The sequence below is a fragment of the Sorex araneus genome, chromosome 2 (assembly GCF_027595985.1).
Source record: "Sorex araneus isolate mSorAra2 chromosome 2, mSorAra2.pri, whole genome shotgun sequence".
Lineage (NCBI taxonomy): Eukaryota > Metazoa > Chordata > Mammalia > Eulipotyphla > Soricidae > Sorex > Sorex araneus.
The window spans coordinates 237197791-237248518 of record NC_073303.1 but is presented as its reverse complement, the minus strand read 5'-3'; the positions used below and the strand labels follow the sequence as shown (position 1 = coordinate 237248518).

At 53.1% G+C, this 50728-nt stretch overlaps 1 protein-coding gene across 1 annotated transcript; it reads left to right on the top strand.

The window, feature by feature from the left end:
- The first annotated feature begins 9372 nt into the window (after positions 1 to 9372).
- Positions 9373 to 42854, top strand: LOC101550987 (complement C3-like). The gene is made up of 41 exons (XM_055126353.1): positions 9373 to 9520; positions 10305 to 10497; positions 11672 to 11834; positions 11932 to 12002; positions 13682 to 13776; positions 13896 to 13978; positions 14252 to 14342; positions 14823 to 14925; positions 15013 to 15139; positions 16007 to 16122; positions 16209 to 16358; positions 18771 to 18980; positions 19069 to 19275; positions 20257 to 20421; positions 21246 to 21375; positions 21690 to 21761; positions 21845 to 22045; positions 23415 to 23526; positions 24355 to 24440; positions 26038 to 26180; positions 26444 to 26656; positions 27542 to 27608; positions 27707 to 27793; positions 27940 to 28143; positions 28973 to 29048; positions 29367 to 29526; positions 30311 to 30409; positions 33010 to 33166; positions 34325 to 34488; positions 36957 to 37115; positions 37291 to 37350; positions 37691 to 37781; positions 38069 to 38120; positions 38981 to 39068; positions 39548 to 39637; positions 40288 to 40393; positions 40877 to 40966; positions 41114 to 41197; positions 41588 to 41671; positions 41793 to 41928; positions 42677 to 42854. Exons 1-41 carry the CDS (start codon positions 9444 to 9446, stop codon positions 42816 to 42818), a joined length of 5004 nt encoding a protein of 1667 aa, XP_054982328.1. The 5' UTR covers positions 9373 to 9443; the 3' UTR covers positions 42819 to 42854.
- Positions 42855 to 50728: the final 7874 nt, after the last annotated feature.

Sequence of the window (50728 nt, the reverse complement as noted above, 5' to 3'; positions counted from 1 at the left end):
ATATAAATCTTCTTAAATAATAATCTGTGTCACCAGGGAGAGCATCGAGAGGGCTGGTGCACAGGCTTTGCATGAAGGAGACATGAGTTCAATTCCTGGCACAGCCTGGCCCCCCCAGCACCACCAAAAGCGACCTCCACACATTAAGGCCCAGAGAAGCCTCAGTGTTCCACAAGGTGTGACCCTACAAAACAACCCATCACCCCCAAAAGAAAAGAATTCTATGAGCAGAAATTGACCCAAACAGAGGTTGATATGCAATCGGGCAAGATTTCTTTTTGCTATGCTCCCTCCCGCATTAATTGAAAACTTTTCTTGTAAAACTAAAGGATATCCAGGGGCTGGAGTGAAAGCACAGTGGGTAGGGCATTTGCCTTGCATGCGGCCAAACTGGGTTCGATTCCCAGCATTCCATAGGGTCCCCTGAGCACCACCAGGAGTGATTCCACAGTGCAGAGCCAGGAGGAACACCTGAGCATCACTGGGTGTGACCCCCCACAAAAAATTCCCAAACTACAGAATATCCAGCCTATTGCTCGCAGATGACAGAATTTCTGGCCTCTGGTAACGATTTCAATCGTCTTTATTGCGGGGAAGAAGGAAATCTTATCTGAGTCTGAGTCCTTTGTCCCTTTATTTATTTATTTTAAATTTTATTTTATTGAATCACCATGTGGAAAATTACAATGCTTTCAGGCTTAAGTCTTAGTCATAAAATGCTGAAACAACCATCCCTTCACCAATGCCCATATCCCACCACCGAAGACAAAAATAAAAAACAAACCACAGTACACCTCCCATCCCGCCCACCCCCGCAACCCCCCCCCCGCCTTGTAACTGATAAATTTCACTTTACTTTCTATTTACTTTGGTTACAGTCAATATTTCAACACAAACCTCACCATTATTATTAGGAGCACCCCACTAGAATCAGACCTGTTGTGAAGAGAAATAAGTTCGCGCAGCCGCTACTGCAGCCGCACGGTTTTGTATTTCTGTACTTTAACAATTAAGTCCAGGGAGATTTCTTCCAGATCATTGCAAGCTGGTAAACCCCATCTGTGGTCGTCAAATATGGCGGTCCCCACGCCGTTCATCCCCGGGAAGGGACAGGCGAGAGAGAGAAATATCTTTCCCCTCCCGGGCGGCCATGGGGTCACAGCTTACTTCTCTGGCTGGAGACAATCTGCAAGGAGCAGTCCATGTTGAAATTGGTTCAGCTGGGTCTGGATTCACACTCGTGCAGCTGTGGAGGAGCCGCATGCGCGCGTGCGGCCCCTGAGGTCACATCTCGGCAGCGGTCGTCCTCTGTCCCTTTAGAGATGGCTCAAAGAGCTAGGCTGCGTGCCTTGCGTGCTTGAGTTCAATCTTTGTTCCAGATGCCCCAGTGTCAGATACCAGGTAGAGCCCTGATAGTCTTTGAGCATTGCTCTTTTTTTTTTAAATTTTTTTATTGAATCACCAAGTGGAGGGTTACAAAGTTCTAAGGATTATGTCAGTTATACAATACTCAAACACCCTTCCCTTCACCAGTGCCCATCTTCCATCACCAACCCCCCCAGTATATCTGCCGCCCCCTCCCACCTCCCCAGTCCCCACCCTTGTACGTGATAAGTTTCACTTCGTTTACTCTTATCTCGATTACATTCCATGTTTCAACACACAACTCACTACCGTTGCTGGGGTTTCCCCCCAAAAAGAAAAAGACAGTCCTATTGCCAAGGAGGCATTTGATAGTTCTCCATTGCTAAGAATATAGAGATATTAAGTCCCGCTGTTTGTTACATAACTTTTCTTTTTCCCACTTGCCCTGCGCCACCGAGTTCACGCCTGTTTAGTAATTGCCACGCTGTCTGACAAAGGGAAAAAAAACCGAAGAGGATGGTTATTTCCCGTCATCAGCCGGCATGGGGCTCTGGCTACTATTGATAGTCTAGTAGAGTGTCTGCAAGCAGTTTCTTTTGAGCATTGCTCTAAGTGGCCCTGATAAGCCTCAACACTGCTAGGCCTGAGCCAGCAGGCTGAGATTTTTCTGGAAGTCAACCCCAGGTGCACTGAACATTGATGAGGAGGCCCCCCCCCAAAAAAAAACCCAGTAAACTTCTCCTTTTTTTATTTTCATTTTTGGGCCACACCCAGTGCTGCTCAGGGGTTTCTGCTCAGGTATCACTCCTGTAGGTGCTTGGAGAAGTCTATGGGATATCAGGGATCGAACCCAGGTCGGGCGCATGCAAGGCAGGTGTCTTCCCCTCTGGACTATCGCTCTGTCCCCCCCACCCCTATTTTTGGGTTTTTAGCTATTCATCTCCACCATCTAAGGCAGAGAATGGGAATTTTCTTTTTCTTAGTTCTGCCATTCAGGGACAAGAGCTAGCCTTTGCTTGATACCTCCATTCTTTCATGTTACTCTGTGGACCATAAATAAGTGAGAATATTCAATATTTGTCCTTCTCCTATGGAGGGCAGGGGATTCAGCCACACTCACCAGTGCTCAGGGTTTCTCCCTGGCTCTGCACTCAGGAATTACTCTTGGCAGTGCTCAGGGAACCCTATAGGATGCCGGGAATTGATGTCTGTCAGCCATATATGAAGCAAACACCCTACTGTGCTATTGCTTCAACACCCACCTCCAGAATTTTGGAAACGTTCCTATGCTTTCTGATTTTTTTTTAATTGTTTTTGGGCCACACCCAGCAATGCTCAGCGGTTACTTTGGCTCTGCATTCAGGAATCACTCCTACTGATGCTTGGGGAACCCTATAGAATGCCAGGTGTCGAACCCAGGTCAGCTGCATGCAAGGCAAGTGTCTGCCCACTGTCCTCTCTCTCCAGACCCTGCCTTCTGATTTTTATGATGATAAAACTCAACTCTCGTGGGCCGGAGCGATAGCAACGCGGGTAGGGCGTTTGCCTTGCACGCGGCCGAACCGGGTTCGATCCCCGGCATCCCATATGATCCCCCAAGCACTGCCAGGAGTAATTCCTGAGTGCAAAGCCAGGAGTAACCCCTGAGCATTGCTGGGTGTGACCCAAAAAGCAATAAATAAGTAAATAAATAAATAAATAAAAATAAAACTCAACTCTCAGGTATAAGTTTTGTTGAGGGGGGTGAGGGTTGGTTTGGTTTGGTTTGGTTTGGTTGGCTTTGGGTTTTTTGGGGCCACACCCGGTGATGTTAAGGGTTCCTCCTGGCTCTGCACTCAGGAATTACTCCTTGTGGGCTCAGGGGACCCTCTGGGATGCCAGGGATCGAACCTGAGTAGGGCCACATGTAAATCAACGCCCTCCCCGCTGGACTATGGCTCTGGCCCCTCTGGGTATGAGTTTTGTTGATTTGTTTGTTTGGGGAGCATGGAGGTATTGGGCAGGTCCTGGGATGCTCCTCCTGGCTCTGTGCTCGAGGGTCACTCGCAGCAGTGCTCAGGAGACCATGGGGTGCCAGGGATCAAACCAGGGTCAGCTGCATCAACACCCAAACCCCTGTATTCTCAAACCCCTGTATTCTCTTTCTCTCCGGCCTCTCTTTGCTTAAGTTTTACAGGCACCATCTGATGAGCAGCAACAAAACAGATTCCAAGCTCCTGTCTGCATACGCTCCAGTCATAAGAGAAATGTGTGAAAACTGGAATGGGGGGGTGGGCTTTTGCCAGGGAAAACACCACGAGGGCTGGCACACAGGCTTCGCATGCAGGCAGCTGTGACGTCTCTGAACCTTTGTGAGGAAACTGAAATGCAGAATGAGAATCCCATTCTGCTACTATAGCTGTTAGGTGCCAGAGCTCTCCCAGCATCCCATATGGTCCCCCGAGCACCGCCAGGAGTAATTCCTGAGTGCATGAGCCAGGAGTAACCCCTGTGCATTGCTGGGTGTGACCAAAAAAAGAAGAAAAATAATAATTACTTGACTCAGGCTTTGGTTATTATAGTTCCTAACACCCCAAAAGGGAAGTCCCATGGTGAAACCAGGGACAGACCCGTGGTGGGTGGCGAAGCTACCCTGGCATCGAAATGGAACAGTCTAGAAAGCATAAATGCACGGTCTTGATGCAAGCTGGTATGACTTAAGAGACTGGACACCCCCCCCCCCAGGTAGGATAAGCTGAACTGGCCTGAGGACAGGGGAAATGGGGAGAAATAACCCCTGAGCATCACTGGGTGTGACCCCCCCCAAAAAAATAAAACCCCAAAGACTGTATACATAACCAAGTTTGATGCCTACCCCTGCAAAGTCCCTCAAGCACCTGAAGAAGTCACCCCCTGAGCATGGTCTGGTGTGAACCTCCCCCCTCAAAAGAAAAGAACTATTAATGGAACCACATTGTGTGCAGGGCCTGGTGCCCAACCTGGGAACAGAGCCGGGACCAAGGGACCACAGGGAGCCTGACACAATGTAAAGACAGCGATTGATGGGGTGGGGGTGGGGAAACTGGAGACAGACGCATGCGCAGATGGGAGGCCCGGTGACTGCGGTCCAGGGTGTAACTAATGGGCTCATGAGGGCAGTGAGAAGCCGCATGTGCCATGCAGAATCCCCAACACCACACACACCGGTGCACTGCCGGGTGTCACCCTAGTGCTCCCCAGCCCCCTTGGGAAGATGCAAATACAAGACAATACTTGGTAACAGCCATATGCCACACACACACACACACACACACACACACACACACATACACACACTCACACACACACCTATGAAAAGAAAAGGAAATTTCCAGATCCTCATGATCTAACACGTCTCACAGTGGAGACGTTACTGGTGCCCGCTTGAGCAAATCGATGAACAACGGGATGACAGTGACAATGACATGACATGACCCTCCAGGCAGGGTGCTTGGGCGCGTGTGTGGGGAGCGAGTGAAGGTTCCCACTGTGCGTGTGTCCAAAGGGGTAGGGAAAGAGGTCAGGTCAAAGTCACAGGAGAGTTAATTAGTAACGAGCCCGGGGATGGGGGAGGGGATCGGGAGGCCCTGACTTATGTCCGGGGCAAGTAGGGGCGTGCAGAGGACATTCCCAGAAGCTGGTGTGGCAGGGAAACCCCATCCTGGAGTTTCAGGGACCAGTAATAAGATAGGGATGTCCTGCCACTCCCAGGCCTGGCAGTGCAGCTATGGGGGACAGATGGGAATGGTGTGCAGAGAGAGGAGAGGGGTGCAGTAGAGGAAGGGCATGGACCCCAGAACCCAAGTCCTCTGTACCTCCTCCTCTGTACTCTGTACTCAGTTTTCTGCTAAAATTAACAGGCAGTGGAGCAATAGGACAGCGGGAACGGTGCTTGCCTTGTAAGTGCCTGACCTGATTCGGTCCCTGACATCCCATGGGGTCCCCCAAGCACTACCAGGAGTGATTCCGGAGTGTAGAGCCAGGAGTCAGCCGTGAGCATAGAAGGGTATGGCCCCAGAACTAAAATAAAGTTGACCTGGCAAAAACCCAGCACTTCCGGGGTGAGGTGAATTTCAGGTGAATAACAAGTGATTTTTTTGTGCTGTTTGTCCCGACTACCTGTAAGCATCTGCCCAGGCAGGTAGCTCTCCCTGTTTCCATGTGCCAGATGAAAGCCAGGGTTTGGTGGTATAGAAAAATGGAAGTCCCCTCCACCGGCCCACTCCCCCCATTTCTAATCATCAAACTGCAGACATGAGGGGCTGGAGCGATAGCACAGCGGGTAGGGCGTTTGCCTTGCACGCGGCCGACCTGGGTTCAATTCCCAGCATCCCATATGGCCCCCTGAGCACCGGTGGGAGTAATTCCTAAGTGCAGAGCCAGGAGTAACCCCTGTGTGTCATCACGTGTGACCCCCCCAAAAAAGAAATTGGGGAGATTCTAGCAGGCACCCCCCTCCCCAGTCTCAGAAGTCGAAAAAAGGAATTCTGGGGAATAACAAATATTTGCACTCCCCTGCCAAAGAGAACTGGGAGGGAAATGTTGCAATCAAGGCAGCCATTGGTCACATTTGTTTCAGTTCTCTTCACCTTTTCTCACTTACTGGAAATTAAGTGAGTTCTACTAAGTCTGGATATTGGCTGACCTGACCTCCCCCCAAATTCCCAAATGCTCCCAGCCCCCACACACAACCTCCATTCTTGTCTCCCAGGGGAACAACCTCACGCCCTTTCCCAAACGCTCAGCCTTGCTGGGAATGAGAGAAAAGTACATTTTAAGCCATTTGGTTTTCGGTTTTGGTTTTGTTTGGGGGGGTCGCACACACGGGGATGCTCAGGGGTCACTCCTGGTGGGACTGGGGGTGGAGAACATACATGATGGTAGGGATCAAACACGGGTGGGTCCCGTGCAAGGCAAATGCCCTACCCGCCATACTATCTCTCCAGCCCCAGAAAAGTACATTACATATATATATATATATTTTATTGAATCACCATGAGATAGACAATACCCATCCCTCCACCAGTGTACATTACCAGCACTAATGTCCCCAGTTTCACTCCCACCACACTCGTCTCCCCCATCCCCACGCCAGTCTTTGGCTTGACAGCCAGAGAAAAGTACTTTTTTTTTCTTTTTTCTTTTCTTTTCTCTTTTTGGTTTACACCCAGCAATGCACAGGGGTTACTCCTGGCTCTGCACTCAGGAATTACTACTGACAGTGCTCAGGGGACCCTATGGGATGCTGGGAATCGAACCCAGGTGAGCTTCGTGCAAGGCAAACTCCCTACCCACTGTGCTATTGCTCCAGCACCGAGAAAAGTACGTTTTAAAAGGACATCCAAATGGGCCCAGAAAGACAGTACAGCAGGGAGGAAGTTTGCCTTGCACTCGGCCTACCCGAGTTTAATCCCCCGCACCCCAGACTCCAAGCCTGCCAGGAATGATCCCTGAGTGCAGTCAGAAGTAAGCCCTAATGGGGCTGGAACGATAGCACAGCGGGTAGGGCATTTGCCTTGCAAGCGGCTGGCACGGGTTCGATTCCCAGCATCCCATAGGGTCCCCAGAGCACCGCCAGAAGTAATTCCTGAGTGCAGAGCCAAGAGTAACCCCTGTGCATCGACTAGTGTGACCCAAAAAAGCAAAAAAAAAAAAAAAAAGAAGAAGAAGAAATAAGCCCTGAGCACTGCTGGGGGTGGCCCCAAACAAAAAATAAATTAAAAATAAAAGTAGGGGCTGGAGAGATGGGACAGTGGAAAGGGCATTGCAGGTGGCCGATCCAGGTTCAATCCCGGCATTCCATAGGGTCCCCAGAGCACCAGGGGTAACCTCTGAGCACCGCTGGGCGTGGCTCCAAAACAAAATAAAAATAAAATGAAAGAACTCTCCCAGTAGCCGACACACCCTCTCAAACCCTCAGCCCCCTCTGAGGTGGTGGGAAAATGCATGTCAATCCAGGCACCCAGAGGGGGGAGAACAGGGGACTCGAGAGACACAGAGCAGCAAACACACTGATCAGAAGTGCTCCTTCTTTTTCTCAGTGGCAACCGAGAAGGGTCATGGCCCCTTTTTTCACATGGGGCCACTGAGGTGCCCAGTGAAATTGCTTAAATTTGCCTGTAGGGCCAATCCGGAAAAGGCAGCAGGGAGGTTTGTCAGTGAGATTTTGTCAGCCAGACAGCGGATCCGGGTTATTTTCACACACTGTAAGAGGAGGCAGTTGTGCAAAAGAATGAGGAAGTTTGCTCAGGCAGCATACAAACTTCAAGCCATCTTTGAAGGGGCATTGTTTAGGGAAAGGCAAAGTGTCATGCAGGGAAACAGTAAGTCAGCATCTGAACAACTTATTTTATTTGTGTGTGTGACTATTTTTTTTTTAATTTGGGCTCTTGGGGCCATGCTGACTCCTGGCTCTGTGCTCAGGGATCACTTGCTGTGGCATGCCAGATATTTGAACCAGGGTCTGTGCAAACCAAGTACCTTACCCCTGTGCTTTCTCTCTGACCCTCCATCAATAATTTTATTTTGGAGGGGGAGGGGCATGTGCATTGGTGCTCTGGGCTTACTCCTGGCAGGACCACTCAAGTGCCAGGGATTAAATCCTGGTCTGGGGGCTGGAGTGATAGCACTGCAGGGAGGGCGTTTTCCTTGCACACAGCTGACCCGGATTCGATTCCCAGCATCCCACATGGTTTCCCAAGCACCGCCAGTAATTTCTGAGTGCATGAGCCTGGAGTAATTTCTGAGTGCATGAGCCTGGAGTAACCCCTGTGCATCGCTGGTGTGACCCAAAAAGCAAAAAACAAAAAAAAACAACAAAAATATGGGTCTGCCTCAAGCAAACCAAGTGCCCTGTTCTCTGCCCGCATCTACATTTTAAAAGTCTTCTTTAGAAGCTTTTTTTTTTGAGTCACACCTGATGATGCTCACGGGCTACTCCTGCACTCAAGAATCACTCCTGGCAGTGCTCAGGGGACCATATGAAACGCCTGGGATCGAACCGAGATCAGCCACATGTAAGGCGAAACGCCCTACCTTCTGTACCTTCTGATCCCTGGCACCTTATATGGTCCCCTGAGCCTGCCAGGAGTTATCCCTGAGGACAGAGCCAAGAATCAGTCCTGAGCACAGCCAGCTGTGTCCTCACAAATATATATATATATACATATATATTATATTATATTATATTATATACATATACATATATATATATACGTATATACCCAGATGAGACATGAGACTCTGGGAAGAAGGTGGACTTTACCCTGTGTATCAACTTTTTGATATGGTACCATGTGAATATACAACTCTTTAAATAAAACACTGTATAGTAATAATCATACACCAGGGAACAAAAACTAGCCCTGCAAACTTTGCTCATGATTGGCTTTCTAACCCTTATCACCATTCAGGCACCCTGAAGTGGGCAGATGGCAGGGGTCGCAAGCTCCCCCTTGCCCTAGATAACATGCACACTCAAACAGGAAACTCCTATGCATACCTCAAAGCCCAATCCAACATGTCCCATCCTCAAGAAACCTCCCTGATTCCCCAAGAAGCAGGTTTCCTCTCCACAGAGGAGGGCACTAATTCATGGAAGCTGAAGAGACCTCACGCACCAATGAACTCATCAGGAGAGTTTACCAAAGACAGGCATGGCCAGAAATGGATGGGGAGGTGGGGGCAGAGGCTCAGCTACCTGGGTCCTGTGGAGGTGAGGATTCTCTGGACTTTAATATCCCTCTACTCAATAGTGCCATACAACCAGGTGACTTCACTGTGTCATGACACCGAGGTCTGGGCAAGGGACATTTGTTTTCATGTGGCAGAAGAGTACGGCCTTGAGTTACTAACCCAAAGATTGAAAGACCTAGGAAACAGTATTGTGTAATCTTGGCCAGCCCCGGGGAAGAGATGCAAGGGAGGGGGGAGGGGAGGCCACAACGGGGTGCAGAGGGCAGGGCTGAGGGAACTCCATAAAAGCAGCCACTGGCTGACTGTGCTTAAGTCTCCCCTGCAACCTCTCCCTGTACCCTTTTGTCCCCCTCTCTCCCTGCACCATGGCGCCTAACTCAGGTGCCAGCTGTCTGCTGCTGCTGCTACTGAACTGCCTCCCCCTCGTGCTGGGGGACCCCATGTAAGTAGTCCAGAGCCCACTTCAGCCTGAGGTGAAGTGCGCATTCTGGGTTCCGGTAACTGGGCAAGTCCTGGCACCGCCACATTCTCTGCAAATCCAGAGTTCTTCCTGGAGTCCAGGGCTTGGGGGGGGGGGGGTTGGTATCTATAAGAATAGGGACTGGAAGGTCAGAGATATTTTTTTTTCTGGGATGCAGTGGGTGGGTGGCGGCATTTAGACTCTCGGGCGGTTTTAGGATTGGGGAGGTTTTTGGCATCGGCATGTACGGGTTTGGTGTTAAGAGATTTGGTTTAGAGGCTGGAGCGATAGCATAGCGGGTAAGGCATTTGCCTTGCATGCGGCAGACCCGGGTTCGATTCCCAGCATCCCATAGGGTCCCCCGAGCACCGCCAGGAGTTAATTCCTGAGTGCAGAGCCTGGAATAACCCCTGAGCATCGCCGGGTGTGACCCAAAAAGAAAAAAAAAAGATTTGGTGTACAGGGTACACAAGGGTGGGTGGAGTGGCAAGGGGCAGGGAGGAAGGTGTGGGCTTGACTGGGTGATTTGTGGATTTGGGGTTGGAAGTTTTGGCGCCCGAGATTGTGCCTAGTTGGAGCTGAAGAAAGCAGGTATTTCGACTAGGCGGCAGGCTGAGGGGCCGTCGTCAGAGGCTTGGGGAAGTGGCTGGCTTGGGTTTTGAGATTTCTGCCGGCCAGCACTGGATCCTGTCCAGGGCCAGAGATCGGGCAGGTTGCCAGGGGACAGCCAGCTGCACCTTCACTTCCTCGTGTCCCCTCCCTCCAGGTACTCCGTAATCACCCCCAACATCCTGAGGCTGGAGAATGAGGAGCTGGTGGTGCTGGAGGCCCATGACGCCAACGGGGACGTTCCCGTCACACTCAGCATCTATGACTTCCCCGGCAAAAAGCAAGTGCTGTTTAGTGAGAAAACCGTGCTGACCCAGGCCAACGACCACCTGAGCGCCATATCTGTGAAGGTTGGGCGCCCGACACCTGGACTCCTTCTTTGATGCCTCCCCTTGCAGAACCTCACCCCCCTTAAGGTCTTCCGCTGATGGAACCCCGCCCTCCCTAGTGGGGTCCCACTCCTTTGCAATCCCCCTCTTTATAAGCCCCGCCCCTCTCTTTCCCTCCGCAGTGAAGTCCCGCCCTCTCTTAGACTTTCGCCCAATGGACCTTGCCCTTCAGCATTGGAGTCCCACTCCGTTGCAATCCGTCCTAATAGCCCCGCCCTTCTCGGGCTGTCCATCCATGAGTCCCCGCCCCGTTTTAGCTTTTCCCACAATGGAGTCATGCCCCACCGCCTGTGGAGTCCCGCCCCTCTGTAATACTGCCCTATATCCCACCCCTCCCAGTCTCTCTTCCAATGAAACGCCACTTTTTACTTAGCTCTACCCCCAATGGCCATCCACTCCCTCCAAGCTCAGCCAGGGGAGTCTGCACTTCTGGACCTTTCCTGCATTCTTTTTTGCTTTAGTTGTTGTTGTTGTTGTTGTTGTTGTTGTTGTGTGTGTGCACTACCCCATGGTGCTCAGGGCTTACTCCTAACTGTGCTCTGGAATCACTCCTGGCTGGAACCTGGACTGGCCGCATGCAATGCAAGCTCTTTTTGCCTGCTGTACCATCTCCTCCGCCCATCCTCTCTAACTTCTTTCCACAATTCTATGTTCCGAGGGCCTGCCTTCTGAGAAAAGCTCCACCCTTCTTAGCCCGCCCCCCACATAGTCCCACCCTTTTGGCGATGGGCCACACCCCTCAGTGTTCTCGGGTCACTACTGGCTCTGCACTCAGAAATCACCACTGGCAGCACTCAGGGTGAGGGGAGGGGCCACATATGGAATTCCGGGTAGGCAAGCGCCCACCCTGCTATATTATCTCTTCAGCCCCGCAATCCCCCTTCTGAGCCCTTTCACCCTCTGAGCCCCCCACATCCCCAAGTTAGATTCCCTATCCCCGTCCCCTCTCCAATCCCTACCATGGCCTCTTGTCCACTTCCCCATTCCAGGGTGTCCCCAGATCTGGACAAACTGGGGAGACCAAGGAGTGATGGGTCAAGAGGGGCAGATGTGAACCTTATCCAAAGCCGAGAGATGGGGCGGTGGGCAGGGGACCCTGGAGCCAAGTGCTGACGGTTCCCTGGTCCACGCCTAGCTCCCAGTGAGTGATGAGCTGACCAAAGGGAAGGAGCAGAAGTTTGTGCTGGTCCAGGCAAGCTTCGCCAAGAAGGACGTGGAGAAACTGGTGCTGGTCAGCCTTCAGAGCGGGTACCTCTTCATCCAGACAGACAAGACCATCTACACCCCAGGCAGTACAGGTGAGGGAGTGAGGAGGCTGGAGAGGGTCGGGAGCAGGGGGTGGGGAGGGGCCAGGATTCACGGGGCTCCCCTTCTCTCTCTCCCACCTGCTTCCAGTCAACTATCGGATCTTCACCGTGGACCACAACCTGTTGCCAGTGAGCCGGTCTGTTGTCTACACCATCCAGGTAACCAGCGGGAGGGCTTCCCCACATGTAAAGAGAGACCGTTCGAGAGCTGACATGTGGCATAAAGTGTATGCCAGTCAGTTTTCTCATCTGAAAAGTGGGTGAACGACAGGCAGGTGATGATTCTGTGCAGGCGGTTCTGCCTGATACCACCAGGGGGCACCAGCGAGCAAACAAATCAGCTCCTGTATTTTCGAAAGAAAAACTTAACCAAATATTCCCCCAGGACAGCAGGTTTTACCAACCTATCCTGGACTTCCACCTATCTGCCTCCTCCTTCTCCCCACTTCCCATCAGCTCCATTCCTAGGGGCCTCTTGATATTTTTCCAGTGACCTACCTCAGGACCTTGGTACAGGTCACTTTCTGGGTACCACACAGATGCATTTTTGCAAAGAAGGTCGGATTATTAACATCAGAAACAGACCAAAGAGAAATAGTACCTCCTTACCTGGTCTGTTGGCCCAGCCAGTGAGCAAGGGTCTGTATTCAGCTCATCCTAAGAAGCTCAACTGAAGAGGCATGAAGTAGCTTGTTCAAGGTTACACAAGGCTTCTCAGAACTCATATCCATATTCTCATGGATTCTTTTTTCTCTTTTTTGACTTTCCTTGGGAGGTGGGGGTTTGTGTCTCATCTGGCAGTGCTCAGGGATTACTCTGGGAGGTGCTCTGGGAACCATATGGGATGCTGGGGATTGAACCTGGGTTGGCCACATGCAAGGCAAGCACCCCACCTGCTGTAATATTAATTGCTCCAGCCCACCATCTCACTGATTCTTTTCTCCTTCCCTGGCAGTAGAGAAGGTCTCCAGGGTTGGCTATGAAACACGGGCGTTGATGGTTGTGTGCGCACAGCTCTCATTCATTGAGAGGCTGGTGGAAGTTACACACACACACACACACACACACACACACACACACACACACACATACACACACACACACACACCCTGGCTGTGGGAGACCAGAGGGTGCATATTTAGTTGTACCACCAGGGGGCACCAACAACAGAGCTGCTCAGAGCAATGTTGATGGAGTCACCAGGGTTCACACCTGTGACCTCCATACTTGCAAAGCAGGTTTTCTGACACTGTGCTGGGTTTTACTTTATTTTGTTTTATGGGTCACACTCATCAGTTCTCAGTTCCCCGCCCCCGAAAAAATGTATAAATAAAAATAAAAAACAAATCTAGCTCAGATTATGAACACTGGGTGATCAGTTCCTACTCTAGTGTCTTTCTTTTCATTTGTTTTTTTTTTGGGGGGGGTGATATGCGGGGCCTATTCCTGGCTCTGTGCTCAGGGATCACTCCTGTCAGGGTTTGTGGGGGGGACCCTATATGGTACCGGGGATTGAACATGGATCAGCCATGTGCAAGGCAAGAGACGTCCCTGCTGTCCTATCGCTCAGGGCCCTGAGCTATGATGCTTAGCCCTGTTCCCACGAGCCTGCCATGGGAAATGACAGAGAGAGAGTGGCCGCGACCAGCTTGCAAAGAAAACAATGGGGCATGGTGGCTTGCCTGGCTCAATCCCAGCACCATTTGGGGTCCCCAAAGCACCATCAGGAGAGATCCTTGAGGCCAGAGTCAGGAATAAGCTCTGAGCACAGGCAGGTGCCTCCCCCACAACCTCACCAAAGCAAAAGAAAACACCATCTCCCCATCATGTCCCCACAGACCCCGGATGGAGTTGCCGTTGATGAGGGCTCCAAGTCTTCCACCGATTATGAAGGGATGATGCCCCTGTCGTGGAACATTCCAGAGCTGGTCAAGTATGTCTGACCCCCCTAGGAGGGGGTTCAGGACTCCCCAATCCCAGGAGAGGAAGTGTGGGGGCTGGGCGGGCCCTGCCCCCCCCCCACCCCATCTCTCACCTGCCTGGTATTCGCAGTATGGGACAGTGGAAGATCACCGCTTACTACAAGGATTCACCCAAGAAGGTTTTCACCGCGGAGTTCGAGGTGAAGGAGTATGGTAAGAGGCGCCTGAAAGGGTTGGAGCAATAACACAGCAGGAGGGCATTTGCCTCCCACCCAGCAGCCAACGCAGGTTCGATCCCTGGCACCCCATAGGGTCTTCCTGAGCACTGCCAGGAGTGGTTCTCAAGTGCAGAGCCAGGAGTTAAACCTGAGCACCACCAGGGAAAAAAAAAAGGAGGAGGGGGAGGGAGCCTGGGTAAGGGACCTGGGCCCCAGGGGAGGGGGAGGCACCACGCCCTGCCCTCATTACCCGCCTCCACCCCATCAGTGTTGCCCAGTTTTGAGGTCCAAGTGGAGACTGAAGAGAAATTCTACTACATCAATGACCCTAATGACCTGGAGGTCACCATCAAGGCCAGGTGAGTGATTAGGGGGAAGGGGGTTACCGATGATGGCCAGGGTGGGACCGGGTAAGGTCAAGAGGAAACAGTTGGAAAGGGAGCTGGAGAGAATGGTGAGGAGGCGTTTACCTTGCGTGTGGCCAACCGAGATTCAATTCCCAGTACTGCATGGGTTGGGGGGGTCCACGAACCCCACCAGGAGTGACCCCTTAGCAAAGAGCCAGGAGTAAGCCCTGAGCCCCAGAGGGTGTGGCCCCAAACCAAAATAATAATAGGATCCAGGTAAGGCGTTTGCCTTGCACGTGGCTGATCAATTCCCTGGCACCCCATAGGGTCCTCTGACACACAGGAGTGACCCGGGAGCACCACTAGGTATGGCCCCCAAAGCGAAATGAAACAAAATTAAAAATATAGTAAAGGTCAGTGGAGGCGCAGGGGCAGGTGGGCAGAAAGGCAGGTGAAGGTGACATCTCAGTGTCGGACACTCGTGCCCAACAGGTTCCTGTATGGGAAGGATGTGGAAGGAACCGCCTTTGTCATCTTCGGCGTGCAGGACGACGACCAGAGAATCTCACTGACCCAGTCCCTCTCCCGAGTTGTGGTATGTGACCTGAATCCCCTCTCTGAAGCCCCCCACCGACCCCCAGTGCCCTCTCCTGGCCCCCACTGAGCCCCCACTGCCCTGCAGATTGAGGACGGCGTCGGGAAGGCCAGTCTCTCCCGGAAGGTCTTGCTGGACGGGGTGCAACCCTCGGATGCCAACGCTCTGGTGGGAAAGTCCTTGTATGTGTCAGTCACCGTCATCCTGCAGTCAGGTGAGACCTAGTCTGATGGGGGAGGCCCAATTACCACCACTGTGGTCCTGTCTGAGGGGGGAGGCCAAGTTACCACCACGTGGCCCAGTCTGAAGAGACCCGCAGCCCACCATGTGGCCCAGTCTGAGAAGGAAGGACTATTACCATCATGTGATCTAATCTGAGGGGGGAGGCCAGTATCATCTAGCCTGTGGTCTAGCCTGAGGAGAAAGGTTTAGACCACCACATGATCCAGTTTCTGGAGGGAGGTCACCTTGAAGTCTAGTCTGAGGGTGGTAGACCAATAACCATGTGGTCTAGTCTGAGCAAGGAGGCTCAGTCCACTGTGTGGCCCACTCTGAGAAGCATGTGGTCTAATCTGAGGGAGGAGGCCCAATACCCTCATAGGACTCAGTCAAAGGGGACCTTAGTATCCTTATCTAGTCAGTCAGAGGGTTGAGGAGAGTGGGGAGGCCCACTCACAGCACATGATCCATTCTGATGGCGAGGGCCCAGGCTGAGGGGGAAGATTTAAAGTGAAGAGAGACTCAGTCTCGGGGGTAGAGCGATAGCACAGCGGATAGGGCATTTGCCTTGCAAGCGGCCAACCCAGGTTCGATTCCCAGCATCCCATATGGTCCCCTGCGCACCATCAGGAGTAATTCCTGAGATAAGAGGCAGGAGTAACCCCTGAGCAGTGCTGGTGTGACTCCCCCCCCCAAAAAAAAAAGACTCAGTCTGAGGAAGGTGGCTTAATCTAAAGGGGGAGGCTCGGTCTGAGGGAGGAGGCCCCCAGCATGAAGGTGGGCTCCATCTGAGGGGGGCAGACAGGGACGCCTGGCCCTGAGGGGTGTCGGGGCAGCCCATCCTCACAGCCATCCGCCTCAGGCAGCGACATGGTGGAGGCAGAGAGTGACCGGATCCCCATCGTCGACTCCCCTTACAAGATCCACTTCACCAAGACCCCCAAGTACTTCAAGCCTGCCATGCCCTTTGACCTCATGGTGAGAACCCAGGCTGGCCGCCCCTCCTTGCACTCCCTGCACATCGGGCTCACCTAAACCTCCTGGTGGCCGCTCCCCTCACACAGGTGTCCGTGACCAACCCTGACGGCTCCCCCGCGGTTCGCGTGCCCGTGGTGACAGAAGGATTCAATAACGTGCAGTCTATCACTGGGGAAGACGGTGTGGCCAAGCTGAGCATCAACACGCGCAAGACTCAGGACCCCCTGACCATCACCGTGAGTGTCTCTCCAGCCTCTGACCAGTTCTCCTCAGCTCCAGGGGGCGTGACTGGGGCGTGGCTATGGGTGAGGGGCGTGATTGGGCGTGGTTACGGGTGAGGGGCGTGGCTGGGCGTGATCACTGGTAAGAGTATGACTGGGGAGTGAGGATGGCCGAGGGGCGTGGTTATGGGCGTGGCGTGGCCGTGAATGTGTGGGCGTGGTCTGTTGAGAGGCAGTGGAAGTAATGGTGGGCATGGTCTGCTGTGTGGGCGTGGTCATGCTCAGTTGGGCGGGCTGAACTGGGGTGGGACTGGGGTGTGGTGGTTGTGACTTGGCTGGATGCTCTGCCCATGGCTCCCGCCCCTCCCCCCACCGCCTTCAGCACAGGTGTTCCAGGAAGGAGCCCTGGGTTTGCATCCAAGCCCCCTGGGTCATCCAGGACCCTACCCCTGGTCTCAAAACTTCTCTTTCATCTGTTCAACTCCGCTGATGTCTGCGCAGTGTAAGAGGGTAGAACGCAGATGTCCTGAGGCAGCTACTGGGACAGCTGTGCAGGGTGTCTGTCTTTTGTTTTAGCCTCCCAAGGGCCACCAGAGTCCCCTGGTGGTGCTCATGGGTCCATGTGGCGCTGGGAGTGAAATTGAATACCCCACGCACACTCAGCAAGCACTTTCCCATCCTTCCATGAAATGATTTTGTCTTATTATTTTAATGTATTATCATTAAGGTAGCTACAAGTGTGTTAAGGCTTAACCACCACCACAAAAGTGCCCTTGCAGTCTAGTCCTTTTTTCTTTTTTTGCATTTTGGGTCACACCCAGCAATGCACAGGGGTTACTCCTGGCTCTACACTCAGGAATTACTCCTGGTGGTGCTCAGGGGACCATATGGGATGCTGGGAATGGAACCCGGGTCGGCCGTGTGCAAGGCAAATGCCCTACCCGCTGTGCTATTGCTCCAGCCCTTGCAGTCTAGTCTTTTGCCCGCTCTCCCCCACTATCTGAAAATTGGTTTTGTATTTTTGTATTCCACCTAGACCATATGCCTTAACTTACCCTCTCACTATCTCTCCTGAATCCTAGGAACCTATTTTTTTCTTTCCTTTTTTTTTTTTTTTTTTGGAAAGGGGAGGGTTGGAGCCACACCTGACAGAGCTAAGGGCTTATTCCTAGCTCTGCATTCAGGGATCAGTCCTGAAGGGGCTCAGGGGACCTTATGGAATGCTGGGACTAAACCTGGGTTGGCTTCATAAAAGGCAAGCACCTTCACCGCTGTACTACTTCTTCAAACCTGACACACTGTCACTGTCACTGTCATCCCGTTGCTCATCAGTTATGTTTGAGCGGGCACCAGTAACGTCTCTCATTGTGAGACTTATTGTTACTGTTTTTGGCATATCCAATACGCCATGGGGAGCTTGCCAGGCTCTGCCGTGCAGGCAAGATACTCTCGGTAGCTTGCCAGGCTCTCTGAGAAGGGCGGAGGAATCGAACCCAGGTCAACTGTGTGCAAGGGCAATGCCCTACCCACTGTGCTATCATTCCAGCCCCTAATATTACTTTTTACAATGTTTGTATTGGGAATCTGTTGTTTAAAATTCGGTCAATCATGGCTTCTCTTTCACATAATTCCAACACCACACTCATTACCATACTTTTTGTTTGTTTTGGGTTGTTTTTAGGGGGGGGTCACACCTAAGGATACTCAGGGGTTAGTCCTGGCTCTGCACTCAGGAATAATTCCTGGTGGTGCTTGGGAGAGGGCATAAGGGGTGGGTGCCAGGTATTGAACCCAGATCAGGCCTGTGTAAGCCAAGCACCCTTCCCACTGTACAATCTCTCCAGCCCCTAGTTTGTTTGGGGGTCTTACCGGGCAGTGCTCGGGGTTTTTACTGATTCTGCACTCAGGAATCACTCCTGGCGGGGATCAGGGGCCCCTACAGCGTGCCAGGGATTGCCAGGGTGCCATAGCTAAGTCAGCTGTATGTGAGGTGAGCTCCCACCCCGCTGTGCTGGCTCTCTGATGAGCAATTCCTCCTGGTGGTGCTGGGGAGACCATATGGGATGCGGGCGATCAAACCTGGCCATATACAAGGCAAACAAACACCTTCCCCACTTTACTATAGTTCTGCCCCCCCAAGGCTCCAGCAAAACTTTTTTTTGGGGGGTCACACCTGGAGATGCAGAGGGGTCACACCTGGCTCATACATTCAGGAATGACTCCTGGCAGTGCTCGGGGGACCCTATGGGATGCTGGGAATCGAACCTGGGTCAGCTGCGTGCAAGGCAAACACCCTATCCATTGTGCTACTGCTCCAGGCACACCTCCTCACCCCCCGCACACACACACACACACACACACACACACACACATTTTGAATGTCTAATCATTGTCACTTGGGAAAACCCTTTTGCTGTCCTGGTTCAGGTGCGCACACAGAAGGACAGAATCCCCAGGGAAAAGCAAGCGGTGAACACCATGCACGCCCAGCCCTACAAGACCCAAGGCAACTCCAACAATTACCTCCACCTCTCGGTGCCCCGCTTGGAGCTCCAGCCAGGGGAGATGATCAATGTCAATTTCCATGTGCGCACGGACCCCGGCCTGGAAAACAGGATAAAATACTTCACCTACCTGGTTTGTGACTCCCTCGTTCCTGCCCCAAGGCATCTCCCTCCCACATCTAAGACTCTCACCCCTACCCCCACCCCCAACTGTCCCCCAGGTCATGAGCAAGGGGAAGCTGATGAAGGTGGACCGGCAAGTGCGACAGGACGGCCAGGATCTGGTGGTGCTGCAGATGGAAATCAATAAAGACTTCATCCCCTCCTTCCGCCTGGTGGCCTATTACACCCTCATTCGGGCCGACGGGAACAGGGAGGTGGTGGCTGATTCCGTGTGGGTGGATGTCAAGGACTCATGCATGGGCACCGTGAGTGCGTCACCCTCCCTGAGTCTCCCTTCCCCTCTCCCTCCCCCACCCGGCCCTCTCCCTCTCTCCCCATCTCTCCCTCTTCTCCTTCCCTCTCATCCCCTTTCCCTGTCTCTCTCCCTCTCTCTTCCTCATGGATGGATGGGTGCATGGATGGATGGATGGATGGATGGATGGATGGATGGATGGATGGATGGATGGATGGATGAATGGATGGATGGATGGATGGATAAGTAGACAATTAATAAGAAGATGGACAAGATGGATGGGAGAGATGGATGTGTGACCGGATGGATGAACAAGTGGACCATTCATGAATGGATGGGCAGACAAATGGGTGGAGAGATGGATGGGTGGATGGAGAGATGGATGGAAGGATGGATGGACGAAGGATAGGCAGGTGGATGAGTGAATTGGTGGTTAGAGGGATGGATGGATGAACAGATGAGCAGACAAATGAATGGATGAATGGATGAGTGGATAATGAATGATCGTTAATGTACAATCGAGTGGATGGATGGACAGATGGATGTGTGGATGGGTGATTAGAAGGATGGATGGGGAGAAATCCTGTTGAGTACAAGAATGTGAGGGCTTGATCTGTTTGGCCATGCATCAGTGACCAGAAATATGCCATAGGAACTGAACCTGGGTTTCCAGGAAGGCGCCGGCTCGGTCTCCCTCACGCATCGCTGTGCTCAGAGTCTGAATTCCTGGGATCCCTCCCTCTGCTGTCCACTGGGGCGGTCTGCAGCTAAACTGATCTGAAGCAGATGCAAGGAAGCCATTGGCTGACCCATGTCCTTCTCATCCCCTGTTCTCTGTCTGCCCCTGTCACCATCTGAAGTTCTTCCTGCATTCTCCCCACTTCCCATTCCCTCCTTCCACTCTCCTATGCTCAACCCCACCCCTCAATCCCCCCAAAAAAAACACTGGCCAAGAGGCTGACTTCTCCCTCCTGCCCCTCTGATCTCTGCGTAGCTGGTGGTGACAAGTAGCAGGAGTGAGGACAAGCAGAAGGTGTATGAGCCGCAGCAGCAGCTGAACCTCAAGATAGAGGGAGATAAAGGGGCCCGCGTGGGGCTGGTGGCCGTGGACAAGGGCGTGTTCGTGCTAAATAAGAAGAACAAGTTCACTCAAAGCAAGGTAGGTCCCTGTCCCCTGGCACATCACCCCCACCCCTACCCCAGATGGCAGAAGCAATGGGATGGCATTGGGCAAGCTGATGATGACATGGGCTAGGAGTGAGTTCACAAGGCCAGTGTGGGGTGAAGTCTGGGTTCAGAAGGCTAATATGGGGGCGCTGGAGCGATCGTACAGGGATTACATCGCTTGCCTTGCAGGCAGCTGATCCTGCTTTAGGTCCGCGACATCCCCTATGGTTCCCCCGAGCACCACTAGAAGTGATTTCTGAGCGCAGAGCCAAGAGTGGCCCTTGAGCATCGCCGGGTGTGCCGCGCCCCCCCCCCCAAAAAAAAAGAGAGAAAATATGAACCAGAGAATTGGTACTTGCTTTGCATTGCGTGCAGCTGAGGGAATTCCATCACCAGCACTGCATGATCTCCGGAACACCACCAGGGGACGCTCCTGAGCGCAGAGCCAGGAATAGCCCCAGAGCACCGCTGAGTGTGGCCCCCCAACCAAAATAAAATAAAGAGGGACGATGGGGGCTGGAGCAGTAGGACAGCGGGGAGGGTACTTTGCCTTGCATGTGACTGACCCGGGTGTGACCTCCGGCATCCCGTATTGTCCCCGGAGCACCTCCAGGAGTGATCCCTGAACACAGAGCCAGGAGGAGCCAGCCCTGAGCATTGCCAAGTGTACCCCCCTGGCCCTCCCCCAAAGAAGAAACTATGTGAGGTCAAGGGCCCACGCTGGGGACACTCCAACGATGCGGGGTGGGCGGAGTGTGGGTAGGTGGACTGGCCAGTGGGGCGACTAGTCATGGCCGCACCCCCTGCGCCCCGCAGATCTGGGACATCGTGGAGAAGGCGGACATCGGCTGCACCCCCGGCAGCGGGAAGGACTATGCGGGGGTCTTCGCGGATGCAGGGCTGTCCCTCAAGACCGACAAAGGCCTCCAGACGACCCACAGGACAGGTGAGGGCTGGGGCTGGAGTGATAGCACAGCGGGTAGGGAGTTTGCCTTGCACGCGGTGGACCCGGGTTCGATTCCCAGCATCCCATATGGTCCCCTGAGCACCGCCAGGGGTAATTCCTGAGTGCAGAGCCAGGAGTGACCCCTGTGCATCGCCGGGTGTGAGCAAAAAAAAATAATAATAATAAGGACAGGTGAGGGGCTCTCCCGGGGGCGCTGCCTCCGCCTTCTGTCTAGCTCCCGGTCGCCTCCGCCGGTTGTTCCTCGCGGTGGCGCTCGGGCGCTCGGCCCTGCCTGAGCCTTGTCCTGTCCCCAGATCCCGAGTGCCCCAAAGTGGCCGCCCGCCGCCGGCGCTCCGTGCAGCTCATGGAGAAGAGGACGGACAAAGGTGGGTGCCCACCCGCCCGCCCTGCCGGGGTCCCCCCCCTGCCCGCCCGGGCGCGAGGCTGAGCCCTGCGCCCTTGTCCGCAGCCGGCCAGTACAAGGACAAGGAGCTGCGGCGCTGCTGTGAGGACGGCATGCGGGTGAACCCCATGGGCCACAGCTGCGAGCGCCGCATCAAATACATCCTGCATGGCCGCAAGTGCTCGGACGCCTTCCTCGACTGCTGCCGCTACATCACCCGCCTGCGCCAGGAGCTGGCGCGCCAGAGGCCCCTGGGCCTGGCCCGCAGTGAGTCTGCGTGCGCGCGCCTCGGGCTGGGCATGGGGCCTCGGGGAGGAGAGGAGAGCCCGTCTGAGGGGGGAGGGCCTGTCTGAGGGAGGAGGCTCAAGGACGAGGCTGTGTCTGAGGGAGGAGCCTGTGTCTGAGGTCCTCTCTGAAGGAGGAGGCTGAGGGAGGAGGTCGAGTCTGAGGGAGGAGACCATGTCTGAGGTCCTGTCTGAAGGAGGAGGCTGTGACTGAGGCTGTGTCTGAGGTCCTGTCTGAAGGAGGAGCCAGGTCTGAAATCCTGTCTGAAGGAGGCAGCCATGTCAGAGGGAGGAGGCCCTGTCTGAGGAAAGAGGCCCAGTCTGAGGAGGAAGCTAAAGAGCAAGCCATGTCTAAGAGAGGAGTCCCTGAGGAAGGAGACTGTGTCTAAGAGAGAAGGCCCTGTCTGAGGGAGGAGGCTATCTGAGGGAGGAGGCCCTCCGGGCTATCTGAGGGAGGAGGCCCTATCTGAGGGAAAATGAGTCTCTGTCTGGGAGGGAGGGCGGGTGTCTGAGGGAAGAAGTCCTATCAGTGGGAGGAGGCCTTACCACAGGAAGAGGCCCTGTCTGAGTAAAGAGACCCTCCTCAGGGGAAGAGGAGGTCTGTCTGAGGAGGGAGAACTGTGTCTGAGGGAAACTGTCAGAGGGAGGAGCCCTAGGAGGGTTGACTGAGGAAAGAAGTCCTATCAGAGGGAGGATGCCCTGTCTAAGGAGGGAGGAAGCTGTGTCTGAGGGAAGAAGCCCTGTCAGAGACAGGAGGGCTCTCTGAGGCTACAGGAGCCTCTTGTCTGAGGAAGGAGGCCTTATATGAGAAGAGAGGCTATCCCTATCAGAGGGAGGAGACTCTATCTGAGGAAGAAGGCCCCATCTGTGGAAGAAAAAGGCCCCGTGCCTGAAGGAGGACGCTCTGAGGGAGGAGGAGGCCGTTGGGGGCTGGAGCATCACCCTCACGGAACCCTCAGACCCTTCCCGGGAGTAGTTCCTGCATCAGAAAAAGACCCAGAGCAAATTACTCGTAGCCTTTTCCTGATGGGTCTCCGGCACCCTTTGGTCTGTCTAAACTCGAGCGTGTCTCTCACTCTGTCTCTGACGTTTACATGATTTCATGGGTTGTTACCAATCCCACGCCCCATCAGGGTGTGTATGTTGCCTCACATGATCATACTTAGGTTTTGCCTTTGAGTAAGCGTGGGTGTGATCTTAACACATTCCCCCCCCCACAAAAAAAAAAGATGATTTCCTAGTAACTATATAGCTTGGAACCCTTCTGAGGTCTAGAGATAAATAACTCAGGGGCCTTCAGGGGAAGGGGGCGGGGATGGGGCTCTATAGGCCAATGGGCTTCTCTTTCCCAGGCGACCTCGATGAAGACATAATGCCAGAAGAGGATATCGTTTCTCGATCCCAGTTCCCGGAGAGTTGGCTGTGGGTCATAACTGAGAAGTTGGAGGGACCAGAGAAAAATGGGTAAGTCCCCGGACAGCCCCACTTCAACCGTCCTTCAAGCCACTTCCTCTCAGCACACCAGTTAAAACCATTTGCCTCTCGCCCAGAATTCCCTAGATTGAATCAGCTCATTTGCATACATCCCAACCCGGCCCCGAGGCCCCCGACACACACACACACACACACACACACACACACACACACTGAATCATTTCATTTGTACTGTACATACAATGTAATGTGTATGGATTTGAATGAGTATATATCCCTCAAACCTCGTTCCGAGAAAGGTTCATTTTGTTGGCATGCACCCCCCAGGCCCAAAACTGGGTCATTTATTTTGTATAGACCTTGACCTTGGGCTGGAGCAATAACACAGCGAGTAGGGTGTTTGCCTTGCATGTGGCAGACCCGGGTTTGATTCCTCCGTTCCTCTCAAAGAGCCCGGCAAGCTACCGAGAGTGTCCGGCCTGCACGGCAGAGCCTGGCAAACTCCCCGTGGCATATTTGATATGCCAAAAACAGTAACAACAAGTCTCACAATGGAGACATTCCTGGTGCCCCCTCGAGCAAATCGAAGAACAACAGGATGACAGTGATACAGATACCTTGACCCCACCCCATTTTATTTGACATACACCTGATCTCTCAGATTGGCTCATTTCTTTTGCATGTACCCCTGAGGATCTTTTCTTCAGGAAAATCATAACCTCACTTAGAAAAAGCAGAGACTGGACCACACGCTGGCTCCTCCCTTTGTCTCCTGGAACTCTCCTTTGCTCTCTTTTACTCCCTTACCGCCCCCCCGCACCACTAATGCCTTCCAACTTCCCCTTCCTTCCCATCCAGAGTCTCTACTAAGCTTATGAACATATTTTTGAAAGATTCCATCACCACCTGGGAGATACTGGCCGTGAGTCTGTCAAAAACTAAAGGTGAGAGAAATGTGTCTGGGTCATCAGGAGAAAAGTTGCCCCCAACTCCCTCCCCAGCCTACCCCAGGGACTTTGCTCATCCATCCTAGCACTGTTGCATTTCATTGGTGGCATGTACCTTGTCCCCCACCCCCCACCCTGTGACTGCAGAGGCAGCAGAGTGTAGACAGTAAGTAACACAGTCCACTCTTTTTTGGGGGGGAGGGCATACACTAGCGCTCAGGGATCACTTCTGATGGGGCTCGGGGACTTTGTGGGGTGCTGGGGATTGAACCTAGGTCAGCCATACGCATGGCAAATGCCTTCCCCACTGCACTTGCTGGCGCCACTGATTTTCTTAAAAGTTTTTATTTGGGGGCCACACCTTGTGGTGCTCCTGAGGGGCTATTCTTAGCCCTTTGAATATTAAATCGTGTGTGTGTGTGTGTGTATGTGTGTTCCTGGGGGGTGAACCCAGGACCTCACACATGCAAGGCAAATGCTCTCTCGCTGAGCTACATCTCAAACCCATTTGGGAAGCAGGTCATATGCAGGGGTGCTCAGGGCTTACTCCTGGCTCTGTGTCCAAGGATCACTCCTGGCACTGCTGGGGGACCAAATGGGGTAATGGGGACTAAACCCTGTTGGACAGATGCAAGGCAATTACCCTCCCCACTGTAATATCCCTCTAGCTCCACATCCATTAAAAAACTTTTTTAAGCATCCAAGGTTAAAAGAAAGAAATAATAATTTATGCCTGTAGTTCAACTATGGACTAGAGCGGGTAGGGCATTTGCCTTGCACGTGGCCGACCCAGGTTCGATTCCTCCATTTCTATTGGAGAGCCCGGCAAGCTACCAAGAGTATCCTGACTACACGGCAGAGCCTGGCAAGCTACCCGTGCCGTATTCAATATGCCAAAAACAGTAACAACTAGTCTCACAATGGAGATGTTACTGATGTCCGCTCGAGCAAATCGATGAACAACAGGACAACAGTGCTACAGTTCAACTAAATGAGTATTGACATCCGTAACTACCCTGAATTGCTCACAGCAAACTGGAGTCATCATAAGCTTTAACTGTGTATGGGGACGGGGAGAGGAGTGGGGTAACACCCTCAGGGGCCACTCTGGACGCTGTCCTCAGAGATTGTGCCTGGCTTTGCTCTGGGTGTCACATCTTCAAACCTTGCACTCAGCCTTTGCGCTCTTTTGAGCCCATGTCTCTGTGTTTCAGTTTAAATTGTAGTTAACTAAAGGCTACAGCCATAGTACAGCGGGTAGGGTGTTTGCCTTGCATGCAACCAACTGGGATTCAATTCCCAGCATCCCATATGGTCCCCTGAGCACCGCCAGGAGTGATTCCTGAGTGCAGAGCTTGGAGTAACCCAGAAAGGAAGAAAAAAAAGAAGAATGCTGGAGTTGCAACTGTTCCCCAGGTTGACAAGAAACCCCAAGAACCTCAGAATGGCAGGATCTGGGACCTCCCCCCCTCTCTCACTCACTCACACACACACACACACACACACACACACACACACACACAGTTGAATGAATTCTGTCCCCACCCATCCATCCTACCAACCACCGACCCCTGATTGGATTTGCACCCGACAGGGATCTGCGTGGCTGACCCCTTTGAGGTCACCGTGATGAAGAAGTTCTTCATCGACCTACGGCTCCCCTACTCGGTGGTACGCAACGAGCAGGTGGAAATTCGGGCCATTCTTTACAACTACCAGCCATCTGACTCACTCAAGGTGGGTCACTGCAGGGGAGAGGAAAGAGGCTTGGGCGGGGCTTGGGTCAGGGCGGGGCTTGAATGAAGGGCGGGGCTTAGGAGGAGAGGCGGGGAGGGGTAGGAGGGAGGGGACATGCATGTGCACATAGGGCAGGGGCGGGACTTGAACGGAGGGCGGGATTTGGGTGGGGGCGGGGCTTAGGAGGGGAGGCGGGGCTTGGACAGAGGAAAGACTCGGGCAAGGGGCGGGAGCTTGACATTGTCTCCGCCCCGTTTCTGCAGGTAAGAGTGGAGCTGCTCTACAATCCAGCCTTCTGCAGCATGGCCACCGCCAAGAAGCGCCACCAACAGACCCTGGTTATCCCGGCCGCATCCTCGGTGGCTGTCCCTTTTGTCATCGTGCCCTTGCAGATTGGCCTCCAGGAGGTGGAAGTCAAAGCTGCTGTCTATCACCACTTCATTTCTGATGGTGTCAGGAAGACCCTGAAGGTTGTGGTGAGTCCTTCAGGTCCCCTGTCGGCCCTCCACTTGCCTGTGCATCCTACGTCACCATCCTGATCAGAGGTCCCATCTCTGGGGTTCCAAGAACTGCACCCACTTAGAGAATTGAGGAGATCTGGGAGTTCAGAAGCAGGGACTGGACTTAAGTGAACTAAGGGCCACTTCTCTGGGCATGGCATTTTAGGGGGCAGCCCCAAAGCTATAAATAACAAAAACGTTGGGGTATAGGCCTGGAGTGCTAATACAGAGAGTAGGATGCTTGCCTTGCACGTGGCCAACCTGGATTCCATCCCTGGCAGCCCATATTGTTCCTCGAGTCCAGCAGGAGTGATTCCTGAGTACAGAGCCAAGAGTGCCCTGTGCACCGCCAGGTGTACCCCTAGTTTGAGTGGCTCTTGTTCTCAGTCTTTGAACCACCCAGCCATGTTCTAAGACTACTCCCAGCTTGCTGCAGATGGTTGTGGGGGGTGTTGGGGGCAGGGGGCAAAGGGGTCACTCCAGCAGTGCCTGAGAACCATGCAGACTCAAGCCTCCCACATATGAAGCGTGCACTCCAACCCGCTGAACTTTCCGACCCCGTCATGCATTTCTAAATGCTGTTAATTCGTGCAACATCTAAGGAACTCAGTGTAGGTATTTGCCACCCAGAAAGCTGAGGGTTGAGAGATCAAGTGAGAACTTCCCAACCACACAGCCAGAGAGGACAGAGGCTCTCTCATCCAGGCCAAAGCCCCCAGTGCAGAAGGACACCACTGAGAAGCCACCCAGTTGGTTGCATGCAAGGCAAACACCACTGAGAAGACACCACTGAGAAGTGTGTGTGTGTGTGTGTGTGTGTGTGTGTCCTTTGATCCATCCGATCTCCCTACCCTTGTGCAGCCGGAAGGAATCAGAGTCAACAGAACTGTGGCCGTTCGTACGCTGAATCCGGAAATCCTGGGCCAAAGTGAGTCCAGCCCCTCTACCCACCAGGGGACCTGGGAGAGATGGGGCACAGGGTCTGAGGGGGCAGGTGCCACTGTATGTCTCCCATTCGGCCGGTAGATGGCGAGCAGAGAGAGGAGATCCACGCCCTAGATATCAGCGATCAAGTGCCAGATACTGATCTGGAGACCAGCATCCTTCTACAAGGTAAGGTGCACTTGTCCTTGACCTGAGGGTTTGTCACAACGTGGGAGCCATGGGGGCAGTCCCAAACGTCCTTCCTGCTCCCACCCCACCTGTTGATCGAGTGGGGCGGGGGCTGTGGTTGAGTGCGTCCACCTGGCCGGCTGCAGGGAACCCCGTGGCCCAGATGACGGAGGATGCTATCGACTCGGAGCGGCTGAATCACCTCATCGTCACTCCCTCTGGCTGCGGTGAGCAGAACATGATCGGCATGACACCCACCGTCATCGCTGTGTATTACCTGGACAGCACGGAGCAGTGGGCCAAGTACCCTCTGGAGAAGCGGACGCAAACCGTAGAACTCATCAAGAAAGGTGCGTCCCTCTGCCCTGCCCATCACTTTGGGGAGACCCGCGGCCCCTGCTACGCACACGCACCTATTGTCTCTATGAGCCTCTTGCCTAAGGCCCTGGCCCCACGGAGGCTCTTCCCTCTATGAGCCTCCAGTGTGAATGCCACTCTCCCTGAGACCCCACCCTCGCTGGGCCACGCCCTCACCGAGGCTCCTCCCCTCTGAGTTCCTGTGGGCCCCGCCCTCCCTGGACCACGCCCCACCATGCCACGCCCCACTGAGCCCCGCCCTCCCTGAGACACCACCCTCCCTGGGCCATGCCCTCACTGAGGCTCCTCCCCTCTGAGTCCCTTGTGGGTCACGCCCTCCCTGGGACCACGCCCCTCCGCGGCCACGCCCTCAGGAAGTCCTCTGCATGAGCTCCGCCCTCCCCCTCTTAAACACCCTCTGCCTGCACCAGGCATCCAGTCCCTAACTTGAACCCCTCTCCCCTCCCTTAACTGTACCACCATCCCACAGAAAATCCCTGTTCCTGGAGCCGAGGAGATAGTTCAGCTGGGAGGGCCCTTGCTTTGCACGCAGTTGAACCGGGTTTTATCCTCGGCATCCCATGGTGTCACCTAAGCACTGCCAGGAGTGACCCTTTGAATGCAGATACAGGATTAACCTCTGAGTATTGCCGGGTGTGGCCCAAAAAAAACAAAACGAAAAGAAAGAAAAGAAAATCCTTGTGCCCTCCTTATGCCTTTCTCTCAGGCATATATGACTGAGATCCCCTCCGTGGGAGCCCCCAACCCATTCCCCCAGTTTGCAGTAACCACTCCTCCAGCCACATTTCTTCCTTCCTCCAGGCTATACCCAGCAGCTGACCTACAGACAGAAAAACTCAGCGTTTTCTGCCTTTCAGAGCCGACCTTCTAGCACCTGGTGAGTCCTGAGGTCAGCTGACCCACCTTCAGCCTTACCTCCCCGCCACCACCCACAGACACAGAGAGGGAGTCCCACTTGGGGTGGTGTAGACGAATCTCACTCACATAACCCAGTGCAAATGAACTCCGTCATTCTCAGAGACAAGGCAACCGGCAGAAGCGAGTGGGCAAGTGACATACCAAAACTAAGCTCCATCCCCAGCCCGAGGAAAGGAAGGGAAGCAGGCCCCGCCCCTGTCTCCTGCTCATTGGTTGACTGAGATGGCAGTCTCAGTTTCCTGGAACCGATTGGCTCACACTCTGTGCCCGCCCACAGGCTGACCGCCTATGTGGTCAAGGTCTTCTCTCTGGCCTCCAACCTCATCCCCGTGGACGCCGAGGTCTTATGCGGGGCTGTCAAATGGCTGATCCTGGAGAAGCAGAAGCCAGATGGGGTTTTCCAGGAGGATGCGCCCGTGATACACCAAGAAATGATTGTAAGAGGCAGGATTCCATGCCGGGGCTGGGGCAGGGAGGTACTGCTGTGGGCTTGAGCAGGGAAGCCACTGTCTTCGAGTGATCTTTCAGGCTTTTCTAGCCTCAGAGACTTCCCTCTGTCTTCAGGAGAACCTCCAAGAACCTCCCTCTCCCGAGCCACAGGGCCTTTGCACATGCTCTCCCATCCTCCACCCTCTGCCCTCTTTAAGATTTGAGTCCTGATCAGTCTTCAAAGTGGGGGTTCCATGTGTCATTCTACCCTCTGGCTGAGTGGGTCATACCCCCCCACACACACTCTCCTCTCCTCCTGCACAGCACTCTTTCATTTGTTATCAATTGTGCTTGGGGTGTACTGATTGGTCCCCATGTGTCCCAAGCTCAGGGCAGAACTAGTGCCCAGCATTCAGTCCCAGCATCATTTGCAGGATGGAAGGAAAGATGTGTGGATGGATTATGGATGGAAAGAGGGGTGGGTGGATTGATGGATGTGTGGATTTGTTGGTGGATGGATGGATGGATCATAGATGTATGGGTGTGTGGATATGTGGGTGGATGTATGGATATGTGAGTGGATGAGTGAATAAGTGTGTGGATGGGTATGCAGATGTATCGATGGATAAATGGACAGACAGGCAGGTACATGGATGAATATGGAAAAGTCTGGCCCTCCTGAGAAGACACTAGTAGCAAAGGAGTCCTGCCCCAATCCTGCTGATTCTAGGGGAGGGGGATTTGCATGTTGGGATACCCATGTGTCTTTGTCTTTGTTCCCCGTTTCCCTAGGGTGGCCTCAAGAATGAAGCGGAGAAAGACATGTCCCTCACTGCCTTTGTTCTCATCGCTCTAGTGGAAGCTAGGGACATTTGTCAGGAACAGGTCAATGTAAGTGTCCTCAACGACCCCACCCCGATCTCCCCAGGACACATCTGCCTTAAGAGAAGAAGTATAGCATTCTGGCAATTTCCACATCCCAGTCACAGAGGGGTTCCTAATAATGCTGAATACTTGTTGAGCCAGTAGCCAAGGCCCCACCTTCAGAAAACCCCATATCTGAACTCTTCTGATTATTGTAACAGCCTGGTAGGTAGGTCCTGTGTTTGTCTGTGTGTGCGTGCATGCATATGTCTGTGTGTGTGTGTGTGTGTGTGTGTGTGTGTGTGTGTCCTATACAGTCTTCATTCATTGAGCTGAGCTGGTTCTTTTATGTGGAGAGGGCATACCTGGCGATGCTCAGGTGTTACTCCTGGCTCTGCACTCTGGATTGACCTCCCAGCAGTGCTCGGGGGGACCTCATGGAATGCCAGAGATCGAACCCGGGTCAGCTGTGTGCAAGGCAAACACCCTCCCTACTGTACTATCGCTCCAGACCCTCATTTACTTGGTTCTTTTGTCACATCTGGCAGTGCTCAGTGGCTGTTCCAGCTTCATGCCCACGGGTCACTTCCAGCAGTGGTAGGAGGCTCTACGGTTTTGGGGATCCAACCAGGGGCCCTGACCTTTGACTTATCTCTCTGACCCCATTGACAAATTGATTAGGGCCTCAAAGAAGTGCTCAGTGTGGGTCAGAGAGATAGTACAGTGAAGAGGGCATTTGCCCTGCATGCAGCCAACCCAGGTTCGATCCCCGTCGTCACTCCTGAGCATCGCTGGGTGTGCACCCCCCCAAAAAAAGAAGTGCTCAGGGAACTTAGTAATCATTAAATTTAGAGACTGGCTAATACATTTCCAGAACTTACTTGGGGCAGGAGAGGTCGTTCAATCAGCCTTTAAATCATTGCATATGGTTCCCTGAACATCATTGAGTGTATCTCACCTACCTCCACCACCCTTAAAATTTTGTTTTAATTCAAAACATATTTTTTTTTTGCTTTTTGGATCACACCCGGAATTACCCCTGGCGGTGCTCAGGGGACCATATGGGATGCTGGGAATCAAACCCGGGTGCAAGGCAATGCCCTACCCGCTGTGCTATCACTCCAGCCCCCTCAAAACATAAATTTTGTGAACAAGTTGTTAAATTATTCAGATTTGAAGTTGTTTTTTGGTAGGTTCTGGGCCACACCCAGCTGTGCACGGTGACTCCTGGCCCTGTGGTCAGCAGTTACTCCTGGTGGACTCTGGGTAGCATATGTAGAACTGGATTGGATGTATGTAAGGCACGGTCCCTCCCCCACTGTACTATCACAGAAGCCTGAGATGCTAACACTTGGATAAGAAATATTTCCAGGGACCAGGAAGATAATCCAGCAGGGCAGCTGCTTGCCTTACATGCAACCAACCAGGATTTGATCCCATCATCTCCTGGGGGCTCCCTGAGCACCACCAGCAGTGATTCCTGAGTGCAGATCCAGGAATAAGCCCTGAGCATCACCAGGTGTTGCCCAAAATGAAAACAAAGCAAAATTTAAAAGAATAAGAAGAATTTCCAGGGTTTTCTTTTTTTTAAGTGGTTTTTGTTTATTTATTTTATTTATTTATTTATTTTTTGCTTTTTGGGTCACACCTGGCGATGCACAGGGGTTACTTCTGGCTTTGCACTCAGGAATTACTCCTGGTGGTTCTCAGGGGGCCCTATGCGATGCTGGGAATCGAACCCGGGTTGGCCACGTGCAAGGCAAACGCCATACCGGCAGTGTTATTGCTCCAGCCCCTCCAGGGTTTTCTTGAGCCTGCACGGAGCTAACTCAAGCATGGGCAGGGCCTATAAGTGGACAGACATGGAGAGTATCATGCTGAGTGATATGTGTCAGAAGGAGAGGGACAGATATAGAGTGACTGCGTTATTTTTGTGGGAAATAAAAAAAAATAATGTGAAACTAATGTCCAAGGCCAGGGAAAATGGCTCAGGTCAGCGGTTGATAATGACCATACAGGTGTGGGGGGTGAAGGGTAGTTAAGAGAGAGGAGGAGCCATTGTGACAATGATAGTTAGAAATGATCACTCTGGACAAGAACAAGAACTGAGTGTTGAAAGAAGGTAATGGGATCTACAAGATAACCATTCAGCATCTGTATCACGAAACATAATGCCTAAAACAAGCAAGAGTGAGAGAGAGAGAGAAGCTGGGGACATTGGCATTGGGAAATTACACTGGTGGGGGGATGGGTATTGGAACATTGTCGGACTGAAACCCAATCACGAACATCTTTGTAATGCTGTATTTCATGGTGATTCAATAAAAGTAAAGATTAAAAAAAAAAGAGAGAGTGGGTAGGGCATTTGCCTAGCACACAGCTGACCTGGGTTCGATCCCCAGCATCCCATAGGATCTCCCAAGCACCACCAGGAGTAATCAGGAGCACGGGAGTCAGGGATATCCCCTGAGTACTGTGGGGTGTGACTCAAGAACTAATATTTTTAAAAACGTGCCCATGGGACCAATTCTTTATCACCCCATTTTCGGGGAAATAGCATTGGTACCAAGCCTGGTGTTCTTGGTATATAATCCGGAAGTCTGAGGATTTCTCACTCTCTCTCCTAGAGTTTGGAACAGAGCATAAATAAGGCAGGGAATTTTCTGGAAGCCAACTACCTGAGGTTGAAGAGACCGTACAGCACGGCCATTGCTGGCTACGCCTTGTCTCTCCTGGGCAAATTGGAGGATCCGTATCTGACCAAATTTCTGGACACGGCCACAGGTGAGGGGTGGCTTGGCGGGTGTCGAGAGTCTGGGGAGGGAGGGACTGTGGCCATCCTGTGCCAGCCTGGGACGGGGAACATTTTTAAACCACACAAGGAGGTCTATCGGGGGCGCAGAGTAATAGTACAGCGGGGACGCGCTCGCCTCGCATGCAGCCAACCCAGGTTCGATCCCCGGCACCAGACAGGGTTCCCCTGAGCCTCTGGATCAGGATGGCGACCAACCTCCCTCCTGAATCTGAAAGGCACCACCACAGTCCCGGAGAAAGGAGGAGGAGTCTGGAGGGTTGGGCCCGGGACAAGGAAGGGGTCCGTCCCGAGCTGCAAGGGCTGCTGGGAAATGTAGTTCGTCTTGTGTGCCCCGCGGAGGGGAGAAGGGGCCTTAGAGACCAGCTCTTAGGGATTGCTTGGATAGCTTGGGACAGTGTCTTGCCCTCTGTCATCCTGGCCTCACGCAGCACTAGTTTACTCTAGCGCCTCCCGGTGGCGGGAGAACGCAGGATGCTTTGAGAGATGGAGAAAAGGGAATGCTTCATTTCGGGGTACCGTGGATTGTGCAGGGATCGGGTCAGAACTAACCGGGCATAGGGAAATAAAGCGGTGCTTTAAAGACCGGAGCGATGGCACAGCGGGAAGGGTGCTTGTCTTACACATGGCCATCCAGGATTCGGTCCCTGGCACCCCATGGGGTCCCCGGAGCACTGCCAGGAGTGATCCTTCAGTGCAGAGCCAGGAGTAATTCCTGTGCACTGCCGGGGCTGGCCCCCAAACCAATACATACCTAAGGACTCGTAGGTGACAAAATAATACGGATGGGGCTGGAGCGATAGCACAGATGGTAGGGCATTTGCTTTGCACATGGCCGACCCTGGTTCGATTCCTATCATCCCCTATGGTCCCCCAAGCACCGCCAGGTGTAATGACTGGGTGTGACCCAAAAAGAAAACAAGAAAAGAAGCTGGGCAACTATGCAAGGGCTCCCTTGAATTCACAGGGTGCTGGTTCAAGATAAATGGGTTCAGGGCAATGCGGGGAGAGAGAATGGGGCAGGAGGGGGCAGACTCGGATGTCGGCCCGGGTTCCCGAGGCCCCCCAAAGTCTCCCTTGCTGCTGTCTCCCGGCCAGCCAGAGCTCTGAGGGTGGGGTTGTCTCCGCAGACAAGAACCGCTGGGAGGAGCCGGGCCAGAAGCTCTACAACGTGGAGGCCACGTCCTACGCGCTGCTGGCACTACTGGAAATCAAGGACTTCGATTCGGTGCCCCCCGTGGCGCGCTGGCTTAATGAGCAGAGATACTACGGGGGTGGCTACGGCTCCACCCAGGCAAGTGGCCAAGCAGCCCCCGATACCCGCATCCCCGAGTGCTGTGACCCCCCACTGGTGGCTGGATTCGAACTCAGGCTGGCCACTGCATGCGGAGTCTGTGTTCAAGCCCTTGAGCCATCTCCCCAGACCAAAGCAACCCTGTCTTTATGTGTTTATTTATTTTTAGGGCCACATCCAGCTGTGTTCCGGGCTTACTCCTTTTTAAATTTTTTTTTTTAATTTTGGGGGCTGGAGCGATAGGACGTTTGCCTTGCACGTGGCCGACCCCGGTTCGATCCCCAGTATATCCCATAGGGTCCCCTGAGCACTGCCAGGAGTAATTCCTGAGTGCAAAGCCTGTGCATCTCCGGGTGTGACCCGAAAAGCAAAAACAATTTTTTTTAATTTTATTTTCATGAAGTTGTTCACAATAATTGATCACATTCAATATTTCAACACCAATCCCACCACCATTATTTCAAGTTTTTCCACCACCACCACCACCACCACCACCCAAGCCTGCCCCACAGGCAGATACTAAATAATTTATTTTGTATTGGTTGTTATAAGTAGTATAAAATGTTACATGGCCGCTTTTGCAGCCACGCACTCCTGGAATTCTAAAATTTTAAATATTTGGGGTCCGGAGGCAGCTCTGCAGCATGCCGCTCTCTTTCGAGATTCATTTGTGAGTCTCTGGATCTTGGCCATTAACGAGCTTAAATGGCACCCAGGTGCAGTTCTTGGGTGTGATTGCCAGGAAACCGGAAAGGGTAGGGAGATGGAAGGAGGTCCCCCATCCCCAACTCCATGAAGCCTGGAGTTTTCAGTCACTAGTCCCGAATCCCTAGGTTTTTCAGCGGATTCATCCTCACGCGTGGGGTGTTCAGGGCGAGCCTGTGGAGGTCGGCCTTGAGCACGGCAGCGATTGGGTTCTGGAGGTTTGCGGCTGCATTTGGGGCAGGTGGAGGGACACACCTGCCCCCTCCAAGGTGCCCAGATGAAATTAGCCTGGCACAGGGTGGGGAGACATCTCTGTGGTGTGTTACTCTCTTCTGAGATTCATTTGTGAGTCTCCAGGGTCTACTCCTGGCAGGACTTAGGGGACCCTGTGGGGTGCTGAGGATTGACCATGGGTGCCCTTCTCACTAACAATTCTTTTGGCCCCCAGCAACCCTTTTATTTTGTATTTATTAAGGTTTGTTTGTTTGTTTGTCGTTTTAGTTTTGGTTGGGGGCCACACCTGGCAGTGCTCAGGGTTTACTCCTGGCACTTTGCTCAGGGATCATTCCCAGTGGGGCTCGGGGATCAAACCGAGACCAGCCCCCCGCCCACTGTTCTATCTCTCTAACCCCTACTGATTTATTATTTTTTTTGTATTTTTGTCTTTATTTTTTTTGTTTTGTTTTGTTTTGTTTTGTTTTGCTTTTGGGTCACACCTGGCAGTGCTCGGGGGTTACTCCTGTCTCTGCACTCAGGAATTACCCCTGGCGGTGCTCAGGGGACCATATGGGATGCTGGGAATTGAACCCGGGTCAGCTGTATGCAAGACAAAAAGGCCTTACCCGCTGTGCTATCACTCCAGCCCCTGACTTTTTTGTGGCACCGTGGTTGGCCTCACTCTTCATGACAAGTTTTATGGGTACCATGTTTCCACACCACCCTCTCCACCAGGATGTCAACCTCTCCCGATTGTCCCTGGGTCACCCCATCCCCTCATCCCCTTCCTCCCACTGTCTCAGGATCACGCTATCTACCTCCAGCTCTTGGACTGTGCTAAGCTCAGTTCTGTTGACAGTCTCATGGAAGACCCCCTCGATTTTCTTTGATGTTTAAAAAAATGAAATCACTGTGAGACACAGTTCCAAAGTTGGTCATGACTGGGCTTCAGTCACACAGTGTTCCAACACCTGTCCCTTCACCAATGCCCATTTCAAGCCACCAACATCCGGAGTTTCCCTCCTGTCCCCTGCCCTGATTTTTGGTTGTTTTGTTTTTATTTGGGACCCCATACCCAGCAGTTTTCAGGCTCAATTCCTGCCTCTGCACTCAGGGATCACTCCTGGCGGGACTCAGGGGTTCCTATGGGGTGCTGGGGATTGAACCCAGGAAAGCCACGTGCAAGGCAAGTGCCCTCCCCTCTGTCCTATCACTCCGTCCCTGGGTCTTTTTTAATTGTTGTTTGAGGGCCACACCCGGCAATGCTTAGGTGTTACTCCTGGCTCCAAGCTCAGAAATCACTCCTTACTGTGCTCCGGGTACTGGGGATCGAGCCAGGATCTGGTTCGTGCAAGACAGGCGCCCTCCCTGCTGTTCTGTCGCCCCGGCCCCGGCCCTGCATCTCATCCTTAACCCTCCCTGATGGCTTCCAGGATTCACCCTCAGCACCCCCACCCTGAACCTCAGCTCCCCTCATCCACACATCCTACCCACTCTCCTAGTCTCCCACCTCACCCCTGCCTCTCTCTCTTTCCGGTGGGGTGCAGGCCACCTTCATGGTGTTCCAAGCCTTAGCCAGGTACCAGGAGCAGGTGGCTGACCACAAGGACCTGGACTTGGATGTGGCCATCAACCTGCCCAGCCGCAACTCCCAAATAAAGCACCGCATCGTCTGGGACTCTGCCAGTCTCCTGCGCTCCGCGGAGGTAGGTAGAGACGGACAGATAGACAGATGGAAGGACGCTTGGGTCCTTCCTCACTCTCCCCTGGGGGGTTGGAGGGGATGTTGCGAGTGGGACTGGTGCCCCCTGCAGGCTGCCCGGGGGCAGGGCTCTCAACTCCCTTCCCCCTTTCTCTGACACCCCCCCACCACCTCTGCAGACGAAGAAAAATGAGGATTTTACTGTCACGGCCAAGGGCAAAGGCGAAGGGACCTTGTCGGTAAGAAGCTGCAGCCACTTCTGCGTGGCCCCCTACTCTGGGCCCTGAGGGAGTTTCTGCACCCAAAGTCAAGTGCATTTCTTATCTTTTTAGTTCAATTCCTTTTTCCATTAAATATTAAGGTGCCATGGGGCTGGAGCGATAGCACAGCAGGTAGGGCCTTGCTGGGTTTGATTCCCAGCATCCCATACTGTCCCTCGAGCACCGCCAGGAGTCATTCCTGAGTGCATGAGCTAGGAGTAACCCCCGTGCATCGCTGGGTGTGACCCAAAAAGAAAAAAAAAAACAAAAAAACCTAAGTCAGATGCACAATTCCTCTTCTCCCCTGCCCCCTTGCCAGGTGGTCACGATGTACCATGCCAAGGTCAAGGACAAGGTCGCCTGTAAGAATTTCGACCTCAGGATTTCCGTCAGACCAGCCCCTCCTGGACGTAAGAGAAAGACTTTTGATACCGGAGTGATAGTCCAGTGGGGAGGGCGCTGGCCTTGCACGCACCGATTTAGGTCTTTTCCTCGACATCCAAGAGGGTCCCCTGAACCCTACCAAGCAGTGACCCCTGAGCGCAGAGCCGGGAGTCATCCCTGAGCACTTCTGGGTGTGGCTCTCCTGATGCTCTGACCCTCTTCCCGAGCGCCCCCCACCCCACGTTATCCTCTGCCGTTCTCTCAAATGGGAGTGACCCTGGAATCTCTCTCCCTTTTTCTCTCCTGTGTCTAGTCAAGAAGCCCGAGGACGCTTTGAGCAGTCTGTCCCTCGACATCTGCACCCGGTGAGTGAGAGGTGCTGAGCCCAAGCCTGTCAGGAGTGATCCCCGAGAAGCACAGAGCCAGGAGTCAGCCCTGAGCACTGTGGACCCCAAACCAAACAGCAACAACTTCAATAAATTTGTCAGCTATGATATTCCGACTCAAAAAATCATTAAAGGCCAAAGAGGGAGCTTAGGGCGAGGGTGTTTGCCTTGCTGGGTTGATTTTTGGGGACCCTAGGGTGATCCCTGAGCCCAGAGCCAGGAGTCAGCCTTGGCACACCCAGGTGTGGCCCCCAAACCAAAAATATTAAAGTGAAGTCTCTTTTCCATGGGACTAGAGTGTTAGCACAAGGACAAGGATAGGTGTTTGCCTTGCAAACAGCCCACCTGGGTTCGATCCCTGACATCCCATGGGGTCCCCTGAGCACTGCCAGGAGTAGTTCCTGAGTGCAGAACCAGGAAGAACCCCTGAGTGTTGCTGGATGTGACCCCAAAAGACAAAATTTAAAAACAAATGATGAAGTCTCATCCTATGTCCCCTCAGAGTGAGGCCGGAGCGATAGTACAGGCGTGAAGGACACTTAGCCTTGCACATGGCTGACCCAGGTTCAAGCCACTGGACCCTCTAGCATCCCCGGGTGCCCTGAGCACTGCTCGATGTGACTCAATCCCCCCACACGAGAGAGCGATCTAGGAAGTCCTACCTTTGAGCTCCAGTGTCTGAGCCCTTGACAGAGGGTGCCCTAAAATCTAAGCTTGCTCTCAGCTGTTCTGTGGACCCCAGATCCCCCCACACCCCCCCCACACACATCAGAACTCCCCCTTGTCCTGGAACCTCTCCTTCCCATGACTCCCATCTCTTTCCTTCTTGCTCCATCCAGGTACCTGGGAGCTACGGATGCAGCCATGTCCATCCTGGACATATCCATGATGACTGGCTTCTCTCCAGATGTTGATGACCTGAACCTGGTAAGACAGGGCTTGGGGGCTGGAGCAACAGCACAGCAGGTAGGGCGTTTGCCTTATATGCGGCCGACCCGGGTTAGATTCCCAGCATCCCATATGGTCCCCTGAGCACTTCCAGGGTTAATTCCTGATTGCAGAGCCAGGAGTAACCCCTGTGCATTCCGGTGTGACCCAAAAAGAAAAAAAAAAAAGACGGGGCTGGAACGAAGGGCATGGATGGAAGAAGCTGGGCACAGGGAGGGAAGGGGATGCAGACAGAATTTTTTCTTTTTTTTTGGTGGGTGGGGTGCTTTTTTGGTCACACCCAGCGGTGACTCCTGGTTCTGCATTCAGGAATCACTCCTGGCGGTGCTCAGGGGTTCCTATGGGAGGCCGGGGATCGAACCTGGGTCAGCTGTGTGCAAGGCAAAAGGCCCTCCCCACTATAGTATTGCTCCGGCCCCCGGAGGCAGAATCTTTCACAAGCCCCATCTTCTCCCCAGCTGAGCAAAGGCGTGGATCGCTATATCTCCAAGTATGAGCTGAACAAGGCGTTCTCCACCAAAAACACACTCATCATCTACCTGGACTCGGTAAGGCCCCATCCCAACCGTCATTGTTGCTGCCAGACACAGAGAACAGTGGGGATTGAGTTTACCCGGCACGTGGCCAATGCCGGTTCAATCCCTGCCACCTCAGCGGGTCTCCTGAACCTTGCCAGGAGTGATCTCTGATCACAGAGCCAGGAGTCAGCCCTGAGCACTGTAGGACTGTCATCCCGTTGTTCATTGATTTGCTCAAGCGAGCACCAGCAACATCTCCATTGTGAGATTGTTGTTACTGTTTCGGGCATATCGAGTCCGCTCTGCCATGAGCACTGTCTCCCAATTAAAACTCAGTACCATGATATCACATGCCACCTTGCCCCTTTTCTGGCTGGCCTTTGGCTTCCCCGGGAGTGGCTTTGTGTCCTGGCCTGGCCTGAGCAGGCTGGAAGGGTGCGGGGGTGGTTATGGGGGTCTGGATATCTGAGACTGCATGTGGCCCCAGCTGCGGTTCCATGGGGCAGTAGTTGCGGGTGACAACCAGTCCAGAACCCCAGGAAAGAGGGAAACCAGGGTGACCGCAGAGGAAAGGTGGAACAAGCTGGTGAGACCAGCGCCACCCAGATGGTCAGTTCGCCCACCGCCTCCAGAGGCCTCTGCTCACCCACTCCTCCTTCATTCCCTGTGCCCGCCCGCAGATCTCCCACTCTGAGGAGGAGTGTCTGACCTTCAGAATCCACCAGTATTTCAACGTGGGGCTCATCCAGCCGGGGTCGGTCAAGGTTTACTCCTATTACAACCTGGGTGAGCCACAGCTCTGGTAGGAGGGGGGGAGGGAAGGGAAGGCAGGAGTGGGAGGGGAGGAAGCCCAGGGTCTGGTTGGGGGAGGGGACTGGGGAGTCCAGGAACCTGGGGGGGCGCGTCTGGAGGTCAATGGAAAGGGTTGGGGGATGGAGGGTCTCGGGGATGTGTGTGTGAGTGACCTGAGGGTCGCAGGCATCTGTTTATAGGGGTCCCAGAGATGCAGAAGGTCTAAGGGTCTATGGGAGGGGTTTGAGAGTCTTAAGGACCTGTGATTTGGGGGCGTCTTGGGGTCCCAGGGATCTGAGTGTTTGGGTTCTGGGCATCCCATGGGGCGTGTGTGTATGTGGGGGAGGACCTTGTGTCTTCAGGTCTAAAGGATCCGGTGTTGGAAACCTGAGTCATACCCCACCCAGGTATGGCATCTGGGGGGTTGGCTCCAGCTCTCTCACTACTGACCCCCCCTCCAAATCCCTCTCCCCACAGACGAAAGCTGCATTCAGTTCTACCACCCTGAGAAGGGAGATGGCTTGCTGAACAAGCTCTGTCACAAGGACATTTGCCGCTGCGCTGAGGGTGGGTGTCCCGGAGCTGACCCCAGGCCCCCCCCCCAGCCCACTCTGTGTGCGCGCCTGGGTGGGGAGGGGGTTGTGGGGGAGCGGGGTGGTGTGCGCTTGCGCTGGAGGAGCAGTGCCGCTTAGGCCTCACCCCGTGCCCCTGCAGAGAATTGCTTCATGCATCACGAGGTGGGCCAGGTCACCCCAGATGACCGGCTGGAGAAGGCCTGCCAGCCCAGCGTGGACTATGGTGAGCAGGCCGGAGGGGCGCGGGGGTGGTTGTGGGGGGTCCGGATGTCTAAGACTGCCTGTGGCCACAGCTGCGGTTCCATGGGGCAGTAGTTGCGGGTGACAAGTAGGAGAAGGTACGGGAGGGGTGCAGCGGGGACCATCGCTGGAAGTGATGAGACTGCTTGTGACTGTGGCCGCGGGTGACAGCATGTCTTGGGGGGACTCACTGTAGGTGGCGACTATGTGTGTGTCACTGGGTGCGGAGCAGAGCTGAGATTCGGCCTGTACTTGCGCGGGAGTTTTTTTTTTTGGGGGGGGAGCACACCCCCAGGGCCAGGTGCATGAACGGGAGACGGTGCCTCCTCTCCACATCCCTCCCGGTGACCTCCCCCGACTCTCCCCTCTCCAGTGTACAAGGTCAACCTGCAGAAGGTGGAGAATTCGGTGGACTTTATTGATTACATCATGGTCATTAAGATGATCATCAAGTCAGGTGAGGCCCGGGGCGGGGCTCCCCCTGCCTCCTCCCCGCCTCTCTCCCCTTCCCGCCCCGCCCCCCTACTCCCGCTCCCCACCCCTGCAGCCCATCAACTCTTTTCTCTCCCCTCTTTCAGGTTCTGATGAGGTTCAGGTGGGACAACAGCGCAGGTTCATCAGTCACATCCAGTGCCAGGATACCCTGAAGCTGGAGCCAGGGAACGATTACCTGGTGTGGGGCCTCTCCAGCGACCTGTGGGGCGGGAAGCCCAAGTGAGTGCCGCTGGGGGCCTGCAGCCAATGGGGGGCCACCTCTACCCCTCGCAGTCCCCGCCCCCTTGTCCATATGCCATACCCTGCCTCCTCACAGTACACACCCCCTCATAGGGCCGGGCCTTATCTCCCACCCTGTCCGCCTTCGCAGGGCACGCCCCTTCACATGCCACACCCCTCACATGCCACGCCCCTTTCTCACTGACTTCTTCATCCACCCCGCCTCTTATCACATGCCCCCTCCCATCTTTGCATGCTTCGTGGACCCTTTCATAGAACACACCTCCTCGTGAGCCCCGCCCCTACACATGTGCCCCTCCCCTATTCGTATGCCCCGCCCTCACATGCCTCCACCCATATGCCCCTCCCATGCGTATGCCCCGCCCCCTTATAGGATCCGCCCCTCTCACGTGCTCTACCCTTCTTCATATCTCAATGCAGCTTTATATGCTCAACCCTCCCCACATGCCTCACCCTCCTCTTCTGCTCCCTCACCCCTCCCCCTGTGCCCTCCCCTTCTCATTGCCACACCTCCTCCTATGCCTCACCCCTTCACATATGCCACGCCTCCATCTCATATGCCCGCCCCTATTACATATGCCCCGCCCTCTCTATGCTCCACCTTCGCGTATGCCCCGCCCCTCTTCAGACGACACGCCCTCCTTATAGACCACGGCCCTCGTGCCCAGCTCTCCTTCTCTGCCTCTCCTCATTTCTTCCCCTGACCTACTCCACTTCCTACCCTCAGCATCAAATACATCATCGGGAAAGACACGTGGGTAGAGCTGTGGCCCAAGGAAGACGATTGCCAGGAGGAGAAGAACGAGAAGCTATGCGAGGATCTGGCCTCCTTCACCAACAGCCTGATGGTCTTTGGCTGCCCCAACTGAGCACGAGCCCCCTCAATAAATGCTTTCTTTCTACTCCACTCATGTCCCAGAGTCTGAGGGTCTTTTTAGAGGGCACAGCTCCGCCACCGTCCCCTTAAACTTCTCGCACCTACCGAAACCCACCTCCTTCCTCCTGCAGTTTGCCTGAGGGTTCACTGCTCCTTAGCCCAGAGCGCAGCCTGCCTGCGCCCCCGGGTCCGAGGGGCGCCTGTCCGACCTGCACTCAGGTTGCCCTCACCTGAATTCTCCCGAATTCCAATTTCTATTTATTTATTTTGTTTTTTGGGTCACACCCAGAGATGCACAGAGGTTACTCCTGGCTCATGCACTCAGGAATTACTCCTGGCGGTGCTCGGGGGACTATAAGGGATGCTGGGAATCAAACCCGGGTCGGCTGTGTGCAAGGCAAATGCCCTATCTGCTGTGCTATTGCTCCAACCCCTCTCCCGAGTTCTCAGGCCCAAACCTGAGTAGGGCCACATGTGTTCCACCCGCGTGTCCCCACCTTGTCTCCTGCGTCCTCACTGCCTCCTCCGCTGAACAGGCACCAACTTTCCCACCTGGATTCTCTTTCCCATTTTCCTTTCGGAGGGGAACACAGCGGGCTCCTGGCACTGTGCTCAGGGATCATTCCTGGCAGGGTTTGGGGAACTATATGAGATGCAGGGGATAGAACGGGGTTGGCCGTGCACAAGGCAAGCGCCTCACTCACTCGTCCGAGTTCTCCAGCCGCTTCAGGAAGCTTCAGGAAGTTTCGTTAGCTTTAGGAAGTGCTAGAGGGTTTTCAAATATGGCTGCATTAATTGAAACCTGGCAAAATATTTGAAAGGGTGTGTGTGTGTGTGTGTGTGTGTGTGTGTGTGTGAGAGAGAGAGAGAGAGAGAGAGAGAGAGAGAGAGAGAGAGAGAGGGAAAGATATATATATATATATATATAGAGAGAGAGAGAGAGAGAGAGAGAGAGAGATTTGGGGGCCACAGTCAGTGATGCTCAGATGACTCTTCAACCTGGGTTGACCATCGTAAGAGTCTTAACCTGCTGTGCCAACTCTGAGGACCCTGTGACAGTGTTTTTCATGGGGCTGGGGAACGGACCCAGGGTTCATGCAACTGAGCCCCAGTCACAGCTTAAAAGGTTGGGTTTGGGACTGGAGTGATAGCACAGCGGGTAGGGCATTTGCCTCGCACGCAGCCGACCTGGGTTTGATTCCCAGCATCCCATATGGTCCCCTGAGCACCACCAATAGTAATTCCTGAGTGCAGAGCCAGGAGTAATCCCTGGGCATTGTGGGGCGTGACCCAAAAAGCAAAAAAATTATAAAAGATTGGGTTTGATATACATATACATATATATATATATATATATAAATCTTCTTAAATAATAATGTGTCACCAGGGAGAGCATCGAGAGGGCTGGTGCACAGGCTTTGTATGAAGGAGACATGAGTTCAATCCCTGGCACAGCCTGGCCCCCCCAGCACCACCAGAAGTGACCTCCACACATTAAGGCCCAGAGAAGCCTCAGTGTTCCACAAGGTGTGACCCTACAAAACAACGCCCCCAATCCCCCCAAAAAAAGAATTCTATGAGCAGAAATTGCCCCAAACAGAGATTGATCTGCAATCAGGCAAAATTTCTTTTTGCTTTGCTCCCTCCCGCATTAATTAAAAACTTTTCTTGCAAAACTACAGGATATCCAGGGGCTGGAGCAATAGCAAAGTGGGTAGGGCGTTTGCCTTGCATGCAGCCAAACCGGGTTCGATTCCCAGCATTCCATAGAGTCCCCTGAGCACCGCCAGGAGTGATTCCACAGTGCAGAGCCAGGAGGAACCCCTGAGCATCACTGGGTGTGACCCCCCCAAAAAAAATCCCAAACTACAGAATATCCAGCCTATGACTCTCAGATGACAGAATTTCTGGCCTCTGGTAACGATTTCAATCGTCTTTATTGCGGGGAAGAAGGAAATCTTATCTGAGTCCTCCCACAGACTTTAGGGACAGAGATGGCTCAAAGAGCTAGGCTGCATGCCTTGCGTTCTTGAGTTCAATCTTTGGTCCAGATGCCCCAGTGTCAGATACCAGGTAGAGCCCTGATAGTCCTTGAGCATTGCCCCAGGGGGCCCTGATAAGCCTCAGCACCACTAGGCCTGACCTAGCAGGCTGAGATTTTCTGGAAGTCAACCCCAGGTGCACTGGACATTGATGAGGAGGGACTCCCCGCAAAAAAAAAAAAAAAAAAAAAAACTTCTCCCTTTTTTATTTTCATTTTTGGGCCACACCCAGTGCTGCTCAGGGGTTTCTCCTGGCTCTGTGCTCAGGTATCACTCCTGGAGGTGCTTGGAGAACCCTATGGGATATCAGGGATCGAACCCGGGTCGGGTGCATGCAAGGCAGGTGTCTTCCCCTCTGGATATCGCTCTGTCCCCCCGACCCCCGTTTTTGGGTTTTTAGCTATTCATCTCCACCATCTAAGGCGGAGAATGAGAATTTTCTTTTTCTCAGTTCTGCCATTCAGGGACAAGAGCTAGCCCTTGCTTGATACCTCCATTCTTTCAATTTACTCTGTGGACCATAAATAAGTGAGAATATTCAATATTTGTCCTTCTCCTATAGGGAGTGCGGGATTCAGCCACACTCACCAATGCTCAGGGGTTTCTCCCTGGCTCCGTACTCAGGAATTACTCTTGGTGGTGCTCAGGGTGCCCTATAGGATGCCAGGGATTGATGTCTGTCAGCCATATATGAAGCAAACACCCTACTGTGCTATTGCTTCAACACCTGCCTCCAGAACTTTGGAAACGTTCCTATGCTTTCTGATTTTTTTTAATTGTTTTTGGGCCACACCCAGCAATGCTCAGCGGTTACTTTGGCTCTGCATTCAGGAATCACTCCTACTGTGCTTGGGGAACCCTATAGAGTGCCAGGTGTCGAACCCAGGTCAGCTGCATGCAAGGCAAGTGTCTGCCCAACTGTCCTTTCTCTCCAGACCCTGCCTTCTGATTTTTATGATGATAAAACTCAACTCTCAGAATATGAGTTTTGTTGAGGGGGGTGGGAGTTGGTTTAGTTTGGTTTGGTTGGTTTGGGTTGGTTTGGTTTGGTTTGGTTTGGTTGGCTTTGGGTTTTTTGGGGCCACACCCGGTGATGTTAAGGGTTCCTCCTGGCTCTGCACTCAGGAATTACTCCTTGTGGGCTCAGGGGACCCTCTGGGATGCCAGGGATCGAACCTGAGTAGGGCCACATGTAAATCAACGCCCTCCCCGCTGGACTATGGCTCTGGCCCCTCTGGGTATGAGTTTTGTTGATTTGTTTGTTTGGGGAGCATGGAGGTATTGGGCAGGTCCTGGGATGCTCCTCCTGGCTCTGTGCTCGAGGGTCACTCGCAGCAGTGCTCAGGAGACCATGGGGTGCCAGGGATCAAACCAGGGTCAGCTGCATCAACACCCAAACCCCTGTATTCTCAAACCCCTGTATTCTCTTTCTCTCCGGCCTCTCTTTGCTTAAGTTTTACAGGCACCATCTGATGAGCAGCAACAAAACAGATTCCAAGCTCCTGTCTGCATACGCTCCAGTCATAAGAGAAATGTGTGAAAACTGGAATTGGGGGGGTGGGCTTTTGCCAGGGAAAACACCAGGAGGGCTGGCACACAGGCTTCACATGCCGGCAGTTGTGACGTCTCTGAACCTTTGTGAGGAAACTGAAATGCAGAATGAGAATCCCATTCTGCTACTATAGCTGTTAGGTGCCAGAGCTCTCCCAGCATCCCATATGGTCCCCCGAGCACCGCCAGGAGTAATTCCTGAGTGCATGAGCCAGGAGTAACCCCTGTGCATTGCTGGGTGTGACCAAAAAAAGAAGAAAAATAATAATTACTTGACTCAGGCTTTGGTTATTGTAGTTCCTAACACCCCAAAAGGGAGGTCCCACAGTGGAACCAGGGACGGACCCGCGGTGGGTGGCAAAGCTACCCTGGCATTGAAATGGAACAGTCTAGAAAGCATAAATGCACGGTCTTGATGCAAGCTATTATGACTTAAGAGACAGGACCCAGCCCCTGGGGTAGAATAAACTGAACTGGCCTGAGGACTTACTCTGGGATTTACAGTAAAAATCTTGCTCACTCTCCGAGGCAAGAGAACTAAGTTTGGGATCTTTATCTAGTCCTGTGTTTATCCAAACAACTGCAAGTATTGATAAGAAGTAGACCTAATTGTTTGATTGTCTGACTTAATTGTTTGATATATACACTGGAGGGAAAGAGAAAAGCAATATAGATGTCCCTGGGAGACAGAGCATCGCCTTGAGTTAATCTCCCCCAGAGAATTGCCTCTGCTGGGATGTTTTACCTCTGTAAACAATCAATCACATGGACATGCAGTCCACCACCTCTGACCCCTTCAGATATGCTAAGTATGTGAGCAGCTCTTCATGAAACGGACCATTTTCACCATCAGTCTGTGGTCCCCCGTCTCTCTATCTCTCTGCCGGGGAGGCCTGGGGAGGACAGGCGCTGGCTCTTGGCTACCAAAAGTGCATCACAGCACCCACGCTTGGTGGACTCACACTTCTAGAAACAAAGAGATCCCCAAGACGGGCGAGAAGCAGACAAACAGAAAGAAAACACAAGTTGGCTTTGACCTCCGAAAGCCCAGAACAAGGATGTCTCCTGGCAAGGACCAGGGTTCCATCCCCAGCATCCCAGATGGTCCCCCCAAGCACCACCAGAATGATTCCTGAGGCTGGAGTGATAGCACAGCAGGTAGGGCATTTGCCTTGCATGCGGCCAACCGGGTTCAATTCCCAGCATCCCATATGGTCCCCTGAGCACCGCCAGGGGTAATTCCTGAGTGCAGAGCCAGGAGTGACCCCTGTGCATTGTCGGGTGTGACCCAAAAAGAAAAAAAAAGAAGAAGTGATTCCTGAGTGCAAAGCCAGGAGTAATCTCTAAACATTGCCTGGTATACCGCACCCCCCCCCCCAACAATAAAAAGGTAGAATGACAGTGCCAACTGGTACAGGTAGTATGGAGAGAAGGAAAATGCTTTCATCATTTTTCGGATGTCTGTCTCCGCCTTATTAAGTCTTGTGGGTTTATACCTTTGGAGCGGGGGCTGGAGCAATAGCACAGCAGGTAGGGCGTTTGCCTTGCACGCGGCCGACCTGGGTTTGATTCCCAGTATCCCATAGGGTCCCCCGAGCATCGCTAGGAGTAATTCCTGAGCACAAGAGCCAGGAATAACCCCTGTGCATCGCCGGTGTGACGCAAAAAGCAAAACAAAACAAAACAAAATACACCTTGGGAGAATGGCTCTGAAAGGTGTTGCAAACATTGGGGGATTCTCCCACTTATTGGAGATAAGAAGCTCTCACTCTCCCCTCCCCCACCTTCTGGGATCTGGGGTTCTCCTCCGAGATGTGTGGGCAGACACTCACCACCAAGACCAAAGATGTCTTGAAGAGCATCAGAAGACAAGTAAAGAGGTTTTCCTTTACTAAATCAATGGATGGGTGGGGGCACTCGCCTGGGCACCTGAGCATCCACCCAAGATCGAGCAAATCCTGGCAAAAATCCTCAACACATCCACCGAAGGAACAAGGAGACTGGAGCCGTCTTCACAGTGCTTGGACAGTGCTTGGATGACAGTAGGGCGTGTCACGTGGGTCGCATCTCTTGGTAGAGTTGGGTTTATGATCTCCCAAGACAGTGTTTCTCATTCCACAGCATCACACGGAGTCCCTGGAACCCCGGCAGGAGTGATCCCTGAGCACAAAGACCGGAGTCAGCCACGAGCACCTACAGAAAAATGGGAAAAATAAAGGAGAGAAAATTCCAAAACACATCAATGTTAATCCCCAGAGAGCCGCCTGCCTCTGTGGGTGTCAATGTGAGCACCCTAGCCAGGATTCGGAAACAACCTGAGGGCTGGAGCGATAGCACAGCAGGGAGGGCGTTTGCCTTGCATGCAGCCGACCCGGGTTTGATTCCCAGCATCCCATAGGGTCCCCCAAGCATCTCCAGGAGTGATTCCTGAGTGCAAAGCCAGGAGTAATCCCTGAGTGACACCAGATGTGCCCCACACACACACAAAAGAGGGACAAGAACAAATAGCAGATATTCTTGAGACTCTGTGGTGTACAAAGCTTCGTGGTAGAATCCTTGACTTATTAATCCTGGATTAGGGAATGGAGGAGACCCCAAAAGGAGGGGAGTAGGGAAGGAATGAGGAGAAGATGGACTGGCCACAGCATAGGGCATTGGTCAAGGGACTCAGAAACCGTTTCAGTAGTTTTATTTCTTTTGTGGCTGTTTTCTTTTTCTTTTTTTTTCTTTTTGGGTCACACCCAGCACTGCACAGGGGTTACTCCTGGCTCTGCACTCAGGAATTACCCCTGGCAGTGCTCCGGGGACCCTATGGGATGTTGGGAATCAAACCCGGGTCAGCTGCATGCAAGACAAATACCCTACCCGCTGTGCTATCACTCCAGCCCCATGTTGTTGTTTGTTTTGGGGTCAAGGAGGCAAAGTTTTTCATTCTCCAAAGGACAGTTCGATCACATGCCATGAGAGCCGTTTGGATTCCCTTCCAGGCAGTTGCTAAACCCCGAAATGAATCTCTTTTCCTCACACTCTTTTCTGCTTGCAATAACCTTTCCAATCTGCCTCAATCTGCAGAATCCGTTTCTTGCACCATTCTGTAAAGCCAAGCGAATCTTTTCAAACATAACATGGATTGTTGGTTCTTTGGGCTTTGGTTTTCTGTGGGGGTCACCCCTAGTGGTGCTCAGAGGCTCTGCCCAGTTCAGTCCTTGAGAGTCACTCCTGGAGCTGCTCAGGGGTGTGTGATGCTGAGTGTCAAACCCAGGACTCCCACATGCAAAGCTCCAGCCCACTAAGCCATCTCCTCCAAACTCTCACTCTTCGGGGAGGGGCACTGCCAGCTGTGCTCAGGGCTTACTCCTGGCTCTGTACTCAGGGACCACTCTTGGAAGACTCAGGGAACCATATGGAGTGTCAGGAATCCAACCCATTTTTGCCACATGCAAGTCAAGTGCCCTCCCTACTGTACTATCTCTCCAGCTCCTATTGAACTACTCTTTTTTTTTTTTTTTGCTTTTTTTGGGTCACACCCAGTGATGCTCAGGAGTTTCTCCTGGTTTTGCACTCAGGAATCAATCCAGGTGGTGCTCAGGGGACCATATGGGATGCTGGAGATCGAACCTGGATTGGCCGTGTGCAAGGCAAACGCCCTCCCTGCTGTGCTATGGCTCTGGCCCCTGAACTACTCTTCACTGACTCTCCACACTGCTGGTTTGTCTGATGGATTTTAGAGTTTCTAACCCCCCACAATCATATGAGCCAATTGTCACTGTTACTGTCACTGTCATCCCCTTGCTCATTGATTTGCTTGAGTGGGCACCAGTAATGTCTCCATTGTGAGATGTGTTGTTACTGTTTTTGGCATATCATTTCAAATAAATGTGTGGGTGTATGGTGTTTCAATGAGCAGAACATACATATGTAGTAAATAATGAATGAATAGCTGGATAGATGAATGGATGATGAAAGAGTGGATGGAGGGAAGGAAGGTTAAGTGAAGATGAATGAGTGGATGGATGGATGGATGAATGGATGGATGGATGGGTGGATGGAAAGTAGATCGTCTTCTGGATGACAAATGGATGGCTGACTAGGTGAGTGGTAGGTGGATGGGTAAATAAATGGGTGGATGGATGTGTGGATGGATGAATGGGCAGATAGATGGACAGACGGATGGATACGGATGGGTGGGTAGATGGCTGATGGGATGGAGGAGGTAGATATGTCACTACTTCTATTTCTCTGGAGAACTCTAACTAGTACAGGTGTTCAGGGGATACAGGGAAGTTACCACTTGTGGGTTCAATAAAGT

Excerpts from the sequence above, each read along its gene's own strand:
- LOC101550987 (XM_055126353.1), top strand. The coding sequence starts at position 9,444 with ATGGCGCCTAACTCAGGTGCCAGCTGTCTGCTGCTGCTGCTACTGAAC. Across the intron at positions 14,926-15,012 it reads AGTCCCTCTCCCGAGTTGTG|ATTGAGGACGGCGTCGGGAA; the intron begins GTATGTGACCTG and ends ACTGCCCTGCAG. Across the intron at positions 26,181-26,443 it reads AGCCATCTGACTCACTCAAG|GTAAGAGTGGAGCTGCTCTA; the intron begins GTGGGTCACTGC and ends CCGTTTCTGCAG.